General features: G+C 58.9%; 1 protein-coding gene across 1 annotated transcript; it reads right to left on the reverse strand.

The window, feature by feature from the left end:
• Window positions 1-9,711: 9,711 nt before the first annotated feature.
• On the reverse strand, window positions 9,712-43,684 carry LOC123362584. The gene is made up of 4 exons (XM_045002969.1): window positions 43,046-43,684; window positions 37,779-37,819; window positions 34,198-34,323; window positions 9,712-10,911 (listed from the first exon to the last, which is right to left on the reverse strand). Exons 1-4 carry the CDS (start codon window positions 43,203-43,205, stop codon window positions 10,585-10,587), a joined length of 654 nt encoding a protein of 217 aa, XP_044858904.1. The 5' UTR covers window positions 43,206-43,684; the 3' UTR covers window positions 9,712-10,584.
• Window positions 43,685-63,191: the final 19,507 nt, after the last annotated feature.

Here is a 63,191-nt window from a genome sequence, read left to right on the forward strand (position 1 = left end):
TGGCACATGGCTCTGACTAGGGGCTCTGAGAGCACCCTGCTGGCAGTGGCCCAGTCTGCACGGCCTGCATGAGCCGGGCACACGCCAGGGCCCGGGAGCGCCATGCTGTCCCTCACGATTGGGGACAGAGGATGGGGCCAGGGCGAGGGGGGACACAGCTGGGGGCCAGGCTCCATACCCATAGGCAGGCACGGGGGGTGCTGCAGCAGAGGTGGGCTGGGGCACAGACGGGGCTGGGAAAGCCACAGCCCCTGACAGAGGGGGGACCACACATCCCCTGCCAGGGTCCCACCAGGCTCTGTCACCTCCCCACATACCCCCAGGCACCTCTAGGCAGATCGGACACCTGCATAAACGGACTTGGCCCCATGCAGGGACCTCCAGGCGTTCCCCTCCCCGGGCACCAATCACACCCTCATGCCCAAGCTCAGCTCCTCTCGCTCCCAGACAGCCGGAGGGGCAGGGGAGCCCAGAGTTGGGGTGGAAGCAGGCCTGCCCGAAGGGGGCAGCCAGGGCAACATGCATTTCACCTTCCTTTATGGGCAGGCCTGGCGTGGGGGAGTGCGGGCGCCCTCGCACAGAGCCAGCACCAGCCTCACTGCAGACTGCTCTGGGAGGCTCAGAACCAGGGACCTGGAGAGGGCTGGGAGGGGAGCTGGGGGCGGGGGGGGGGGTGCTCTAGGGGAAGCCAGAGGAGTTTAAATAGCTACAGAGATGTCCATTACTATTGACATGCGCCCAAAGCCCTGCGCTCCAGAGAGCCGGTAATCCCAGCCAGCGCGCTCCTGTCTGACACCCGCCCCACCACAGCTCTGTTCCCCGGCCCTGTCCCCAGCCCCCCAGCCCCCCCACAGAGCCCACTCCATCCATCCCGTCCCACCCAGACACCCCGTCCCTGTCCCTCCAGCGCACACCCCTGCCCGTCCCCCCATGCTCCCAGGCCCTGGCAGAGGGCTCAGCAGGGTCTCTCACACGGCGGGGGGCACTGGAACAGGATTTCACAGACGTGTCCTGAGCCCCCTCCATCCATCCCCACACGCACCCGTCCCACCCAGACACCCCGTCCCTGTCCCCCCAGCGCACACCCCTGCCCGTCCCCCCATGCTCCCAGGTCCTGGCAGAGGGCTCAGCAGGGTCTCTCACACGGCGGGGGGCACTGGAACAGGGATTTCACAGAGGTGAAAAACTTCCATGGGCACAGGCAGAGCCCCCGGCACAGGCCCCTGCTGCAGGTGCGTCCCAGCAGGGAGGATGGGGCAGCGATCAGATCCAACTCCCTTTTCCATAGGGCCCCCCAGCTTTCTGCAGTGGCGCTACCCCGCTCCAAGCCAGTGGGTCCACCTGGAGCCCAAACCCGCAGCAGCTGCCAGCTCCTGTGCTGCAGACTTCACCCCGGAGCCCAGCTGGGCCCCAGACCCAGCCGCTCCTGTCCTTCCCCGCATTTACCGCCCCAGCCCCACTGAGCCCTCTGGGCCCAGGGATGAGGCCATGGGGCCTGGTGGGCCCAGCAGGTGCCCAGCGGGTGCGTGGCTCTGGGCTCCCAAAGTCAGTGCGTGCTGCAGGTGCTGGGGTTCCTGCCACCCCCGGCTTGCTCAGCCCTAGAACGCATCAGAGGGGGCAGCCCTGCCTGCCCACGTCAGCCCAGGCCCCATCAGTGCCAGAGCCTGGCTCCAGCCACACCCCACGGGCCCTGCCTGGCTCATCCTGGACGCCCCTGGGGCCGAAACCCCAGCACTGGCAGCTGGGCCCGTCAGAGCCGAGCCCCACGCCTGCTGAAGGGCTCCGGCCGGCAGTGCCTGCTATGCCCTATTATGGGAACGAGCACACGGCTCGGAGCAGGAGCCCCAGCCCCCCAGCCTGTCTGGAGCACCGGGGGGCCAGCCGGGGGGCAGGGCTGGTACCTTTGTATCTCTCCCGCACCTCCTCGTAGGCCTGGATAAAGTCCTTCTCCTCCGGGTTGGGGGGCAGGCTGCTGAGGCTGAAAGCAGCCATGGGTCAGCGCAGCGGCGAGCTCCTGGCGTCTCTCATGGGTGCCGAGCAGGAGGCTGGGGCTGTGGCTGGCAGGCATGGCCCGTGAGAGCCCAGCCCAGCCCAGCTGCTGGAATGCCATTCCAGCCGGCCTGGCCCTACCTCTTAAAGGAACAGCCGCCCACGGCTCCGGGGCTGGGAGGAGCCGGCCCCCTGTGGGGCAAAGCCAGGATAAAGGGGGTGCTGAGCCCCCCTCGCCCTGGCACGGCACCCACCGTACGGGAGCAGGGCCGAGCCCCGTATCCCTCGGAGGCAGGGGCACTAGCCAGGGCTCCCCATACTCACCTCTGACCCACTTCACCTCTCCAGGGTGCGGGGACATCCAGCCAGCCCCGCCCCCAAGGAGGGCCCAGACAGAGTCCGACGGGGAATTATCCCCCTGCCCCAGACAGGCTAGAACCCACAGCCCTTCCAGAGCCCCACAGCCACGAGCCGGCCTAGTGACCACTGCCCAGCCCCGGATGCAGCCAGCTCGGGGGTGCAGCGCAGCCGCCCACGGCTAACAGGCAGCTCAGCCAGATGACAAATGCAGCTGACGCAGCAGAAGGGAATTGGGGACAGGCCAGTCACAGCCACGGCGCTGCCGGGAACAAAGGATGAAGCACCGGAACACAGGCCTCCGGCAGCTCGGGGCCAGCGCAGGCTGGTGGGTGCCCCCCGCCCCGCCGGCGGCCTGGTCGCAGCGAGCTGGGAGATGCAGGAGCCTGCAGAACAGAGCTCCCGGCACAGATACTGGCAGCCCCCGAGCGCCCGCGGCTGAGCACTGGGGGACGGGAACCCGCCGCTCAGTGGCCGTCTGTGCATCCAGCTCTGTCTGTCTGCCCCCACTCCCGATTTCCTCCTAGGGCAAATGGCAACTGCACTTTGCTCACTCAGCTCCCCGCAGCCTGCATGCCCCCGAGGAGCCAGTGCCCTTCACCTGCAGCTCCCCTCATGGCCCCCACAGACCCCCCCAGCTCTGCCAGGGTAGCTGGAAATGCCTTTGCTCCCCCTGCCCTGCCGCGCCGCAGCCAGGCCGAATCCTGTGGCAGTGGCAGCGAATCCACTTGCACGGGCCCTTTCCCCGAGCTCCCTCGCCCAGGCTGGGCTACACGCATCCTGCGTGAGGCTCCTGCAGAAGGGACCATGTCCTTTTATTCAGCCCAGGCTTGTCCCCGGCAGCCAGGAGACCCCAGGGTATTTGTAAGGCTCCGTCTCTGAACTCAGGCCCTGCCATGTTTCCAGCTGCCCCCTCCCCTGCGCTCAGATTCCCCCCGTCCCCACGGCAGGGCCTGACACCCCCACTCCTCAGCACAGATGCCACTGGCCAGGAAACAGCCTCTGCTCTGCCCGGCTCCTGGGGCAAGTGCTGCATGCGCTGGCCTCACTGCCGGCGCCCGTGTGCACGCATGGGCTCATGGCGCCAGCCACCGCGTGGCAGGGCGCCTCCAATGCACAGGGGAAACCCCTGGCAGGTACCCACGCCCTGCCCCAGCTGTGCCAGGGACCCGGCAGGCGAGGGCACAGAGCTGGGCACCGGTGCACGGGCTCTGCAGCGAGGTGCATGCATCTGGCCGGGCCCCTGCGCCCCAGGCCGGAGACTGACACGGGCCGGGATTTGCAGGGTGACTCGCTGCTATTCTGAGCTGGCGGGCCCTCATCTGGCTCCAGGACTGCGGCTCGTTTGCAGCTGCTCCCAAGTCAGGCAGCGGGAGGCTGACAGGCCAGGTGCCCGTCCCTGGGTGCTGCCCTGTTCCAGGAACGCTGGTGAGTCACTGGGAGAACCAGCGGGAGGCGGGACCCACACACGGGAGGAGGGGGCATCGGCCCTAAATTTAGCTGCCCAAAGCCCCGGGTAATCCAATCTGGTGCGAAGGGCTCAGCGGGCGGGCGGGCAGGCAGAGCCCGGCGCCCGACAGAAATAGTGCGGAGAGCATTCAGTCACCGCCAGGGACATGCCGGCCACTGCCCGCAGGCACAGCACACGAGAGGGCACGGCGGGCATGCCTCAAGGGCGGGGGGCTCCTCCTCCGGGGCCATGCTGCCCGCGGGGCTGGCTGCTGCTGCCCAGTGCCCCTCCACGGCACCATCTCTACGGACCAGGGTGGGGCGTGGACAGGCCGGAGCCGGCGGGGACCCAGCTCTCTCCTGGAACTCGGGGGCCGGAGCAGGGAGGCTGCAGCCAGGCGGGGGCCGTGCCCACCCACCACCCTGGGGAATCCCTCGCTGCGGCGGCTTGGTCCCACGCCCGAGCTGCCACCACCCCCCGGCGCACTCCTCCCCTTGCCCCACCCACACACCTGCACCTGGGCACCCAACACAGACCCCCCCCACCAACCCCCACACACGCACCACAGCCCAGGGCACCACCCGCCCCCACAGCACACCCCTCCTGTCACCCACTACCAACCTCCACACACACACAGAGCACAGCCCAGAGCCAGCTCCCCCCACCTCCCTGCACTCCAGCCCTCCCACCCCCACTCCACTCTACTCCACCCCATTGCAGGGCGCCAGGCAACAGGGGGAAAGGACAAATGCACCCACCCCACTGCGCTGGTTCATCCGGCACCTAGGCAGACCCTGCCTGGAGTTCGATGGCAACCTCCCCAGGACCAGGGCACCTGGGATGCGGGGCAAGAAGCCCCCACCAGGGAGCCTCCCAGCCCCCCTCACCCAAGCGCTCACTGGGGGTGCAGACCCTATCATCCCATGCAGAACCACCCAGAGCTAGCCCCTGCCCCACAGCGCCTGCACCACTCAGAGCCCCCCACACCAGCCCCAGCCCCCCCCGACCTCTCACAGGCCGGCTCTCCCCACAGAGCCCCACCCCGGTTCCAGCCAAAGCACCATTCCCCCAGTGCCCCCACCCACACCAGTCAGAGCCCCGCCCCCCAAGACTAACGTGTCCCCCTTACTGGTTAAAGCCCTGCTCCACCTATAGCTCCTAATGCCCCCCCGTGCTGAGAGCCCCGCCCCCCACAGCCCCCAGTGCCCCCTACTGGTCAGAGCCCCACCCCCCACAGCCCCCAGTGCCCCCCCTACTGGTCAGAGCCCCGCCCCCCACAGCCCCCAGTGCCCCCTACTGGTCAGAGCCCCGCCCCCCACAGCCACCAGTGCCCCCCTACTGGTCAGAGCCCCGCCCCCCACAGCCACCAGTGCCCCCCATACTAGTCAGAGCCCCGCCCCCCACAGCCCCCAGTGCCCCCCCTACTGGTCAGAGCCCCGCCCCCCACAGCCCCCAGTGCCCCCCCTACTGGTCAGAGCCCCACCCCCCACAGCCCCCAGTGCCCCCCCTACTGGTCAGAGCCCCACCCCCCACAGCCACCAGTGCCCCCCATACTAGTCAGAGCCCCGCCCCCCACAGCCCCCAGTGCCCCCCCTACTGGTCAGAGCCCCGCCCCCCCCAGTCCCGAGTGCCCCGCCATATCAGTAAAAGGTTTGCCCCACCCACAGCCCCCAGTGCCCCACCCATACCAGTCACAGCCCAGCCCCCCGCACAGCCCCACCACTGGTACAGTCAGAGCCCCACCCCCAGTCCCCAGTGTCTCCCTGTACCAGTCAGAGCCCCCGTTCCCCCCCAGCTCCACCACGCCCAGAGCTCCCAGTGCCAACCCCGCCCCTACCACTCAGAGCCCCCACCATCAGCTCCGCCCCCCCCCCCGAGGTCAGAGCCCCTCCCCCAGCCCCCCTTAGAGCCCCGCCCCCACCCCGGGTGACTCAGTGCCTCTGCGGTCACCAGCTGCTTTGGCTGGGCCAGGCCCTGTCCCCACTGCGCCCCCCGCAGATGGGGCAGGGCTGGAGACACCCCCTCCCAGGCTGCAGCAGGGGGCTCTGCCCTCCCGGTGGGCTGCGGGGGGGGTCACGGGCTCTGGATGCGGAGCTGTTGGCTGACTTGTTCCCACTGCCCATAGCAGCCGCGGCCCAGCCCCAGAGCGCAGCTCTCAGCTGTGCCAGGCATCAGGGTGCCGCACCTTTGCCCAGTGCGTGGGGCATCCTGGGGGGCCGGGGGCTGCAGGGAGCCCCCCCACCTCACATTGACTGGAGCCGGAGCTGGGGAAATCCCACGGGCCCATCTGGTCTGTCCCTGGGGCCCCTCTGCCCCGGTCCCCGGGCTCTGCCCATCCTGCTCTGAAATGAGCCCACAGCCTGGCGGGGGCGACTCCCAGTCCTGTTGCTGGGGGCTTCTCCGGGTCCTTCCACCCAAATGGTCCCTTTCACCATCCCACACCTTACGCAGCCCTGCTCCATGCCCCCCACATCTCTGGGGCTGTCGGGGGAGTGCAGCCCCCTGGGGGAGTGCAGAGTGGAGCGGGCCCCAGTGCCAGGGATCAGGGAGCTCTGTGCAGACGCTGGCTCCAGGGACCACTTCCAGCTGGAAGGGCAGCGAGACGGTGCCACGAAACCTGAGCTGCTGCCAGGCTGCCTGTGTCTGACCCCCGACCAGGCCTGGCACAGCTGGACATGCGGGGGCTGGGGTCGGCCTGTCTACCCCCTGGGCTGGCACGGGGGGCGTGGCGGGGGCTGGGCTGGCCCTGGTACAGGGAGATGTGGCTCACGGGGCCCAGTGGGAGGGGCCGTCTCCAGCACCCCACACACGGCCCCAGCTGGGTGCGGGTGGCTGGCTGACCCCTGGCCCTACACCCATGGCTGAAGCGTCCCGAGCTCTCGGGGCTGGGGCCCGGTACCAGGCTCCCACACGCCCGCTGGCTGGCAGAGGCGGGTGCCGGGGTGGGAGCCAGGACCCCGCACGGCCCCCACACCCCCTTTGCTCAGTGTCAGGGGGCCCCCTAATGGCAGCTGCTGTCACTGCAGGGAGACCCTGGGCACCCCAGCACAGGGTGGTGAGGGGCTGGGGACGCTGCAGGCGCCCCCAGGAACGGCTTTCCCGGGTGTCCCTTGCGGCAGGCGGTGCTCTGCACAGGAGCCAGGGCACTGGGCCCCCCACAGATTACCCTGCTGTGCCCCAGGAGGTGCCCCCACCTGTGGGCCCCTCCCCAGATAGATAAACCCCCATGGCTTCCCCCCCAGAGAACGCCAGCCACCGGCTCCCCCCAGAGGGGCCCTGGCTGGGCAGAGGCAGCCCCCCCTCAGAGCATGTCCCTGGCTCCTTGGCTACAGGAGCTGCCTCAAGACTGGCTCAGCCGGCTCCCCACAGCCCTGTGCCCCCGCGGCCCTGCCCCACAGCACTGCCCGGCCACCCGGCACAGCTCCTGGCAGAGGAAGGGGGCGTGACCCCGACAGAGCCACCCTCCCGCAGGGCAGCCCCGATAGCCCCCCAGCCCCCCTCAGTACAGCAATGCCCCCCAGCCCTGTGCCCCCGCGGCCCTGCCCCACAGCACTGCCCGGCCACCCGGCACAGCTCCTGGCAGTGGAAGGGGGCGTGACCCCGACAGAGCCACCCTCCCGCAGGGCAGCCCCGATAGCCCCCCCCAGTGCAGCGATGCCCCCTCATCCCCTTATTGTCCCCCACTCCCACAGCCCCCCCGCAGTGCAGCAACACCCCCACAGCCCTGTGCCCCCGCGGCCCCGCCCCGCAGCACTGCCCGGCCACCCGGCACAGCTCCTGGCAGGGGAAGGGGGCGTGACCCCAACAGAGCCACCCTCCCGCAGGGCAGCCCCGATAGCCCCCCCCAGTGCAGCGATGCCCCCTCATTGTCCCCCACCCCCACAGCCCCCCCGCAGTGCAGCAATGCCCCCACAGCCCGAACACCCCCCAGTGCAGCGACGCCCGCACATCTCCCTCATTGTCCCCCACCCCCACAGCCCCCCCGCAGTGCAGCAACACCCCCACAGCCCGAACACCCCCCAGTGCAGCGACGCCCGCACATCTCCCTCATTGCCCCCACCCCCCACAGCCTCCCTCAGTGCAGAAATGGCCCACAGTCCTGCCACAGCCCCCCCAGTGCAGTGACACGCCCCCTGCCCCAACAGCCCCCCCAGTGCAGCGACGCCCCACAGCCCTACCACAGCCCCCTCCAATGCAGCGATGCGACCCTGCCCCACGCAGCCCCCCTCAGTGCAGCGATGCCCCACCTTGCCATGGACCCACCCAGCCCCCACAGCCCCACCCATTCTCAATGCAGCTCCTCACCCCCACACAGCCGCCCCCTCCTGGTGCAGCATCGCCCCAGCACAGACCCCGCACCCCAGGGTGCTTTGCCATACACAACAGCAGCCCCCAGTAAGCTGCTGCTCACTGTCTGCAGGGAGCGACTGCTCCAGGCAGCCCCATTCCAGGGGTCTCTGTGCAGTGCGGGGGCCCTGCCCGATTGGAGACACCCCCGTTCCAAAGGGATCTCACCCAACAGGGCGACTGGGGGACAAAAGGGCAGGTGAAATTCAACACAGGTAAGTGCAGAGTGATGCACACTGGAAAACATCATCCCAGAGAGACGTACACCACGCTGGGCTCTCAAGGAGCTGTTCCCACGCAAGAAAGGGATCTTGGAGTCACTGTGGAGAGTTCTCTGAGAACAGCCACTCAATGTGCAGCGACAGCCAAAAAAGCGAACAGAATCCTGGGAATCATTAGGAAAGGGACAGAAAATATCACAGTGCCGCTCTATAAATCCATGGTGCGCTCACAGCTTGAATGCTGCATGCAGATCTGGGCGCCCCATCTCAGAAAAGATACATTGGAACTGGAAAAGGTTCGGAGAAATTACAAACCCTGGGACTGCTCAGCTTGGAAAAGAGGCGACTAACAGGGGTAAGGCAGAGGACTATAAAATCATGACTGGGGTGGAGAAAGTGCCCAGAGAAGAGTTATTTACCCTTTCCCACAGCACAAAAACACAGAGGTCACCCGATAACATTAACAGGCAGCAGGTTTAATATAAAACAAGAGGAAATATTTTTTTTCACCCAATGCACAACTAACCTGGGGAACTCACTGCCGTGGGATGTTGTGATGGCCAAGATGGTCAGTGATGAAATCCCATGTTTGGGCAACCCTCAACCTCTGACTGGCAGAAGCTGGGAGTGGAAACCAGGGGTGGGTCACTCCATAATTGCTCTGTTCTGTTCACTCCCCCGGAAGCTCTGATACAGACGAGTGCTGGAGACAGGAGCCTGGGCTAGTTGGTCTGTGCTCCGGCCCAGTACGGCTGCTCATATGTTCCCACAACATGGCCCGGATATTTATAGCTTCTGTTCATGGAGTTTAAGGCCAGAAGGGCCCACTGTGACCACCCCGCTCTGACCCCCGCACCGCCCGCGTGTCGCATCCAGTGACTCCTGCAGCAAACCCAGAACTCGGAGCTGAGCCACAGCAGGGCCATCCTGTCTGGATTTCCAGTCCCCATCCCAGAATCACAGAAACGTGGGGCTCGAGAGAGCGTCAAGTCCAGCCCCCCACGCTGAGGCAGGGCCAAGTAACCCTACAGCAGCCTTGTTCTTAAAAACCACCACCGACGCGGGGACCCCACAACCTCCCTGAGACGCCTGTTCCAGAGCTGAACCCCCGAGAGTGGGGAAGCAGCAGCCATGAGAACGACTGATCCCCACCCAGTAAAAACATCACCTCACCCACCTACCCCGGGCCCCTCACAGCTACACCACCACTTCCACTGACCGCGCAGGGTGGGTTTGCGACCCCTTATAACCGCCAGATCCTGTTCAGCAGTTCCCCACCCAGCCAGTTACTCCCCGGTTTGTAGCTGTGCATTTGATTTTTCCTTCCTAAGTGAAGTACTTGGCACTTGTCGACTGAATTTCATCTTGCTGATTTCAGACCAATTCTCCTATTTGCCACAGGCCTTTTGAATTCTAATCCTGCCCTCCAAAGTGCTTGCAACCCCTCCTAGCTCGGTGTCACCTGCACATTGTATAAGCCTAAACTTCCCTAGGTGAGCTGTTCCAGTGGTTAATTCCCCTGCCTGACAGGAAACTGCACCTTGCCTGGCTTCGACTTCCCAACATCAAATCTCATTCTGCCTTTTACAGCCAGACCCAAGAGCCGCCTGCCATCAGAAATCGGCTCCTCTGGAAGTGCCCAAGTCACCTCTGAAACGTCTCTTGGATGAGCTACCTGGACGGAGTTTCTTTAGTCTCTGCCTTGAGGCCGTGTTCCACACCACACGCCAGCCTCGTAGAGCTTTTCTGAATCCTTCCCAGTTTGCCAACATCCTTGTTGAAGTGCCACCACCCAGGGATGGGCCCACCAATGCCATACACAGAGGTCACAGCACCTCCGTGTCCTACTCGATGGCTCCCAGGATCACGTTCACATTATAGCCCCAGCATCGCGCAGGGAGCTCAGGGTCACACCCTCTACGTGCATTCCAGCAGCCAGCCCCTAATCTGACCCATGGGCTCTGTTCCCGGTCAGGTGACCCTGCGCAGACACACGCCCGGCCCCCTCGTGGATTAAACACGTGCGGTTCAGAGGAACCTGCCATACCAAACGATCCAGACTGGCTGTCCCTGTATTTACCACACCAGCAACTGGGTGTAGGCGCAAATGTTACCAGCAGCGATTGTCTGTTTTCTCCCAGATGATGGATAGATACTGAATAGCGCTGGGCTGAGACCAGATCCCACTAGAAACACGCCCACGGGGTGACGGTCCCCCATTCACAATGGCTGCTGGTGATCTGCCAATCCAGCTGCACTGTTCACACAGCAGCTGTCTCTCATCACATCCAGAGGGGGAGAGCTATGACCCTCTGCCCAGAGAAAACGCATTGGCATGACGAGCACCCTACCTGCGATCCGGATCACGGCTCTCTCCGCCGGGTCCAGCACGGTCCCGCTGCCCGAGGACGACTTGGTTCTTTTGGTCCTCTGGTGCTTGGCCAGGTTCCAAGGGAGAGTGTCCCCAGGGCTAGGGGAGCTGCTGCTACCACTTGAACTCTCCTCTGCCATCCTGGACTTCTCCTTCCTGCCAGCAGACATCAGCTCCTGCAGAGTAGGAGAGCGTCAGAGCCCAGATCCCCCAGCCCACTCTGCCCTGGCACACCCTGCTGCTGCAGCCATGGAACGCACCAGCGACCCCAACGCATCCCAGCCTGACCCTCATTCAGGAGTCTAGCTTCTGTGCACACCCGTCCACCCAGTGTCTCCTACACCTGACCACCCAACACACAGTCGGCCCATCTAATACACCAGCACAGCTTGTATGCACACCCGTCCACGTGGTGTCTCCTACACCCAACCACCCAACACACTCTGCCCATATAATAAACCAGCACAATCTGTGCACACTCACCCGCCCAGCGTCTTCTACACCTGGCCACCCAACACAGTGTGCCCATCTAATACACCAGCACAACCTCTGTGCACTCCTACCCGCCCAGTATCTTCTACACCCAATCAGCCAACACAGTCTGCCCATCTAATACACCATCACAGCTTGTGTGCACATCTGTCCACCTGGTGTCTCGTCCACCCAACCACCCAACACGCAGTCTGCCCATCTAATACACCAGCACAACCCCTGTGCACACCCATCCGCTCAGTGCCTCCTACATCCAACCACCCAACACAGTGTGCATATCTAATACACCAGCACAATCTGTGCACACCTGTCCACCCAGTGTATCCTAAACTAGACCATCCAACACACAGTCTGCCCATCTAATACACCAGCACAATCTGAGCACACCCATCCACCCGGTATCGCCTACACCCGACCGCCGAACACACAGCCTGCCAATCTAATACAGCTTGTGTGCACACCTGCCCACCTGGTGTCTCCTACATCCTACCATGCAACACAAAGTCTGCCCAGCTAATACACCAGCACAATCTGAGCACACCCATCCACCCGGTATCTCCTACACCCGACTGCCGAACACACAGCCTGCCAATCTAATACAGCTCGTGTGCACACCTGCCCACCTGGTGTCTCCTACATCATACCACGCAACACAAAGTCTGCCCAGCTAATACACCAGCACAATCTGTGCACACCCCACCCACCTGGTGTCTCCTACACCCGACCACCCAACGCACAGTCAGCCCATCTAATACACCAGCACAGCCTCTGCGAACACCCAGCCGCCCAGTGTCTCCTACACCTGATGACCCAACACAAAGTCTGCTCATTTAATACACCAGCACAATCTGTGCACACCCATCTTCCCAGTATCGCCTTGTGACGAAGTGGGAATGTTTCTTAATGTGTTATGTGAATGCTGAGTGGGGAGTTTTGACCTGGGAAGGTTGTGGGGGAAGTTTTGCTTGGACGGCCTGCATTGGGGAAGGGAGGATACCTGAGCATGTAACATGAGAACCCAGGAGGGGGTTGGAGGCCAGATAACACCTCTGCCGGGACACTGGACAAAGGACACAAAGACTGGGGGAGGAGCGGGGGGAGGCTGAGTGAGAGGCGGAAGGGAGTTTTCAGGTTTGGAGCTGACTGGAAAGAATATGGGGCGCCCCAACCAACAGGGCTGTGGCCTTCCTGGCGCCCCCAAATGGACCTAACTAAGGGGGTCCTGTTGTCTGTATCGGCAAGACCTGTTTTGGACTGTGTTCCTGTCTAAATAAACCTTCTGTTTTACCGGCTGGCTGAGAGTCATGGTGAATCGCAGGAAGCCGGGGGTGCAGAGCTCTGACTCCCCCCCACACCGTGACTCTTCTACACCCGATCAGACAAAACAGTCTGCCCACCTAATACACTAGCACAGTTTATGTGCACACCTGTCCACCCAGTGTCTCCTACACCCGACCACCCAACACAGTCTGCCCAGCTAATACACCAGCACAACCTCTGTGCACACCCACCCACCCAGGGTCTCCTACACCCGACCACCCAACACAGTCTGCCCAGCTAATACACCAACACAACCTCTGTGCACACCCACCCACCCAGGGTCTCCTACACCCGACCACCCAACACAGTCTGCCCAGCTAATACACCAGCACAAATGGGAATTGTGTGATCATGGGAGACTTTAACTTCCCAGATATAGATTGGAGGACAAGTGCTAGTAATAATAATAATATGGCTCAGATTTTCCTGGATGCAATAGCTGACGGATTTCTTCACCAAGTAGTTGAAGAACCAATAAGAGAGGATGTCATTTTAGATTTGGTTTTGGTGAGTAGTGAGGACTTCACAGAAGAAATGGTTGTAGGGGACAACCTTGGTTCAAGTGATCATGAGCTAATTCAGTTCAAACTAGATGGAAGGATAAACAAAAATAGATCTGGGACTAGGGTTTTTTATTTCAAAAGGGCTAACTTTAAAGAATTAAGGAAATTAGTTAGGGAAGTGGACTGGACTGAAGAACTTGTGGATCTGAAGGCAGAGGAGGCCTGGAATTACTTCAAGTCAAAGCTGCAGAAACTATCAGAATCCTGCATCCCAAAAAAGGGGGAAAAAATCATAGGCAGGAGTTGTAGACCAAGCTGGATGAGCAAGCATCTCAGAGAGGTGATTAAGAAAAAGCAGAAAGCCTACAAGGAGTGGAAGATGGGAGGGATTAGCAAGGAAAGCTACCTTATTGCAGTCAGAACATGTGGGGATGAAGTGAGAAAGGCTAAAAGCCATGTAGAGTTGGACCTTGCAAAGGGAATTAAAACCAATAGTAAAAGGTTCTATAGCCATATAAATAAGAAGAAAGAAGAAGTGGGATCGCTAAACACTGAGGATGGAATGGAGGTTAAGGATAATCTAGGCATGGCCCAATAGCTAAACAAATACTTTGCCTCAGTCTTTAATGAGGCTAATGAGGAGCTTAGGGATAATGGTAGGATGACAAATGGGAATGAGGATATGGAGGTAGATATTACCACATCCGAGGTAGAAGCCAAACTCGAACAGTTTAATGGGACTAAATCGGGGGGCCCAGATAATCTTCATCCAAGAATATTAAAGGAACTGGCACATGAAATTGCAAGCCCATTAGCAAGAATTTTTAATGAATCAGTAAACTCAGGGGTTGTACCGCACGACTGGAGAATTGCTAACATAGTTCCTATTTTTAAGAAAGGGAAAAAAAAGTGATCCGAGTAACTATAGGCATGTTAGTTTGACATCTGTAGTATGTAAGGTCTTGGAAAAAATTTTGAAGGAGAAAGTAGTTAAGGACATTGAGGTCAATGGTAATTGGGACAAAATACAACATGGTTTTACAAAAGGTAGATTGTGCCAAACCAACCTGATCTCCTTCTTTGGGAAGGTAACAGATTTTTTAGACAGAGGAAAAGCAGTGGATCTAATTTACCTCGATTTCAGTAAGGCATTTGATACGGTTCCACATGGGGAATTATTAGTTCAATAGGAAAAGATGGGGATCAATATGAAAATTGAAAGGTGGATAAGGAACTGGTTAAAGGGGAGACTACAACGGGTCATACTGAAGGATGAACTGTCAGGCTGGAAGGAGGTTACTAGTGGAGTTCCTCAGGGATCGGTTTGGGGACCAATCTTATTTAATCTTTTTATTACTGACCTTGGCACAAAAAGCGGGAATGTGCTAATAAAGTTTGCGGATGACACAAAGCTGGGAGGTATTGCTAACACAGAGAAGGACCGGGATATCATACAGGAAGCTCTGGATGACCTTGTAAACTGGAGTAATAGTAACAGGATGAAATTTAATAGTGAAAAGTGCAAGGTCATGCATTTAGGGATTAATAACAAGAATTTTAGTTATAAATTGGGGACACATCAGTTGGAAGTAACAGAGGAGAAGGACCTTGGAGTTTTGGTTGATCACAGGATGACTATGAGCCACCAATGTGATATGGCCATTAAAAAAGCTAATGCAGTTTTAGGATGTATCAGGCGAGGTATTTCCAGCAAAGATAAGGAGGTGTTAGTACCATTATACAAGGCACTGGTGAGACCTCATCTGGAATACTGTGTGCAGTTCTGGTCTCCCATGTTTAAGAAGGATGAATTCAAACTGGAACAGGTACAGAGACGGGTACTAGGATGATCCGAGGAATGGAAAACCTGTCTTATGAAAGGAGACTCAAAGAGCTTGGCTTGTTTAGCCTAACCAAAAGAAGGTTGAGGGGGGATATGATTGCTCTTTATAAATATATCAGAGGGATAAATATTAGGGAGGGAGAGGAATTATTTAAGCTTAGTACCAATGTGGACACAAGAACAAATGGATATAAACTGGACACTGGGAAGTTTAGACTTGAAATTAGATGAAGGTTTCTAACCATTAGAGGAGTGAAGTTCTGGAACAGCCTCCCAAGGGGAGTAGTGGGGGCAAAAGACATATCTGGCTTTAAGACTAAGCTTGATAAGTTTATGGAGGGGATGGTATGATGCAATAGCCTAATTTTGGCAATTTAGCAATTGATCATTGGTTATCAGCAGGTAAGTATGCCCAGTGGTCTGGGATGGGATGTTAGATGGGTGGGATCTGAGTTAATACAGAGAATTCTCTCCTGGGTGCTGGCTGGTGAGTCTTGCCCACATGCTCAGGGTTTAGCTGATCACCATATTTGGGGTCGGGAAGGAATTTTCCTCCAGGGCAGATTGGCAGAGGCCCTGGAGGTTTTTCGCCTTCCTCTGCAGCATGGGGCACGGGTCACTTTCTGGAGGATTCTCTGCAGCTTGGGGTCTTCAAACCACAATTTGAGGACTTTAATAACTCAGACATAGTTAGGGGTTTGTTACAGGAGTGGGTGGGTGAGATTCTGTGGCCTGCATTGTGCAGGTCAGACTAGATGATCATAATGGTCCCTTCTGACCTTAAAGTCTATGAGTCTATGAGCACAATCTGTGCACAATTATCGGTCCGGTGTCTCCTACACCCAACCAGCCAAAATGAAGTCTGCCCACCCATCTAATACACCAGCACAGCCTCTGTGAACACCCGTTCGCCCAGTGTATCATACACCCGATCACCCAACACACAGTCTGCCCATATAATACACCAGAAGAATCTGTGCACAACCATTGGTCTGGTGTCTCCTACACCCGACCACCCAACACACAGTCTGCCCATCTAACACGACAGCATAATCTGTGCACATCCATCTTCCCAGTATCTTCTACACCCAATCAGCCAACACAGTCTGCCCATCTAATACACCAGCACAGCTTGTTTGCACACCTGTCTGCCCAGTGTCTCCTACACCCAGCCACCCAACACACAATCTACCCGTCTAATACACCAGCACAGCCTCTGTGAACACCCATCCACCCAGTGTCTCCTATACCTGATGACCCAACACACAATCTTCCCATCCAACACACCAGCACAGTCTGTGCACACCCAGCCACCCGGTGTCTCCTACACCCAACCACCCAACACACAGTCTGCCCATCTAATACACCAGCACAAACAAAACTGAACAAAACCGACCCCAAGACCGACCCTTTTGGCACTTCACTTGATACCAGCTGCCAACTAGACACAGAGCCATTGATCACTACCCGTTGAGCCCGACGATCTAGCCAGCTTTCTATCCACCATATTTGTTCAATATCTTCATTAATGATCTGGAGGATGGTGTGGACTGCACCCTCAGCAAGTTTGCAGATGACACTAAACTGGGAGGAGTGGTAGATACGCTGGAGGGTAGGGACAGGATACAGAGGGACCTAGACAAATTAGAGGATTGGGCCAAAAGAAACCTGATGAGATTCAACAGGGACAAGTGCAGAGTCCTGCACTTAGGAGGGAAGAATCCCATGCACTGCTACAGGCTAGGGACCGAGTGGCTAGGCAGCAGTTCTGCAGAAAAGGACCTAGGGGTTACAGTGGACGAGAAGCTGGATATGAGTCGACAGTGTGCCCTTGTTGCCATGAAGGCTAACGGCATTTTGGGCTGTATAAGTAGGGGCATTGCCAGCAGGTCGAGGGATGTGATCATTCCCCTCTATTCAACATTGGTGAGGCCACATCTGGTGTACTGGGTCCAGTTTTGGGCCCCACACTACAAGAAGGATGTGGAAAAATTGGGAAGAGTCCAGCGGAGGGCAACAAAAATGATTAGGGGGCTGGGACACATGACTTATGAGGAGAGGCTGAGGGAACTGGGATTGTTTAGTCTGCAGAAGAGAAGAATGAGGGGGGATTTGATAGCTGCTTTCAACTACCTGAAAGGGGGTTCCAAAGAGGGTGGATCTAGACTGTTCTCAGTGGTGGCAGATAACTGAACAAGGAGTAATGGTCTCAAGTTGCAGTGGGGGAGGTTTAGGTTGGATATTAGGAAACACTATTTCACTAGGAGGGTGGTGAAGCACTAGAATGGGTTCCCTAGGGAGGTGGTGGAATCTCCTTCCTTAGAGGTTTTTAAGGCCCAGCTTGACAAAGCCCTGGCTGGGATGATTTAGTTGGGTTTGGTCCTGCTTTGAGCAGGGGGTTGGACTAGAACCTCCTGAGATCCCTTCCAACCCCAATATTCTATGATTCTATGATCACCCAACACACAGTCTGCCCATCTAATACACCAGCACAGCCTGTGCTCAGCCCCGCTCTTCTGTCCATGAGTCAACCACACAGCCTCAATGTCTGTCACTACCAAGCCTTGAATCCATGGTACTCTGCCTTTCAACGTGTTACAACCCAGTCTCTCTGTCGCTCACATATGGGTCCTGCCCCTGGGTCCCCACTGTGCCAAGTACCAAAAATCTCGTTCCACCCCAGCCTGTGCCCAGCCTCCTGTTACACCCTCTGCAGTGCCCCTTCACACCTCCACAGCCCCTTCCCTGCCCCCAGCCTCCTGCGGGTCTGGCGCCTGTGAGGAGTGAGCAAACCGCCCGCAGGGAGCATCCACAGCCCACCTGAGCCATTGGGTAGCTGTGCCCACCCCCCATGTCCCTGTGGGGCAAGGCCAAACCACAGGCGGGATGCTCTCAGGGACCAGCATGCCTCACACAGCTGTTCAGAAAAACATGCCCCACGTTTGGAAATGCCAGAAGTAGAACTGACCACACCACCTCTGCTCTGCCCCTTGTGTCTGCGCTACGAGACAGTCCATCACTGCCTGTCCCCGCACTGCGGCTCCCACGCGCCCTGCCTCACACAGGGCCCAGGACAGACCTGCTCTGGGAGGGGGGGTTTAAAAAACCATCCTGAAAAAAAACAGAATTCTCTCCTGTGGCATCATACTGACATCTCAGTTCGGAGGCAGCCACAGCGGCGTGACTCCAGCCCCCAGCCCTGCCCTGCACGAAGGGCGTGCCAGGAGTTCTCATGGGGTGCACTGCACCCAGGCAGGGAGTGGGGAGGAGATTCTTGCCCCAGACCCACAGCAGCTACCTCCTCGCACTCCACATGCCCTGCATGGGGTTGGATCTCCCTGGGTGGGTCACCCACTGGGCACAGGTCTGTCCCGTCCCGCAGCCACCCTGGTGTGCTGACACGGAGAAGCAGTGTGGGAGGACGGACGGACCACCATGCACCCACACGGGATGGCCTCATGGCTCAGGCACAGATGGAATTGTGCTCTCTGGGCTCTATCCCTGGCTTCACCCCAGGGGGCCATGTGATCTGGGGTGAGACCTGCCCCCTGCAGCCCAGAACCCCCTCTAAGCCTGCCGCTGCCCCAGGCCGGAGGGGACTGAGACCCCAGCTGTTAGGAAGGACGGGCTGGAAGGCGCCACGTAACTGGTCACCACTCGCCTAGCAGAGAGCCCCCGGCTCACGACAACGACCAGAGATCCCCCTTCACCAAGCACAGGCCCATCCCACTGCCCCACGGCACAGCCAACGAGGGGGCAGGAACAGACCCCTGCACTAAGACCAGGCACCAGCCACGTGCTGTGCACGTGCTGGACAAACAGCTGCGCACCTCCCCATAGCGAGAGATACGGCAGCACTCAGCCCACTGCACCCTAAGCCCCACACGCCTACAGCCCCACAGCACCCAAACACGCACCCGCACACACCTACAGCCCCACTGCACCCAACCCCCCACACCCCCACTGCACCCAACCCCCCACACACCTACAGCCCCACTGCACCCAACCCCCCACACCCCTACAGCCCCACACAGCCCCACTGCACCCAACCCCCCACACTCCTACAGCCCCACACAGCCCCACTGCACCCAACCCCCCACACTCCTACAGCCCCACACAGCCCCACTGCACCCAACCCCCCACACCTACAGCCCCACTGCACCCAACCCCCACACCCCTACAGCCCCATACAGCCCCACTGCACCCAAACACGCACCCGCACACACCTACAGCCCCACACAGCCCCACTGCACCCAAACACACACCCACACAGCTACAGCCCCACTGCACCCAAACCCCCACACCCCCACTGCACCCAACCCCCCACACACCTACAGCCCCACACAGCCCCACTGCGCCCAAACACATCTACAGCCCCACTGCACCCAAACAACCACAGCCACCCACACACTCCTGCACCCATTGCCCTACACACTCACAGACCCCCACATGCACTGAACCCTGCACCCGCAGCCCCCCCTGCCCCCCCACACACACACTCCCACACACTGCCTGCAGCAGAGCTCGCAGCTCACACAGACATTCTCCGGCATTAGCACAGCTGCTGTCGCGAAGTGCTCCATCTCCCAGGAACACCCACAGACAGGCCCTGACACATCCACGCATGACTCCTTGCTCCACGGACACTGTCCCTGCGGCAGGGGGTCTCTGGTGCACAGGCCATGGGGTATCCCGAGGCTTGCAGCCCCTCCTGTCAATGCAGCACTGCTCTCGGTCAGAGGCTGCCTGGCACGGAGAAGGCAGGTGCAAGATCCCTGAGAGCAGGCCCCGATCTGCGATGCCAGGCCAGGATGCTGGTTCTGTGCCCAGTAGTCACAGCTCACAGCCATGTCACGGCGACCCCCATGGAAACACGGCATCAACCCAGGCCGGAGCCAAGGGGCAGGGGTCATGGCACAGACCCCGACTTGGGGGGAGCTCCTTAGGCATGACTACCTAGCTGCCTCGCTCATGCCACCATACACCTTGGCACCCACCAGGCCGCACTGCCCCCCAGCACCCATGGGGCAGACGCTGCAGCACCACAGCACAGCTACACACAGCCACACAGCAGATGATGTGGCCCTGTGCTTCACCCCACAGGTCTCCCACATCCCTGCCAAGCCCCCAGGCCCCTGGTACCCCCACCAAGCGCCCGGGCCTCCTGGCACCAAGCCCCTAGGCCTCCCACATCTCTGTCAAGCCCCGAGCGCCTCCTACCTCACGTCCCTACCAAGGTTCTGGCCCCCAGCACCCGCACCAAGGCCCAGGCCCCAGGCACCCCTGACTCCACACAGAATCCCTGCCAAGCCCCTGGGCACATCCCACTGAGCTCCCGGGCCCCTGGCACCCACCCACCGACCCCCCAGCACCAAGGGCCAGGCCTCCTACATCCCTGTGAAGACCCCAGGCCCCTGGCACTCACACTGGGCCCCTGGCGAGCCCCCCCCCCCATGAGCCCCTGGGCGCCCCTGACCCCACATGGAGCCCACAGACCTGCCCGATCCCTACCGAGCCCCCGGGTCCCTGCACACACCCCGCACGCACCCAGCCCGGCTGCTCGAGGGGGCCGGGCCGGGCAGCCGGGGGGGGCAGGGGAGTCGCCATCTCCATCCCGGCTGGGGGAGCAGCCAGACTCGCACCTCCCCGTTGCCTTGGACACGGGCTCGGGCGCCAATCAGAGGCGGGCAGGGGAAGGGGGGCGGCGGGCCCGGGGCCCCGGGGATGGGCTCAGGGGTCCGCCCGCCCGGGCCTGTCCTCGGCGGGTGCCGGGGTCCCCCACCCCGGGGCTCCTCCAGCGGGGTGAGCGCGGTCAGCCTGGGGCCGGGCCCATCACCGCCGCGTCGGAGCGCCCCGCACCTCCCGCCGCCCACTCACCGCGTCCGGGTTCGGGTCCGCCGCGCCGCGCCGCGCCCGGGCAGAGCATGGGGCTGGGGCTGGGGCTGGGACGGGGCGGGGCAGCGAGCTGCGCCTGCCTCCCTCCCTCCGCGCCGGTCCCTGCACGCTGCAGCCCTGCAGCCTGAGTGAGTGTGTGAGTGTGAGTGTGTGTGTGTGCGCACAGTGCGCGCGCACAGCGTGTGTCCGTCCGTCCCTCTGCCTGTGTGCGCAGTGCGCGCGCAGTGGCTGCCTGTCAGCCTGCGTGTGCGCACAGCGGGTCCGCCTGTCCGCGCGGAGCGTGTCACTGTCAGTGTGTCTGTGAGCGCAGGGGGGTGTGCGCGAGCCCGTGTGTCTCTGCCCGGGGGGGGGGAGTGTCAGACGGTGTGTGGTGTGGGTGTCAGTCAGGGGGCGTGTCAGTCATTGGGGGAGGTCAGTGTGTGGCGGCGGCGCTCAGTGCGGGGGTGTCAGGCAGTGTCTGGGTGTATGTCAGTCAGTGGGGGTGTGTCAGGCAGTGTGTGTCAGGCACGGGGGGTCAGTCAATGAGGGATGTCAGTGTCAGTATATGGCTGTGTCAGTCAGTGAGAGGGTGTCAGGTAGTGGGTGTCACTGTGTGGGTATATGTCAGGTAGGGGGAATGTCAGTCAGTGGTTGTCAGGCAGTGTGTGTCAGTCAGGGAGGTGTCACTATGTGGGTATATGTCAGGCAGTGGGGGAGTGTCAGTTAGTGGGGGACGTCAGTGTCAGTATACGGCTGTGTCAGTCAGTGAGGGGGTGTCAGGTAGTGTGTGTCACTCAGGGGGTGTCACTGTATGGGTATATGTCAGGCGGTGTATGTCAGGTGGGGGGAGTGTCAGTCAGTGGTTGTCAGGCAGCGTGTGTCAGTCGGGGGGATGTCACTGTATGGGTATATGTCAGGCAGTATGTGTCAGGGGAGTGTCAGTTAGTGGGCGGGGTGTATGTCATGATCTCCCCCACACCCTCCAGCGCCAGCCCTCCATGAATTATTGACCAGGATGGAGGCGGCAGCCGGCTCCCATGCACCCCGCCCAGAGGAGTGCTGGCCCCCAGCCAGGCGGAAGAGCAGGGCCTATCGGCCTCGTGCACAGACAGGAGAGCGCCAAGCCACATTAACCCTCCCTGTGTCGTGCCCGGAGAGAAGAGCGATCCCTCTGGAACCCGACCCCAGGAGCTAACCTGCCCCATGCCCAGAGACCCCCCGGACCCTGCCGAGGTTAACCCTGCGTAGGCAGGCACTAACCCCAGCAGGAGGGCGACTGCCCAGACCTCGCCACACCCTGTCCCTGTGGGAGAGAGGGGCTGTGTCAAGCCCCCGAGAGACTCACCCTGAATCCTGCCACCCCAGGGAACAGCCTCCCGGCTAGGGGGAACCCCAGCCCCTGCGCGGGCATGGGGGGGACACCCGCAGGCCCCCTACAGTCATTCCTGGGCTTTGCCCTGTTGCAGCGGGCTGCTGTGAGTGCAGCCCCCAAAACCACCCCAGTCTCTTTGGCTACAATCTGTCAACAGAAACTCAGATATGGCCCATCACTGTAGCCTCAGGGCTGGCCCTCTCCCCGACACTCTCAGCCACTCCTGCTGCCCATTAGCTGCTCTCCAGGCATGCGGTGGTTAGCGCTGGGCAGCCCAGGGTGCTGGCCCCACCTGAAGCGCGAGGCTATCTGTCCTCAGCAGCGTCTCCCCAGGCGAGTCTCAGCCATGCGCAGGGGCGGCTCTAGGCATTTCGCCGCCCCAAGCACGGCAGGCAGGCTGCGTTCGGCGGCTCGCCTGCGGGAGGTCTGCTGGTCCCGCGGCTTCGGCGGACCTCCCCCCGCGGCTTGCCGCCCCCGCGGCGCCGGCAGAGCGCCCCCCGCGGCTTGCCGCCCCCGCGGCGCCGGCAGAGCGCCCCCCGCGGCTTGCCGCCCCAAGCACGCGCTTGGCGTTCTGGGGCCTGGAGCCGCCCCTGGCCATGCGCCCCCGTGGCCCAGCTCTGGCAGCCCCGGGCCGGTCAGTCCTGTCTGCGGGGCTCGCTCGGTAACCAGCTCGCAGGGGAGGCTGTAAGCACACGGTGCACAGCCCAGGGCAGCCCAGTTCCGGATGCTGGGGCCAGATCGGATGTTGCCACTTCACCAGGGATGTTGACAAACCGGGCGGGGTTCAGAGAGGAGCTAGGAGGGGCGATTGGAGGGCAGAAAAGCCCACCTGGGCGTGAGAGGGCACAGGAGCCATCTGCTGAGCTCATCCAGAAGGGAGGAGACCAGCCCACTCTACAGCCACCGAGGGGCCTGGGGAGGAGCCTTCTGCCAGCGGACGGCACTTTCCTCGCGCAGAGCCAGAGCCCAGGGGGACGCTGAAGCTAGACAAGCTCAGACTGGAGCTAAGCTGCCGGGTCTTAGCAGTGACGGACGGTAACTACCCACTGGAGCAGCTCACCTGGGGCCGGGCTGCTCTGGCCAGCCCAGCACTTGGGGGCTGGACCCAGGCGTCCGGGGCACTAGGCAGGAGGCCAGATGGGGTGACCTAACATCCCATCTGACCTGACACCTCCCCCCCACCCCACCAAGTCATTGTGCTGGTGCCCCTCACAGCCCTGTGCTGATCTGGGCAGTGCGGCCACAGCCCAGTCCCCCTGAATTAGTGAACGTGCCAAATGCCACGTTACCTCCGTGTCTGCGTGAGTCCCCTTGACTCCGGATTCACCCTGCAGCCCCAGCCCTGGGTCCTCCCCCCGATCCCAGCACCCAGGGCGCTATCGCCTCACAGCAGAGGCCATGCTACATGCTCCACATGCCATGACCCCGGGCAGCCACGGGACAGCCGTGTCTTTATCTGCAGGGCCCCCCCGGCGCGCTCTCACTGGGGGGCTCACCCCCATTTCGCAGCGGGGACACAGAGAAAAGCCAACAATCTGGAGTGGCCTTTGATTCAGGTGCCTGCCTTTCCGGGACAGCAGCCTCAGGCTCGGGCGGCCTGGTGGGACAGCTTCCAGCACTCGGTGCCCAGGGACAGCAGCCCTGAGCCAGCCCAGGGCATGTGGGAAGCGCTGGCCCAAGGGACCTGCCCAAGGTCACCCGGGGAGTCAGTGGCAGAGGTGCTCCCAAGTCCCAGCCAGCACCCAGCCACAGCCCAGCTTTCATCACTGGGTTACACGCCAGCAGGGTGCTCGGGTGCTCCTCTGGCCTCTCCTGCTGGGCTGGAACTGGCGTGGCACCGCCAGCGCTAATGCCAGCGATTTCACCAGGACCGTCTCAGGGCAAGACAGGCCCGGCCACAGCGTGGGGCCAGTTCCAGCCCCCTGGAGGGCACGAGGCCTGGAGGCTGGATGGCAGCTGGGCTGGCACAGAGCCGCTTTGCTGGCTGGCCAGAGACTGGAGACTATGAGACCCATTTCAGGCACCTGATTTTAACTGAACAGCCCCTGCCAGTGTCCGCCCAGTGCTAGTCTGTGCCCATGCCCCACATGACCCTTTCTGCGCCCCTGCACGACCCCTGCCCGTACCCCGTGCGACCCCTGCCCGTGCCCCACGCGACCCCTGCCCGCGCCCCCATGCAACCACTGCCCGTACCCCGCACGACTCCTGCCCATGACACCACACAACCCCTGCCCAGTGCAACCCCTGCCTGTGCCCCTGTGCAACCTCTGCCCATGTCACCGCATGATCCCTGCCTGTGCCCCCATGCAACCCCTGCCCGTGCACCCGTGCAACCCCCGTGCAACCCCTGCCTGTGCCCTTGTGTGACCCCTGCCCATGCCCCTGTGTGACCCCTGCCCCCGCACGACCCCTGCCCGTGCCCTGCACAACTACTGCCCATGCCCCCATGCGACCTCTGCCCATGTCACTGCACAACCCCTGCCTGTGCCCCTGTGCGACCCCTGCCCACATCCCCCAACACAAGCCCCTGCTCATGTCCCTGCACAACCCCTGCCCAGATGCCCCCAGTGCAAGCCCCTGCCCATGCCCCCCACATGACTCCTCTCGGCACCCCCTTGCATAAGCCCCATCCTGCCCCATCTCTGGCTGCCACCCTCACTCTCCTGTCCCGTGTCTGTGCAGCCTGCTGCCAGCCTTGACGGGTCAGAGCGGCCCCTAGTGGCAGGGGGCTGCAGTGCAGGTGAGCGGAGGGATGACCAGCCCCTGCACTGCCCCCTCCCACAGGACAGCTAGGGGCTGGAAGCGGGAAACATGCTCCTCCCTGTCCTCTGCCCTCCTCCTGGCCTCCCTGGGGCACACAGCCTGCCTGTGCCCCCCTCCCGCTCTTCCCCAGCTCCCGAGGCAGGCACCCTTCCCCTGGCTGGGCCTTGCTGGGCTCTCAGCCCGGCCCCAGGCAAATGCCCCCGATGGTGCCACCCCGTGCCCAGACTCCTCCCAGGGTCTGCATGAGGCAGGGGTCCAGCAGCCTCCCCGCACCCCTCTCACACTGCACCCCTGCGCACTGCTCCCCCATACACTGCACCCCTCCATCCTGATACTGCACCGCATCTCACACTGCATCCCACACACTGCACACCATCTCACACTGCATCCCCACTCACTGCTCCCCCATACACTGCACCCCATCTCACACTGCAACCCTCCACACACTGCACCCCATCTCAAACTGCACCCCCACTCACTGCTCCCCCATACACTGCACCCCTCCATCCTGATACTGCACCGCATCTCACACTGCATCCCACACACTGCACACCATCTCACACTGCACCCCCACTCACTGCTCCCCCATACACTGCACCCCATCTCACACTGCACCCTCCACACACTGCACCCCATCTCAAACTGCACCCCCACTCACTGCTCCCCCATACACTGCACCCCTCCATCCTGATACTGCACCCCATCTCACACTGCAACCCTCCACACACTGCACCCCATCTCAAACTGCACCCCTACGCACTGCTCCCCCATACACTGCACCCCTCCATCCTGATACTGCACCCCATCTCACACTGCACCCTCCACACACTGCACCCCATCTCAAACTGCACCCCTCCATCCTGATACTGCACCCCATCTCACACTACACCCCACATACACACTGCACCACATCTCAAACTGCACCCCTCCATCCTGATACTGCACCCCATCTCACACTGCAACCCTCCACACACTGCACCCCATCTCAAACTGCACCCCCACTCACTGCTCCCCCATACACTGCACCCCTCCATCCTGATACTGCACCACATCTCACACTGCATCCCACACACTGCACACCATCTCACACTGCACCCCCACTCACTGCTCCCCCATACACTGCACCCCATCTCACACTGCACCCTCCACACACTGCACCCCATCTCAAACTGCACCCCTACGCACTGCTCCCCCATACACTGCACCCCTCCATCCTGATACTGCACCCCATCTCACACTGCAACCCTCCACACACTGCACCCCATCTCAAACTGCACCCCTCCATCCTGATACTGCACCCCATCTCACACTGCACCCCACATACACACTGCACCCCATCTCACACTGCACCCCTCCATCCTGATACTGCACCCCATCTCACACTGCAACCCTCCACACACTGCACCCCATTTCAAACTGCACCCCCACTCACTGCTCCCCCATACACTGCACCCCTGCATCCTGATACTGCACCCCATCTCACACTGCAACCCACATACACACTGCACCCCACATGCAGCACCCCATCTCACATTGCTCCCCCACTCACTGCTTCCACATACACTGCACCCCTCCACCCAGATACTGCACCCCATCTCACACTGCACCTCACACACACTGCACCCCCAAGAAGAAACAACAACCCAACACACACACTGCACCCACCACCAGACACTGCACCCCACACACTCCACCTCATCTCACACTGCACCCCACCCAGACACTGCACCCCCACCCACATGTTGCACCCCATACACATTGCACCCCATCTCACCCCACACTGCACACAAGCCACTGTGATCCTGCATCTCCACCCACACACTGCACCCCATCTCACACTGGACACACCTCACCCTGTTACTGTGCCCCACACACACACTGCACCCCTCAATTACACACACACTACACTCCCTGCGTACACACTGAACACAACCACAGCACTCGCACACTGTACCCCTCACCTGTACACACATTGCACACCCATCACTTCCGCTCCCCATACACTGCACCCCATCACACACACACACTCTGCACCCTGCACACACCTCACTTATACATACACTGCAGCCCCCCTCCCATCACATCACAGGGAGAGGCAGCTCCCACATCACACACAGATCTATTCTCCTTCATCACAACTGTGGAGGCAAGATCCGCTCCCTGGCCGGGTCACTCTGCCTGCAGTGCTCCCCTACCCTACCCCAATGGCAATAGGCAGCAGGTGGGGCAAGGGGAGACCCACAGAGCCCACCAGCAAGGGGCCCTCTCCTACAGCCAGAGATGGGGATGCAGGTATTGGTCAAGGGCTCAGAAGCAGGGCCCACAAGCAGGGTCCTTGCTGCCTTCTGGGCCTCCCCGCCCTCCGGGCCCAGCCTCAACACCTGCCCCAGTTCCCAGCCGAGATCTCTGGCTCTGGGCACATCCCAGCCCCCAAGCCCTGCCCTGCAGGGTGCAAACACTGAGTGCCCCCACCCCAAGCGAACCCAGAGACAGCTCCTCCATGCACGCCCATGCTCCAGGAAACACCCTACTGAGCTCTGGCCTATTCACACTGACCCCAGGCCCGACTCCACTGCACACACGGCAACACCCACACACATCTCCACGGCCTCACAATGGCCTCCAGTGCAACACAAAGCAACCCCTGCACACACCTCCACTGCAGCCCCTCACACTGCCTCGTAATCACCCTCCCCCGCATACACAGCAACGCCTGCGCACACCTCCACTGCAACCCCCTCACACTGCCTCGTAATCACCCTCCCCCGCATACACAGCAACGCCTGCGCACACCTCCACTGTAACCCCCTCACACTGCCTCGTAATCACCCTCCCCCGCATACACAGCAACGCCTGCGCACACCTCCACTGCAACCCCCTCACACTGCCTCGTAATCACCCTCCCCCGCATACACAGCAACGCCTGCGCACACCTCCACTGCAACCCCCTCACACTGCCTCGTAATCACCCTCCCCCGCATACACAGCAACGCCTGCGCACACCTCCACTGCAGCCCCTCACACTGCCTCGTAATCACCCTCCCCCGCATACACAGCAACGCCTGCGCACACCTCCACTGCAGCCCCCTCACACTGCCTCGTAATCACCCTCCCCCGCATACACAGCAACGCCTGCGCACACCTCCACTGCAACCCCCTCACACTGCCTCGTAATCACCCTCCCCCGCATACACAGCAACGCCTGCGCACACCTCCGCTGCAGCCCCCTCACACTGCCTCGTAATCACCCTCCCCCGCATACACAGCAACGCCTGCGCACACCTCCACAGCAACCCCCTCACACTGCCTCGTAATCACCCTCCCCCGCATACACAGCAACGCCTGCGCACACCTCCACTGCAACCCCCTCACACTGCCTCGTAATCACCCTCCCCCGCATACACAGCAACGCCTGCGCACACCTCCACTGCAACCCCCTCACACTGCCTCGTAATCACCCTCCCCCGCATACACAGCAACGCCTGCGCACACCTCCACACCTCCACTGCAACCCCCTCACACTGCCTCGTAATCACCCTCCCCCGCATACACAGCAACGCCTGCGCACACCTCCACTGCAACCCCCTCACACTGCCTCGTAATCACCCTCCCCCGCATACACAGCAACGCCTGCGCACACCTCCACTGCAACCCCCTCACACTGCCTCGTAATCACCCTCCCCCGCATACACAGCAACGCCTGCGCACACCTCCACTGCAACCCCCTCACACTGCCTCGTAATCACCCTCCCCCGCATACACAGCAACCCCTGCGCACACCTCCACTGCAACCCCCTCACACTGCCTCGTAATCACCCTCCCCCGCATACACAGCAACGCCTGCGCACACCTCCACTGCAGCCCCCTCACACTGCCTCGTAATCACCCTCCCCCGCATACACAGCAACCCCTGCGCACACCTCCGCTGCAGCCCCCTCACACTGCCTCGTAATCACCCTCCCCCGCATACACAGCAACGCCTGCGCACACCTCCGCTGCAGCCCCCTCACACTGCCTCGTAATCACCCTCCCCCGCATACACAGCAACGCCTGCGCACACCTCCACTGCAACCCCCTCACACTGCCTCGTAATCACCCTCCCCCGCATACACAGCAACGCCTGCGCACACCTCCACTGCAACCCCCTCACACGGCCTCGTAATCACCCTGCCCCCCACACACCGCAACGCCTGCGCACACCTCCACTGCAACCCCCTCACACTGCCTCGTAATCACCCTCCCCCACATACACAGCAACGCCTGCGCACACCTCCACTGCAGCCCCCTCACACTGCCTCGTAATCACCCTCCCCCGCATACACAGCAACCCCTGCGCACACCTCCACTGCAACCCCCTCACACTGCCTCGTAATCACCCTCCCCCGCATACACAGCAACGCCTGCGCACACCTCCACTGCAACCCCCTCACACTGCCTCGTAATCACCCTCCCCCGCATACACAGCAACGCCTGCGCACACCTCCACTGCAACCCCCTCACACTGCCTCGTAATCACCCTCCCCCCACACACAGCAACGCCTGCGCACACCTCCACTGCAACCCCCTCTCACTGCCTCGTAATCACCCTCCCCCGCATACACAGCAACGCCTGCGCACACCTCCACTGCAGCCCCCTCACACTGCCTCGTAATCACCCTCCCCCGCATACACAGCAACCCCTGCGCACACCTCCACTGCAACCCCCTCACACTGCCTCGTAATCACCCTCCCCCGCATACACAGCAACGCCTGCGCACACCTCCACTGCAGCCCCCTCACACTGCCTCGTAATCACCCTCCCCCGCATACACAGCAACGCCTGCGCACACCTCCACTGCAGCCCCCTCACACTGCCTCGTAATCACCCTCCCCCGCATACACAGCAATGCTTGCGCACACCTCCACTGCAAACCCCTCACACTGCCACGCAATCGCCCTCCCCGCATACACAGCAACGCGCACACCTCCACTGCAGCCCCCTCACACTGCCTCGTAATCACCCTCCCCCGCATACACAGCAACCCCTGCGCACACCTCCACTGCAACCCCCTCACACTGCCTCGTAATCACACTCCCCTGCATACACAGCAACGCCTGCGCACACCTCCACTGCAAACCTCTCACACTGCCCTGCAATCAGCCTCCACCTCACACAAGGCAGTCCCTGCACACACCTTCACCTCAGCACCGCCACACTGCCTCACAATCACCCTCCACTGTGACAGGCAGCAACCCCCACTGTGGCAAAGTGGGAATTTCTCATGGTACTTTTGATGAGAATGGTGTGCCTCAGTTTCCCCTATATGCTACATATTTAGCCAGGTGGTGGGCGAAGGATGTTTACTATTGGCAGACATCCAGATGTGGTTGTTGCCTAGCTGCCTGGGCCCCATGCCCATGGGGAACCCAGAAGACAATGCCCCTGACATCTGGTTGTCTAGCAACAAATGACTATGGCCGGCCAATCCCCCCTGCTGGAAACCAGCCAGCTGGGCCCAGATGGAGAACAAAGAGCTGAGGTGGATGGTCAGGTGACCATGTTTGCCTGGGATGTGGACCCCAGGCCTGAGGAGAGGAGTTTGGTTAGCTGAGGGGCGTCTGCTGGAAGCGGGAACAAGCCTGCGGGAGGTCTCTGGGCTCCAGTCTGACCCAGTTGGACTTGGCTGCGACTTTTCCGCTCTCTCTATGAACCCAGGGTCTTCCTACGCTGTGCTCCAGACAGTTAACAAATCCTTCCGTTACCCCGCTGGTCGAGAGTCACTGCAGACTAAACTGGGGGTGCATTGCATTGCTCCCTATGGGGTACAAGTCTCACTGCAGGGTCCAGTCCAGGTGGACTCAGCAGGGAGCTCACACCATGACCCAGGGGGGGTGAAGGGCTCCGAGGGTCGGTTCCCGCAGGCGGTGAAGCCGAGGGGCTGACCCCAGTGACAGAGTGTGACCCTAGGGGGGCTGACACACTGAAGGGGTCCTTGTCACGGAGTGTGGGGGAGTCAGGTCCTGCACCCCCCACTTCCTGCGATTCCCCGGGACTCTCAGCCAGCCAGTAACACAGAAGGTTTATTAGACGACAGGAACCCAGTCCCAAGCAGGGCTTGTAGGTACAACCAGGACCCCTCAGCCAGGTCCCTCTAGGGGGCCAGGATCTTAGACCCCAGACTTGGGGTTCCTGCCTCTTCCCAGCCAGCCCCAAACTGAAACCAAAACCCCTCCAGCCAGCTCACCCCCCCCCTCCTTCTCTCCCCCTCTCCCTTTGTCCAGCTTCCCGGGCAAAGGGGTCGACTCCCCCCACCCCCCTGCCTGGCTCAGGTTACAGGCTCAGGTCCCGTCCCTCACCTAAAGTCACCCCCTGCTCTCCCCTCCCCCATGCAGACAGTTCCTACTGCCTCACAGTGGGACAGACTGAGGCTGGCCCGACCCCCAGAGACCCTGGCCAGGAAGCTCCCACTGCCTAGCCAGGGGCGGCTCTAGGCACCAGCAAAACAAGCTGGTGCCTAGGGCGGCAAAATCTAGGGGGCGTCCTCTGCTGCCGGGGGGGGGGGGGCGGCAGGCTGGGCCGGCGGACCTGCCGCAGGCATGACTGCGGAGGGGGCGCTCGTCCCGCGGCTCGGCTGGACCTCCCGCAGGCATGACTGCGGCAGGTCAAGCGGAGCCGCCGGACCCGCGAGCCGTCCGCAGCCGCGGGAGGTCCAGCCGAGCCACGCGGGACCAGCGGTCCCTCTGCAGTCATGCCCGCGGGAGGTCCGCTGCTCCCGCGGCTCCGGGGCGCCTCCCGCGCATGACTGCTTGGGGCGGCCAAAAAGCTAGAGCCTCCCCTGTGCCTAGCGATGCCATTGTGACTCTGCCCCAAGCCCATGAACCCTGAGGAGCCAGCACAAGTGGCAGGCTGGCATGGCCCCCACTCCGATCGCAGTGTGCAGGTGGGGAGGACCAGGGACAGCGGGCATGGGAGAGGGGAGCCCAGCAAACCCCCCGGCAGGAAGGTGGATCCGTCTGGGGACTTGCGGTTGGTGACACATCGGGAAGTGCGGGGCCAGGCTGTGCCAGGCCAGGAAGCCCTGCAGGAGCTCGGGCCTCGTCTGCACTAGGGAGTGGTGCTGCTCTGACTGAGCAGTACCTGCCGCATTGTTGTAGCCGGGTTGGCCCCACGATAGCAGAGAGACAAGGCGGGTGTTGGGCACCTCAGCCAGAGCACTAAGTGCCCCATAGCGGCTATGTGGGTGCCCCAGACAATCCCTGCGCTCTCCAGTGAACGCACACGGGACAGTGAGAAAAGAGAAAAACACGATGTCACCCCCAGGCGAGCACTTTTCCCACAGCGACCGCTCCACGGCTGATCTCTCAGCCCTCGTCCTCAAACCACCACACTGGCTTTACGGCTCATCACAGCAACCTGTAACTCGCAAACCCCCATGTGTTAACAGACCCCTGCACCCAGAACAGGCCCTGACAACGCATGGTCACTGCTTGGGCGGCACTCTCTGTCCCCTCGTCTTTAGCTGTGACACTCGCTGCCTCTCCCCGGTGGCTCACAGCTTGTCTCCCGCACCCCAGGAGTAAGCGATCTCGCCCCCCCCTCGAAGGAGGTGTGTTACAGCGGCACAGCCCCTAGTGTGGCTGCAGCTACGTGTGGACATTGGTGTTATCCTGGGTAGCTCTCCCCATAGGCAAGGGAACAAGCTGCACTGAGATAAGATGCCGTTAGACCAATGTACCTGAGTCCACAGCAGGGCTTGCTCTGCTAGGACTGTAGCACGGACCCATTCTCCCAGTGAAAACTCTGCGCAGGCCAGGCCTTTCGCTGCTCCAGCCCCTGCATTGCCGGGCAGTGACCCCAAGGCAGAGACACTCCCCCAGACAGACAGGAGGCTGCAGTGAAGGGCTCTGCAGCACCCTCCCCCGGGACGGGGGACCAGCCAAACGGGAGCCCGAGGGACACTGGGGGAGAAGCTAGAACAGAGGCATGTTACAGAGATGCAGCCAGAACAGCCCCACCGGGCACCTACGCACCAGCCAGCGCCCTGCTGCCCACAGGCTCCCCAGCAAGCCCTGCCTGCGGCACAGGTCCGAGCTGCCGAGCCAGCACTGAGCGGTTAGCAGGGCTGTGATCAGCCACCCCTCGCCCATCGGCAGGAACAAGGGCACCCGGAGATGCAGACCCAGCCACAATGCACAGCCTGGGCCTCCGCCAGGGAAATGGGGCAGAACCGGAGTTGGGGAGCAGCGCCGCCCAGCTGCCTGAAGCGCCAGATGTGGCACACCCAGAGCCCTTGTGCCAAGGAAGCTATTACCACTGGAACCGTGCGCTGCCCCCAGCCCAGAGAACAGGGAGCACCATCTCCTGCCTGGCCACAGTGCCCTCTGGCTGCTCCAGCCCCAGCCGTAAGAGACACAAGGGGCAGGCCTGAGGCTTTCAAATACCTGCACCCATTCCTGGCTGCCAAGTCCATCCCCCAACCCTGCCTCCCCGTGCACCCTCCTCTGGCTGCAGAGTCTAGGCGGCCCATTGCCACAGGCTGCACCAATCCCCAGACCCACCGTCCCCCTGCCCACACCAGCCACACCACAACTCCGGCCGGCTGGGTCATTCACCCCTCACACAAAGGGGGAATCGTGCCAGATGGGGAACCCCGGATGGGGGGAGGGGCCCTGGCCGCATGGGGACCCTGGCATGGGGAGGGGAGGGACCTGGCCCTATGGGGGGCCTGGCTGCATGGAGAGCCCCGTGGGGTGGAGGGGTCCTGGCCACCCGCACTCTCGTAGGCGCCACTGGCTGTGTGGGGAGAGCGCCCCCTGCTGAGTCCCACCAGCTGTGTGGGGAGAGCGCCCCCTGCTGAGTCCCACCCAGCTCCCTGCAGCACAGGCCCCATAGCGCTGCCTTGGGTGCAGCACTGACAGGGGGAGGAGAGCGCCCCCTGCAGTCTCATCTCAGGCTGTGCAGCCCAGCTCCTGACCCTGCCTGACCCTCCGCAGCCATAGCTCAGTGATTATCAGCGTCCGTGAGGCCGAGGGGTGCGGGGATGGCACGCACCAGCCCCCTGGTCAGCGAGGAGCCCCACGCTGGCCTAACGCCGCGCTGGCATGTCCATGAGCCTTGGGCATGGGGGTGCTCGGACCCTCCATGCCTCGGAGCATCTGCAGCCCGGGAGGGTCGGAGCAGGAGGTGGGGACCTGGGAAACACGCGCCCCTACCCGAGGGGTGCGGGACCCTGCCCTGGGTGCCAGGGCGCCCTCTCCAGCCGCATCCTGGGGGTCCCAGCTCCCACACTCCACAGCATCCCACTGGGGCTCCTACCTCTCTGTGGGCTGCCACACGTGTGCTGGCTGTCCTGGGCTCCTTGTGCAGCGGCCCCCGTGCTCCCTGGGGCTGCTCCCGCCGGCTGGGAGCAGGGTTCTGCTTTGCACCCTTCTTCCTTCTCTTCTGCAGGCGACAGACAGAAACAAGGCAAAGGGGCCTTGTCAGTCCCAGCCGGGAGTGCCCCCGGGGCACCCCGGCCAGGCCCTAGCCCAGCCCCAGCCCACCCTGCTGCCATGACGCCGGGCCGGCAGGCTCCCCCAGCGCACGGCACCAGCAAGTTCTCTGCAGCGCCCCCTGCTGGGAGAGGCTGGGGCTGGGGTAGCCGGGAGCACCCCCCAGCCAGCTCCTGCCCCACTCCCCACAGCGCCCCCTACTGGGACAGGCCGGGGCTGGGCTAGCCGGGAGCTCCCCCCCCAAGCCAGCTCCTGCCCCGCTCCCCACAACACCCCCTGCTGGGACAGGCCGGGGCTGGGCTAGCCGGGAGCTCCCCCCCCCAAGCCAGCTCCTGCCCCACTCCCCACAGCGCCCCCTGCTGGGACAGGCTGGGACTGGAGTTGCTGGGAGCTCCCCCACCCCAGCCAGCTCCTGCCCCGCTCCCCACAGCACCCCCTGCTGGGACAGGCCGGGGCTGGGCTAGCCGGGAGCTCCCCCCCCCAAGCCAGCTCCTGCCCCACTCCCCACAGCGCCCCCTGCTGGGACAGGCTGGGACTGGAGTTGCTGGGAGCTCCCCCACCCCAGCCAGCTCCTGCCCCGCTCCCCACAGCGCCCCCTGCTGGGACAGGCCGGGGCTGGGCTAGCCGGGAGCTCCCCCCCCAAGCCAGCTCCTGCCCCACTCCCCACAGCGCCCCCTGCTGGGACAGGCTGGGACTGGAGTCGCTGGGAGCTCCCCCACCCCAGCCAGCTCCTGCCCCGCTCCCCACAGCGCCCCCTGCTGGGACAGGCCGGGGCTGGGCTAGCCGGGAGCTCCCCCCCCCCCAAGCCAGCTCCTGCCCCGCTCCCCACAGCACCCCCTGCTGGGACAGGCCGGGGTTGGGGTAGCCAGGAGCACCCCTCCCCAAGCCAGCTCCTGCCCCGCTCCCCACAGCGCCCCCTGCTGGGACAGGCCGGGGCTGGGCTAGCCGGGAGCTCCCCCCCCCCCCGAAGCCAGCTCCTGCCCCGCTCCCCACAGCACCCCCTGCTGGGACAGGCCGGGGTTGGGGTAGCCAGGAGCACCCCTCCCCCAGCCAGCTCCTGCCCCGCTCCCCACAGCGCCCCCTGCTGGGACAGGCCGGGGCTGGGCTAGCCGGGAGTTCCCCCCCCCCAAGCCAGCTCCTGCCCCACTCCCCACAGCGCCCCCTGCTGGGACAGACTGGGACTGGAGTCGCTGGGAGCTCCCCCACCCCAGCCAGCTCCTGCCCCGCTCCCCACAGCGCCCCCTGCTGGGACAGGCTGGGACTGGAGTCGCTGGGAGCTCCCCCACCCCAGCCAGCTCCTGCCCCGCTCCCCACAGCGCCCCCTGCTGGGACAGGCCGGGACTGGGGTAGCCGGGAGCTCCCCCCCCCAGCCAGCTCCTGCCCCGCTCCCCACAGCACCCCCTGCTGGGACAGGCCGGGGCTGGGCTAGCCGGGAGCTCCCCCCCCAAGCCAGCTCCTGCCCCGCTCCCCACAGCGCCCCCTGCTGGGACAGGCTGGGGCTGGGCTAGCCGGGAGCTCCCCCCCCCAAGCCAGCTCCTGCCCCAGTCCCCACAGCACCCCCTGCTGGGACAGGCTGGGGCTGGAAAGCCGGGAGATCCCCCCAAGCCAGCTCCTGCCCCACTCCCCACAGCGCCCCCTGCTGGGACAGGCCGGGACTGGGGTAGCTGGGAGCTCCCCCCCCAGCCAGCTCCTGCCCCGCTCCCCACAGCGCCCCCTGCTGGGACAGGCCGGGGCTGGGCTAGCCGGGAGCTCCCCCCCCAAGCCAGCTCCTGCCCCACTCCCCACAGCGCCCCCTGCTGGGACAGGCTGGGACTGGAGTCGCTGGGAGCTCCCCCACCCCAGCCAGCTCCTGCCCCGCTCCCCACAGCGCCCCCTGCTGGGACAGGCCGGGGCTGGGCTAGCCGGGAGCTCCCCCCCCCCCCAAGCCAGCTCCTGCCCCGCTCCCCACAGCACCCCCTGCTGGGACAGGCCGGGGTTGGGGTAGCCAGGAGCACCCCTCCCCAAGCCAGCTCCTGCCCCGCTCCCCACAGCGCCCCCTGCTGGGACAGGCCGGGGCTGGGCTAGCCGGGAGCTCCCCCCCCCCCGAAGCCAGCTCCTGCCCCGCTCCCCACAGCACCCCCTGCTGGGACAGGCCGGGGTTGGGGTAGCCAGGAGCACCCCTCCCCAAGCCAGCTCCTGCCCCGCTCCCCACAGTGCCCCCTGCTGGGACAGGCCGGGGCTGGGCTAGCCGGGAGTTCCCCCCCCCCCCAAGCCAGCTCCTGCCCCACTCCCCACAGCGCCCCCTGCTGGGACAGACTGGGACTGGAGTCGCTGGGAGCTCCCCCACCCCAGCCAGCTCCTGCCCCGCTCCCCACAGCGCCCCCTGCTGGGACAGGCCGGGGCTGGGCTAGCCGGGAGCTCCCCCACCCCAGCCAGCTCCTGCCCCGCTCCCCACAGCGCCCGCTGCTGGGACAGGCTGGGGCTGGGCTAGCCGGGAGATCCCCCCAAGCCAGCTCCTGCCCCACTCCCCACAGCGCCCCCTGCTGGGACAGGCCGGGGCTGGGGTAGCTGGGAGCTCCCCCCCCAGCCAGCGCCTGCCCCGCTCCCCACAGCGCCCCCTGCTGGGACAGGCCGGGGCTGGAAAGCCTGGAGCTGCCCCCCAGCCAGCGCCCTGCCCCGCTCCCCACAGCGCCCCCTGCTGGGACAGGCCGGGGCTGGAAAGCCTGGAGCTGCCCCCCAGCCAGCGCCCTGCCCCCTGGGAGTGGGCAGCCGAGTACCGTGGCTGCGAGGGGGGCTGTGCACAGTAACTCACTGTCTCCCAGTGAAGCGCTTTGCGCTGGGCCCAGCCGCTGGCTCTGCGATGAAGCGGTGGTGAAGTGACTTCCCTCATTAGCAGCCCAGACAATAGGCGCCTTTCACCACCGGGCTCTGCCCCACTGGCCTGTGAATGGGCCCCTGGAGAGCCGGGACAAAGGTCCCAGTGCACGTGGCCCTGCCCTGGGATGGCGCAGACCTGCTGGGGGCAGGGCACCGGCTCTGGGGGATCTGCGGGCAGGCCTGAGACGCGGCGAAGGGGGGCTCCCCACAGGGGGCCGGGGACAGCAGCTGAGCTGAGCTGGGGACAAGGAATGCCACAGGGAGCGAGGAGAGAGCGAGTGAGTGTGGCAGTGACCATGCGGCCAGATGGAGGTGGGAGAGACGGGGACGGTGCATCCGGGACACAGGTGGGGACGTTATTGATTGATTTACACACGGGAACTGGTGAGACGTGGGAGAACTGCTCCCCAGGACGGGGGGCGGGGACACCGGGGGGCTTCTTTGCCCTCATGATTTGTGAGAGGAACAAGCCTGAGCAGCAGCAGGACGTCCCTGGCCTGGCCGGAGTCACGGGGAGGCGGAAGCAGTGCAAAGGGACGTGACTCTTACCTCCGAGCTGGCCTGAGATCTCCCGCCTCCCGACTGCTTGCCTGGAAAAGAGGCAAACACGGTCTCAGGGGACAGACGGACACATGCGGGACTGACTCAACCGTTAGAGTGTTTGAGATGGTACCACACTGCCCTACGTGGCTCACTGCCCCACGCACGGTGCCCCACACTGCCCCACTCGCACACCACAGCACCCCATATACTGCACCGCCACATGCACTGGGCCCCACGCCGCACCGCCCTACGCAGCACACTACCCCACACCCACACCGCTCCGTGCACCATACCGCCCCATCAGGCGCCCAACACGCCCCTTCCTCGCGCTGGCTGTCCGCTCCGGACTCTGGGTCCCGTTTGACAGGCAGGGTGTCCCTAGGGCGGATACAGACACCCCCGCCCCTCCCTGCCTGGGCACTGCGTGCCTCTGCTAGGGCATTGTTTGCAGCAGCCCCCCACTGCGAGCGCCGGGCTGACTGGGTTTGTGCCAGTGCATGCCCATGCGAGTACGCATGCCAGCGTGTGCCCAGGTGGGCGTCTGTGTGTGTCAGCGCATGTATTTACGTGTGCCAGAGCGTGCCCACGTGACTCGTGTTTGCACTCACCCACGTATCGACCGGTGCCCACGTGAGTGCTTGTCACCCTGTGGGCACAGCCACCGAGTGGCGCATGCCATGGCATATCTCAGCCCTGCCCCAATGGGATCCAGACTCACCCCTCCTCAGCGACTCTGGAGTCACACCACACCCTGGGCTCAGAGCGCGGCCCCATCTCCCGTACTGGTCCGGGCTCTGCCTGGCCTGCCAGCCTGACGCTGTGCCTGGCTGCCCTGGCCTGCCGCATTACTCTGGGCGTTGGAACGGCAGAGCCGCAGGGTGCGCTGGGAGCCGCTGGAAGGAAGCCGGGGCCCCCTGTGCGCACAGATAAACAGCCACAGACACTAACGCCTGGGAGCAGACACCCCACCCCCGTCAGGCTTGGCTGCTCCCATTCTGAGAGGGGGCAGCAGTTCCAGAGCCGCCCCCCAGCACACCCCGCCAGGGAGGAGCACCAGCCTCGCGGCCTGCGGCTGTGGGTAGCAGCAGGGGCAGGCAGGGAGCCGAGTGGTCTGCTTACTGCTCCAGCCCCGAGCAAATGGGGAACAATGCCTGAGCTAACAGGGCGCACTGCCACCCAGGCTTCCCTCGCCCCACGCCCAGCACCATACGCACCCGTCCCGCAGCAAGCGTGTGCCGGAGGAAGGAGATCTGCTTGGAACCGCTTCTTTCCCCAGCTGGGATTGGTGAGCAGACAGGCAGCGCTGGGCAAGCCAGCCACAGCCCTGAGCGTCCTCCCAGCGCCCCGCCCGCTCCCCGGCAGCTCTGCCTGCAGCAGTGCCCGTCCGCTCGGCACATCACAGCAAGGGCACTGCAGTGGCAGGCTGGCTTGTTCTGCGTGCGGTGCCAGTGCCCAGGTGTGATCTCAGCTGGGCAAGTCGCAGCCCACAGCCATGGCACTTGTGCTGTGCAAAAGGCTGGCTCAGTGCATGGCTAGGGGCCATGCGGGAGGTGGGGGGAGCTCTCCTCGGAGCTGGCGCTGGCCCAGTGCCCAAGCACGGTGCTGGAGCTGGCTGCATTGAAAGCTGCCATTCTGGCTGGTGGGTGACAGAACATGAGCACCTGCGCTCAGGTGGGGTGTGTGCAAAGGGGACTGCGTCTGCCCCAGAGCCCACTGCTATATGGGCACTAAGGCAGGGATGAGACGGAGGGGGAATAGGATGGAGCAGCCTTGTCCCTCTTACTGGGGGGTGGGGCATTCTGATTGCCCCAGGCACTGTGCTAAGGGGTCATAAACTTGGCACCAAGAGAGCTCAGGCCATGTTCCCCGAGATCTGCTTGGAGCTGCAGAGGGTGGGGCAGGGCCCTGGGGCCAGGCTAGAAAAGCAAAGATAACCCAGAACAGCTCCTCGCCCTGCCCCCCGCTCCCGCCTCCTCCCAACAAGGGAAACCCTTGCACCACGGCCAGGCTTCCTGCCACTCCCCAGGCAATATTTTATGCAAATCAGTAAACTGACTGCTCCAGCCCAGCTTCAATCCCCGCATGCTGTGGTGGAACCAGAGCAGAAAAACGTCCTGTCTGTCTTGAGTCTAAAATTACCAGTGCTGGAGAATCCAGCCCGGCCCTTGGGATGCTGTCCCGTGGTTGTTACCCATCCGGTTAGATGTACGCCCCTTTCCTGCCTGCCTTGGTCTAGCTTCTGCTTCCAGCCAGTGGAGCCTGTTACACCTTCCTCTGCTAGCCCGAGGAGCCCGTTAGCAAGTCTCTGTTCCCCGGGCAGGTACTTACAGCCTGGGATCCCGACGCCCCTTGACCTGCTCCTTGTTAAGCTGAGCAGACGGAGCTCCCTGAGGCTATCACTGTACGGCAGGTTTCTAACCCTGGAATCATTCTCATGGCTCTTCTCTGACCCCCCCCCAATTTATCAACGTCCTTCTTGAACCGTGGGCACCAGAACTGGACCCAGGATCCCAGCAGCGCTCGCCCCAGGGCCACATACAGCGGTACAATAACCTCTCTGCTCCGCCTGTCCCCTTAGCCCTTTTGGCCACAGCGTCGCACTGGGAGCTCATGTTCCCTGACCCCCAGACCTTTGCCGGAGTCCCTGCTCCCCAGGCTGCAGGCTTTGGTCCTAGATGGCTGCGTTTTCAGTTTGCCCTGTTCAAACACATCTTGTTTGCTTGAGCCCAGCTTACCAAGAGACCCAGCACGAGCGCAGTGACTCATCCTCCCCGTTAGGTGCCGCTCCCCCAACCCTCGGGTTAGCTGCAGACTTTAGCACAGCTGATTTGATGGTTTCTTCAAGGTCATTGATAAAGCTTTAAATAGTGTAGGGCCAAGAACCGATCCCACTGGTTCCCCACAGTGCCGAACAGGGATTCCACCCTGTCACGGAGTGTGGGGGAGTCAGGTCCTGCACCCCCCACTTCCTGCGATTCACCGGGACTCTCAGCCAGCCAGTAACACAGAAGGTTTATTAGACGACAGGAACCCAGTCCCAAGCAGGGCGTGTAGGTACAACCAGGACCCCTCAGCCAGGTCCCTCCGGGGGCCAGGATCTTAGACCCCAGACTTGGGGTTCCTGCCTCTTCTCAGCCAGCCCAAAACTGAAAACTAAAAAAAAACCCTCTCCCGCAGGCTCCCTTCCTTTGTCCAGCTTCCCAGGCAAAGGTGTTGACTTTCTCCCCACACCCTCCTGGCTCAGGTTACAGGCTCAGGTCCTGTAAAGTCAGCCCTGCTCTCCCATCCCCCATGCAGACAGCCTCAGTAAAACTAGACAACATTCCCAGGTCAGTCCACCCCGCTCCCTACTGTGTCACCCCCCCCCCCCACACCCATAGTAACAGGCGGTGCTGCTCTCAAACCTGCCCTTCTCCTGTGTTTCTCGTGTCCCATCCACCCCCAGCCCTTGTCACACTCACTTCTTACATCCTATCTGAAGCCAGCTGTGAGCTGTGTGCGCCTGTGGTGCCTGGCATGGCAAGGCCCGATCCTGATGGGGTCCTGGGCGCTGCCACAGCACAAACATTGACAAGTGGCTGCCATGGCAGCTACTGATATTTTCAGGGCTGGGGGAGCAGGGGCTGACAAGGACCGGGGTGATGGGCCAAGGATGGGCTGGGGGTGACAAGGGCCTGGTTCAGGGTGACAGAGTGGGGCTGGGGGTGATGAGGGCTGGGCTGGGCTGGGGGTGGTGTGGGCCAGGCCGGGCCGGGCCGGGCTGGGGTGATAAGGGCCGAAGTCCAGGTGCCAGGCCAGGTCAGTGGTTACAAGGGTTGGGGTGACAGGGCTTGGCTGGGGTCAGGGTGACAAGGGCTGGGGGTGATGAGGACTGGGCTGGGTTCGGGGTGATGAGGGCTGGGGGCAACGAGGGTTGGGATGACAGGGCTGGGCTGGAGGTGACCAGGGCTGGGAGTGATGAGGGCCGGGCCAGGGTCAGGGTGACAGGGCCGGGTCAGGAGTGATGAGGTTTGGGGTGACAGGGTTGGGGGGTGACAAGGGCTTGGCCAGAATCAGGATGACAGGGCCAGGCCGTGCGGGCTGGGCGTGACGAGGGCCGGGCCAGAGTCAGGGTGACAGGACCGAGTCGGGGGTGACGAGGGCCGGGTCGGGGGTGAGGAGGGCTGGGCTGGGCTGGGGGTGACTGATGAGGGCCGGGACGGAGTCAGGGTGACAGGGCCAAGTCAGGGGTGACGAGGGCCTGGATGGGCTGGGGGGTGACTGATGAGGGCTGGGCCGGAGTCAGGGTGATGAGGGCCGGGTCAGGGGTGACAGGGCCGGGTCAGGCCGGGCTGGGGGCAACTGATGAAGGCCGGGCCAGAGTCAGGGTGACAGGGCCGAGTTGGGGTGACGAGGGCCTGGTTGGGCTGGGGGTGACTGATGAGGGCCGGGCCGGAGTCAGGGTGATGAGGGCTGGGTCAGGGGTGACAGGGCCGGGTCAGGCTGGGCTGGGGGCGACTGATGAGGGCTGGGCCGGAGTCAGGGTGACAGGGCTGAGTTGGGGTGACGAGGGCCTGGTTGGGCTGGGGGTGACTGATGAGGGCCGGGCCGGAGTCAGGGTGATGAGGGCCGGGTCAGGGGTGACAGGGCCGGGTCAGGCTGGGCTGGGGGCGACTGATGAGGGCCGGGCCGGAGTCAGGGTGACAGGGCCGAGTTGGGGTGATGAGGGCCAGGTCAGGGGTGATGAGAACTGGGCCGGGCTGGGCTGGGGGTGACTGATGAGGGCCTGGCCGGGGGTGACAAGGGCCGGGTCGGGGGTGACCGGGCCAGTTCGGGGGTGATGAGGACTGGGCCAGGCTGGTCTGGGGGTGACTGATGAGGGCCAGTCTGGAGTCAGGGTGAAAGGGCCGAGTTGGGGTGACGAGGGCCGGGTCGGGGGGTGAGCAAGGCCGGTCCGGGCTGGGCTGGGGGCGACTGATGAGGGCCGGCCTGTGGGAAGGCTGCTGGGTCCAGTGACGTCCATTGTCTGGGTAATGTGCACCCAGCCTCATGCCAACAGGCCCCTCTCAGAGCCTGATTCTGACACCGTGGTGCTCAGGGTAGATCTCCCCTTGCTGCCTGTCTGGGTGGGGGCAGGCCCCCAGTGTCGCTAGGGACAGTCTGTAATGGCGGGGGATGGGGGGTGGGGTTCCTGGGGTCAGGCCTCTCCATGGCCTGTGCTGGCGACACGGGGACGCCCAGACCAGGACCAGACGCCGGCCGGGTGCAGGACGGGGGGGGCCCAGTGCACCTACCTGCCAGCGGCTGGGCCCCAGGGCGCACAGGCTGCCGGCCCCTCAGGGAGCACACCAGGAACAGGACCCAGATGCAGACGGAGCCCAGCCCCAGCGCCGTGACCCAGACCACACGCAGCCACGCGGGGTCCCTCAGCACCCACGGGCCCAGGGGGGACATGCTAAGGCGCTGCCTGGCCGGCTGCGTGGCGCTGTGTGTGTGCAGAGCCCGGCCCCGTTAACCCTGCCATCCCCGCCCGCTGCGGAGGGCCTGATGTGCTCCAGATGTGCTCCAGCCCCTCCCCGTGACTCACTGTGGTGCGAGGCACAGCTCCAAGCCCCCGTCCCCTCCGCAGGCCCCAGCACAGAGCCGGGTAACCCTTGGCGGGGAGGTGCCCAGCTGGGGGGCCGCGGGGGTGCAGGCCAGCAGGGTATGGTTACAGACAGCTGTCGGCGCAGCCCCCGGGCCTCACACCCCTCTCCAGCCCAGCTGCCTTCGTTTGCCCCCCATGGCTCCAGCCCTCCAGCGCTCTCCGGCTGCCTTTCCCAGCCCAGCAGGGGCTCCACATGACCCCAGTATAGCCCTGCCCCCGCCTCGTTCTTCCCCAGGCAGGGGGCGCTGTGGGGAGTGGGGCAGAAGGGCTGGCTGAGGGGCAGCTCCCAGCTACTCCAGCCTCTCCCAGCAGGGGGCTCTATAGGAAGCAGGGCAGGGCACTGGCTGTGGGGGGGGGCTCCGGGCTACTCCAGCCCCACCTCTCCCTGCAGGGGGCACTGGCTGTGGGGGGGGGCTCCGGGCTACTCCAGCCCCACCTCTCCCTGCAGGGGGCAGGGGGGGGAGCTCCGGGCTACTCCAACCCCAGCCTATGGGGCATTGGGGGGGGGCCTCCGGGCTACTCCAGCCCCACTCTCCCAGCAGGGGCCATTGGGGGGGGGGGCTCTGAGCTACTCCAGCCCCACCTCTCCCAGCAGGGGGCACTGGGGGGGGGGGCTCCAGGCTACTCCAGCCCCACCTCTCCCAGCAGGGGGCACTGGGGGGGGGCTCCAGGCTACTCCAGCCCCACTCTCCCTGCAGGGGGCACTGGGGGGGGCAAGAGGCTGGCCGTGGGGGGAGCTCCCACCTGTTCCTGCTCCTCCCCAGAGCATTGCCTTCCTGGGGCCCTTGCTCCATTCCTCACTGAATGCCCTTCCCTGCTGAGCGTCCCCCATGGGGCCCCGAGCCCTCGTTCCTCCATGGCCAGACCCCGCAGCCAACAAGGCTGCTGTTCCTACCCACCTGCTCTCTGGCTGGAGGCAAATGGGTGCCACCGTGGCTAGGCCCTGTCCCACAGCCTGTCTGTCCGGAGGGCACCGGGGGGGCCCAGTGCACCCAGCAGCAGCGGCCAGGGACTGTGGCAGCCCCTGGGAGCGCGAGGTGGCTTTGTGTTCCCTCTCGGGGCTGTGCAAGCTGCTGGGGATGGAGCTGCTGGCCGGGTAGAGGGCCCCTGGGATCCAGCACCCAGGCCCCACAGCTCCCTACATGGGTGAGCCCCACCCATTGTGAATAGAGGTGGTGCCAGTCCCCGCCTGGAGCCAGCAGCATTGCTCACGGGTACCCAGGGCATGTCGATAATACAAGGGCTACAGTGGCAGCGCCGCAGCACCCTGGTGTAGACATGTACTGCCGCGAGGGAAGGGGTTTTCCCCTCACTGTGGTGAATCCCCCTCTCCCCCACCCTGCGTGTCCGCGGTCGGGGAGGGGGACCGAGCCGCAGTGTTCAGGGTGCAACATTGTTCACAGCCCAGAGCAATATTTGCTTGTTGCCTCGACAATTCCCTGTTCTGTTCATTCCCTCTGGGGCACCTGGCACCGGCCACTGTGGGCAGACAGGATACGGGGCTGGGTGGACCTTTGCTCTGACCCAGTCTGGCCGTTCTGATGTTCCTATGATGTAGCTGGGTCAACCTGTGTTCTCGTGTAGCCCAGGCACAGACGTCAGGCCAGAAGGAACCACTGGCTGAGCCAGAGACCTGCCCCCAGATCACTCCTAGGGCAGAGCTTTTAGACAGGCAGCCAGGCTGGGTTTGACAATTGCCAGTGACAGAGAATCCACCTGAGCCCTGGGAAATTGGCCCAATAGCGAACTACTCCCACCGCTGAAAATTTACACCTTATTTCCAGTCGGAATTTGTCTCACTTCAGCTTCCAGCCTCGGGCCATGTCAGCCCTTTCTCTGCTAGGCTGCAGAGCCTGATCCCCAGGTAGGTGTAACCCAGCAGCAACTGATGCTGGGCTGGGTTCAATGGCTGGGGATTAACAACACAAACAGAACCAGGTCGAGCCCCCACCCAGCAACCTGGGAAACCAACCATCATCCCTGGGCACTCCTCTCGCAGGCACGGAGCCTTTGGGTAACAAGAGATCTTCAGGCTGAGAAACTACCACAAGCACATTCACAAACATGTGATCCTCGGCAAACCCAACCCCACCACGAGTTGGCCAGTGTCTGTTGCCTCAGTTTCCTACCTTGCAGTAGGAAAGGCCAAGGAACAAATGTCCCTCTAACACACCACTCCCCTCTCCCTGCACAGCCCCCCCACTCACAGCCGGCTGTCCTTGGCCAGTGTGGCGTTACTGACATAACCTGTTACCATATAGATCATTGTTGCAACCACTGTTATATTTGCAGCAAATCTTGTACAAAGGATGTCCAGTAAGGTGTCTATGACAAGGTTATGATGTGCTGGGTATGATTAGGCTGCCTGTATGTGTGTATCATTTCTGTAGTTGACGTTATGAATATTGGCTCTGTACTTGTATCTCAATGTGTTTTGATTCCAAGTGTAACTTTAGCGCCCTCGTGACCAAGATGGAGTCTGCTGCAGGCAGTTCTGGCCAAGAGAAGGTGTGCGCAGGAATGCAGCAGGAGAAATCCCTTCCACCCCAGGGGCACCCCGAGTGAACCCCCCCCCCGCCCCAGGAAAAGTACAATGGATATAACAAAGGGAGAGATTTATTTACAGAGGATGAGAGGAGCAATACAACAAGGGTAAATACAGGGGAGCAGTAGAACAGGGCTGCATTCAAACCAAGGCCCCACAGGCCCAGTGGTAGCACAGTCTGGAAGGGCAGACACTCAGCAATGTGTCTGCACACAGAGTTCAGGAGTCCTGGGCAAAGTTCCAGTCCAGTGGTGAGTCTTGGGGGCTCCTGGTTGTCTTCAGCACCAGTGAACTTTCCCCCAACAAACCCCTCCGGTGCCCTCTCCTGCTGCTCTCTGCAAAGCCACCCAGAGCAACCACCTCCCCACTGAACTAGCTACAACCTCCCTCCTTGTTCCCAATGCAGAGTCACAAGCCCCAGTACTCACAGCCCTACGCAGCTCGGGGCAGCCTGATACTGGTGTGACGGTGCTGCCCGTGGGAGCCAGCTGAGGTCACTCAATTAGGGTGAACTGCAGACAGAATGGGGCAGACCAACCCCAGAAGCTGGCGGATATTCCAATTCTTAGATTTACCAAACCTAAGTACCTCACTGGTTACTCAGAATCCAAACCACGCAGTTCCCTTAAAGTGCCCAGCCTCAGGCCTCCGTCCAGACACACCTGTCAGATATGATGATGATTCCTGAAAATCTTCTCTCATCATATAAAAGAAAAGGTTCTTCCAACCCCAAAGGATCAGCCACATGTCCAGGTTCAATTATAACTTAGATCTTACCCAAAATACACGCTACAGCCAATTCTTATTAACTAAGCTAAAATTTATTTAAAAAGAAAAACGAGTGTTGGTTAAAAGATTAATACACAGACAGACTTGAATTCAGTTCTTGAGGTTCAGACACACAGCAGAGATGAGCTTGTAGTTGCCAAAAGTCCTTTTAGAAATAGTCCAGAGGTTATAGTCCAATGTCCATATTCAGGGCAGCTCCAGTCAGTGACTGGGGATCTCAATCCTTGTGGCTTAAGGTTTCCCCTTCTTGAAACCCAGAGCAGATCTGAGATGAAGCAGGAGCATGTCCCAGGGTTTTTAAACATTTCCAGCAGCCTTTTGGCCTGAGAAAACAATAATCTTAACTCCTTCTCCCAAACATCCTGGCAATGAGCACAGGGTAATTTATCCATTAAACAGTTCAGATACAGGTGACCACAACCTGCAAAGAGACACAGAGACAATAATACTATTGCACTCCAGTGTCTTCCTAAATGTTAATATTCCTTTTTTGATCTTTGAATCAAAGCCATAGCAATAGACAAGCCTTGGTTGCTTACATCCCAGGCTCTAAGCAAACACCTCCCCTTTTGCCTCTAACAATGCAGACTTGCATTTCCAAGCTCTGGTCATTTACATATTTTCCTAACCAATCTCTAAAGCTCAGCCCTGGGTCAGGTCAGTCTGGGAGGTAATTAACTCTTTCTGGCCCTGTCACCTTCCAATGAGATATTAGATCACACTCCTAACGTCACAACTGGGTCCAGCTCCGGCCTGTCCTTCTTGGGCGATTCCCTCCTGGCACAGTGCTCCTCCTCCTGGCTCCTGTCCTGGGGTGTCCCTGCTCGGCCGCCTCGTCCTTCCCAGGCTCCAGGCAGGTTCTCTGCTGCTTCCTTTGCGAGGGCCTGCGGGCTGCCTCTCCCCACCCCCCCAGTTCCAGAGCCACCCCCTGGAGTTTCCCTCCTTTTTTCTCACTTTCCCCCCCTCCCCCTAGGAAAAAGATGGAAAGGGGCCGTGCTCTCTAAACCCCAAAGGGGTTACATAAGTAGCCTCAGAGAAGCATTTGGTCAGCTTGAGAAGGGGCTATTCTCTGTAAGTGCCCAATCGAGAAATACTTCACTGACAATGGACTTTGGGAGACTCCAATCCACATCTGAGCTTTCCTGGGAACGTTGGCCTGCAAACTGAGTCATGCATGGACATGTGACTTGCCCGTGTGACTCCAGACTCCATCTTGCTGCTGTGATTTCCACAGTAAGAAGGGAGAGGGTCCTTCCACAGGGCAAAGGATATAAAAGGCTCTGGGAACCCCTCCATCTTGTCTTCAATCCACTTCTTACTTCTGGAGGAACCTTGCTACAAACGGAAGCTCTGAACAAAGGACTGAATGACCCATCCCAGCTGGGGATGTTCCAGAGACTTGATTTGAACCTGCAGTTTATTCCATCACTGCTTTTATGAATAAACCTTTAGATTTTAGATTCTAAAGCAGGGGTCGGCAACCTTTGGCATGCAGCTTGCCAGGGTAAGCACCCTGGTGGGCCGGGCTGGTTTGTTTACCTGCTGCATCCGCAGGTTCGGCCGATCGTGACTCCCACTGGCCGTGTTCACCACCCCAGCACGCCTGCGGATGCTCCACCGAAGCCGTGGGACCAGCGGACCCTCCGCAGGCACGTCTGCAGGAGGTCCACCGGAGCCGCCTGCCGCCCTTCCGCGGCACGCCGCCCCAAGCGCGCGCTTGGCGCGCTGGGGTCTGGAGCCGGCCCTGGCCAGCAAGTGAGCAAATGGGGCCCAGACGCCGGGGGACCTGGTTAAACTGCTGGTACTGGACCAGCTGTATGAGCGGTGCCCATCCGACCTGAGGCTGTGGTTGAGGGACCTCAAAGCCAGAGAACCCGTGACATGCAGGGCGGCTGGCTGATGACTTTGTGAAGAGCCGGTCGTGGGGTGGCAGGGAGGAGCCCCAAAGGAACAGGCCTGCCGCGATGCAGAGAGAGAGTCACCCTGGGACCTCCCAAAGGGGGAATAGGGAGAACCCCCTCCCAAGGGGAACGGCCAGCGCCAGGGACAACCGACCGGCTTGAGGGGATCCACGGGACATGGGCTGCTATTACTGTGGCCAAAGAGGCCACATTCAGACCCAGTGCCCCAGGCTCAGGGACAGACTGAGCAGACTGACCCCACACCAGGTTAACTGGGTAGAGACCCAGCCGGAAAGAGGAGCAGGCTTCCCAGGCAAGGGGGGCTGGCAGCTTATCAGCTGTTCAGGAGGGAGGAGGGCCCCAGGTCAGCTCCTCTGCAGAGCTGGATGCTCCGGACACCAGGTTCTCCATTTACAGGGTGGGCGCGGGGCTGTCCCTGCGGAGCGAGTGCCTTGTTCCCCGGGAGGTGGATGGGAGGAAAGTCTATGGACACTGGCCCGGCCCAAGGTGTAGCTCCAGATCAGGTGATGCCCAACACCTTCCTGACTCTGATGGGAGTGGGTGGGACCCCAGTCAAGGTGCCCGTGGCGAGGGTACACCTGAAGTGGGGGGACAAGGAGGGCCCCAAGGAAGTGTGAGTGCACCACCATGTGCCCACTGAGGTGTTGATGGGGGAGTGGGGGTGTTGGTGTCACTAGGCATAACCCTAGGTAACTCAGGAGGGTGGAAAGCCATAAGTGTCAATAAAGCCTTCTGTAGTAGGCCTGAATGAACTAAAGTCACTCCATGTCTGACCAAAGCGCTTCCATGTTTATGTTTGAACTTTAATCAACCTAGCAGGCCAGTAACCGAGAATGGAATGTGTGGCAACTAGTTATCAGTACCAGGAGGCAATTATACAGCCTGCTTGCACCTGGCTGAAGGGAGTGAAACAGAATGACCGGTCAAGAAAAGTTACTAACGAGATAATATGTTTGCTGCCAAGTCTTTATAATGTGCTTGCTGTATGGGAACGCGAGGGGGAGGAGGGGGGGTGAGTAGAGGGAGGGGTAGGTGGGGGGGGGAATAGAGATGCTTAGCTAAAATCATGTATAAAGAGAGAGAGCTGTTTGTATCTGTGTGCAGGATTTGAGATTGCTATGTCTCCCTTGCACCACCTTATTTGGGCTCAAATAAACCTTGGTTTTGCTTCTCCACCTTGGTGTGTTTATTGGAAGCAAAGCACACCGGGCAACGAACCACTGTTGCTGTCGCTTCGGGCCTCTGTGTTGGCAACAGGGAGGAGACCTGGAGGACTGGCCAGGTAACTCCCAGGGTGCCCTAGTTGTGACCCATAGCCAGAGCCAGTGAGGGGCACTGCGCCCTGACAACGGGGAGGGTACCTTGCCTGAGGCGCAGGACCCTAACCAGGTGGGGAGGGAACGCCCAGGGACACGGCCCAGAGAGGCTGCGGCCGCAGACCCAGCCAGCGGGAGAGAGCAGGTCCCCATCCCTGTCCCAGCCACTGAGTTTCAGGCTGAGTTGCAGAAAGATCCCTCCTTGCGGAAAATAAGGGACCTGGCCAACCTCAGTGTGGTACAGACCATGGGGGGAGGTGGCCGGAAAAGGTTCCTGTGGGAGAAGGAGTTCCTGTACCGAGAATGGGCTCCCCCAGGGAAAGTGGAGTCAGGGGGGATCAGGAGGCAGCTGGTGGTACCCCAGGAGTATCGCCGCCAGCTGCTGTGCCAGGCCCATGACATTCCCTTCTCAGGGCACCAGGGAGCCTGGCGTACCCAGCAGAGGCTGCTACGGAGCTTTTACTGGCCTGGGGTCTTTGCCCATGTCCGGCAGCACTGCCGCTCCTGTGACCCCTGCCAGAGGGTGGGGAAGGCCTGGGATAAGGGTAAAATGGCTGTAGGACCCTTGCCCATCATAGAGGAGCCTTTCCAGAGGGGGGCCAGGGTCAAAAGGGGGGCTCTGAACCAAGAGAGCCCGAATCACAGCCCCCCAGACTGGAACGTGGGGAGAAGCCCCCAGCCCAGCTTGAACCCCAGGGGTATTGGGGTGGGGAAAGGACATGGGCCACGTAAGCCTTCCCGCATGTGGATTATAAGTGCCATTGAACACCCCCGACCTAAAGGGGGGCAGGAAACTGGAAGGGCCTGGTGTAATTCTCACCAAGGAATGGGAGGGATGCTGGGGCAGCCCTGGGAACGTGGGTAGGTTCGAACTTCCCCAAGTTCAGCCAGTCCCCAGGTCACTGGCTGAAGTGACCCTCCTCAGTTCGGTCTCAAAGGCGGGAAGAGATGTGATGAAGTGGGAATGTTCTTGCTGTGGCCTGTGAATGCTGAGTGGGGAGTGTTGGCCTGGGAAGGTTGCAGGGGAGTTTTGCTGGGACTGGCTGCATTGGGGGATGGGAGACTTTCCTTGAGGGATCATACCTGAGCATGTAACCTGAGAACCCAGGAGGGGGTTGGAGGTGACACCTCTGCCCGGGACACTGGACAAAGGACACAAAGGCTGGGGGAGGAGCCGGGGGGAGGCTGAGTGAGAGGCTGGAGGGTGTTTCAGTTTGGAGCTGGCTGGGAAATGGAGAGGGGCCCCGACGGGACTTGGGCTTCCCAACGGGGCTGTGGCCTCCCTGGGGCCCCCAGAGGGACCTAACTAAAGGGGTCCTGTTGTCTGCAGCTGCAAGCCCTATCTTGGACTGTGCTCCTGTCGTCTAAATAAACCCTCTGTGTTACTGGCTGAGAGTCCCGGTGAATCGCAGGCAGTGGTGGGTGCAGGGCCCTGACTCCCTCACACTCTGGGACAGGGAGCTCCTGGCATCTCTCGCTCTAAGGCAGGTTTCTAACCCTGGAATCATTCTCGTGGCTCTTCTCTGACCCCTCCCCAATTTATCAACGTCCTTCTTGAACCGTGGGCACCAGAACTGGATCCAGGATCCCAGCAGTGCTCGCCCCAGGGCCACATACAGCGGTACAATAACCTCTCTGCTCCGCCTCGAGAGTCGCCTGTTTACATGTCCATGGGTCTCCTTTGCTCTTTTGGCCACAGCATCGCACAGGGAGCTCACGCTCAGCTGATTATCCACCACACCCCCCAACTCTTGTTTAGAGTTGCTGCTTCCCAGGCTAGATTTCCCCCATCCTGTAAGTACAGCCAGCGTTCCTTGTTCCTGGATGAATGACATTATAATAAATAAATAATAATGGGAGATATACCAATCTCCTAGAACTGGAAGGGACCTTGAAAGGTCATTGAGTCCAGCCCTTGCCTTCACTAGCAGGACCAAGTACTGATTTTGCCCCAGATCCCTAAGTGGCCCCCTCCAGGATTGAACTCACAACCCTGGGTTTAGCAGGCCAATGCTCAAACCACTGAGCTATCCCTCCCCCTTGTACTATATTTGGCCATAGTGACATACGTATTGTTTACTTGTGCCCAGCTCACCAAGTGATCCACATCGCTCTGTATCATTGACCTGGCCTCTTTGTTCAAGCAAACCTCGAGGGAGCCCCGCCAGCTCTTCCCACCACAACCCAAAAGCCTGAAGCAGACGATACCTGGAAGGCTGAGCCTCTCGAAACACTAAAGCTCCTGTTCCGACGGAATAAGCCCTGAGACTTTTACTGACTATAAATTTCTGGGTGGTGAGACAATGGTTGCTCGCTTTTAGTTTGCCCTTTGTACATGTCAACCCCCACTCAGTGGTTGAATCCTTGCAGCAACTGGTCCAAAAGTGGCTTTGCAAAATAAACGTGTGTTAAATGCTATAAATGCTAAAATAGGGGGGGCTTGTGCTTGCATTAAAAAAAATTGCTTTTATGTTAATCACTCTGGCTTAATTAAAAAAAATTTACAAGCTGTTAAAAATGCTGCTGTTGTATTTCATGCTGTATCTCTTGATCACACCTTTAGTTTTAAAAACCTCCTCCCAAACCTTGGGTCTTGGTTCACTGGCCTTTTCCGTACAATTGTTAAATAAATTGTTTTCTGTCTATTCTTCCCATGTGTTAGTTAAATAATTCAATGTGCAAAATGTCTGTGTAATACTGTAACCAAAAGCTCTGCTGTCCATAAAACAACCCAATACCTGTCTCTTCAGCTTGATCGTAAGTTACGTAACGGGCCTGACAATCTAAGCTTATCAGCCCCCCCCCCCCCCCAAACTGTAAAAGCTATCTGGTGCTCCCCCCCCCCGCCCTTTTCATAGTTTTGCAAACGGCCAGTAGGTAAAAGCAAAAGCCTCCAAAAGGCCTCACGTACACAGTACCTTAAACTTTATAACTAATCTTTTCTTTTGCTGCCAAAGGCAAAAAAAAAAAAAAAATCCTGTTTCAAGCCAGTTTTTTCTAACCAAATAACGGTGTTACGGGGTTTAGTAACCACCAATAAAGTATTAACACGGCATGGTCTTTGTCTAAAAATGTATAAAAAGCTTGTAAAAACTTGTGTGCAGTAAAGTCTTCTGTATCTATTACAAAGCTCTCCTTTCTTCTGCAAAATAAAGCATTTTTCCTTATCAGGCTGTTATTGGCTCTCAGCTAGGCAAACCCAATATTTTGGTAACAACTAGCAGGACCAAGTACTGATTTTTGCCCCAGATCCCTAAATGGCCCCCTCCAGGATTGAACTCACAACCCTGGGTTTAGCAGGTCAATGCTCAAACCACTGAGCTATCCCTCCTCCTTGTATTATATTTGGCCGTAGTGAAATATGTATTGTTTACTTGTGCCCAGCTCACCAAGTGATCCACATCGCTCTGTATCATTGACCTGGCCTCTTTGTTACTTATCAGTCCTCCAATTTTTGTGTCAACCGCAAACTTTATCAGTGATGATTTTATGTTTTGTTCTAGGTCGTTGATCAAAATGTTCAATAGCGTAGGGCCAAGAATCAAGTCCAGCAGGACCTCTCTAGAAACATCCCTGCTTGATGGTGATTCCATTTGCTGTTACATTTGGAGACCTATCAGTTAGTCAGTTTTTAATCCATTTACTGGGTGCCATGGTAATTTTATATCATTCTAGTTTTTAATCAAAATGTTGTGCGGTACCAAGTCAAACACCTTACAGAAGTCTAAGTCTATTACATCAGCACTATTACCTGTATCAACCAAACTTGTGATCTCATCAAAAAATACCTAGGTAGTTTGACAGGATCTATTTTCCAGAAACCCAAACTGATTGGCATTAGTTACACTACCCTCCTTTCATTCTTGATTAATCAAGTCCCATATCACCTGCCCTGTTATCTTGCCCGGGATCAGTGTCAGGCTGTGTGACGTTATTGATATAAATTGGGACCATATAGAACATGGGTTGCAACCAAGATCCTGTAGTGGCACCAAATCTTAAGTAAAGGGGGTCATATAAGGTGTCTAAGAGCAGGTTATGGGTTGCTGGTTATGATTATGCTGTCTGTATGTCTGTGTATCATTTTGTAGTTGAAGTTATAAGTATTGGCTCTGTACTGTCTGTATTTTGTATTATGCTCTGCTTCTGGGAAATATCCCAGACAAGCTGGTATTAGCCCTGCCTAGCTGGCTTGATGGCCCATTAAGGACCATCAGCTACACAATTGACCCATGGAGAGAAGGCAGACACCCCTTGTGACTCAGCAAAGTATGCAGAGACTTGTCCATGTGACTGCAGACTCCATTTTGCTGTAATTTTCCACAGTGAGGACAAAGAGGTTCTTACACCTGGAAAAGTCTATATAAGGCTGATGCCTCATCTCCATCTTGTCTTCAGTCCTGCTTCTGACCTCTGGAGGGACTTTGCTACAAACTGAAGCTCTACACAAGGGACTGAAAGACCCATCCCAGCGGGGGATGTTCCAGAGACTTAATTTGAACCTGCAGTTTACTCCATCACTGCTGCAAGCCTGAACTAAGAACTTTGCCATTACTGTATGTAATTGATTCCATTTAACCAATTCTACCTCTCATCTCTACCTTTTTCCCTTTGTAAATAAACCTTTAGATTTTAGATTCTAAAGGATTGGCAACAGCGTGATTTGTGGGTAAGATCTGATGTGTATATTGACCTGGGTCTGGGGCTTGGTCCTTTGGGATCGAGGGAACCTTTTTCTTTTATTGGGGTGTTGGTTTTCATAACCATTTATCCCCAGGACGAGTGCACTGGTGGTGATGCTGGGAGACTGGAGTGTCTAAGGGAATTGCTTGTGTGACTTATGGTTAGCCAGTGGGGTGAGACCAAAGTCCTTTTTGTCTGGCTGGTTTGGTTTGCCTTAGAGGTGGAAAAACCCCAGCCTAGGGCTGTGACTGCCCTGTTTAAGCAATTGGTCCTGATTTGGCACTCTCAATTGGGTCCCGCCAGAATCGCTCCGTCACAGGCTGACAGGCTTGTAATTACCTGGGTCATCTGGTGGACCCTTTTTAAATATTGCCACATTTGTCTTCCAGTTTTTGGAACTTCTCCAGTGTTCCCTATTAACGGTCCAGCAAGCTCTTGAGCCGGCTCTTTTAAAACTCTTGGATGCAAGTTATCTGGACCTGCTGATTTAATAAATTTCTAACTTTAGTAGCTGTAGTTTAAAATTCTCCTGAGATACTAGTGGGATGGAAAGAGGGTGATAGGATATGATGATATAATCTGTTTTTTTTCCCAAATACAGAACAGAAATATTTATTGATCATTTCTGCCTTTTTAGCATCATTATTGACAATTCTACCATTTCCATCTAGTACTAGACCAATCCCATTTGTTAGGATTTTGTTTGTTTCTTATATTCTTAAAAATCTCCATGTTATTGTCCTTAACTCTGCTGGACAAACAGTTCTCCTTGTGTCCCTTTGCTTCCCTTATCCATTTTCTACAATTCCTGGCTTCTGATTTATATTCATTACAGTCAACTTTCCCTTTCTGCCATTTGTTATATACTGTTATTTTTGTTATAGCTGCCTTCACTTCCCCTCTAAATCAGGTCACTTTTAACCAACATGGCCTTCTTCCTCAATCGTGGGATTGTGGCTTTAAGAACAGTGTACTAGATTTCCAAAAACACTTCCCAATTATAATTCACATTTTTCTGATTAAATTCTTCCTCGCAGCTAATTTGGCAGATAATTGTTTTCAGCTTTGGCAAATTGGCCTTTTTAGATCACCAAGTGTATATCTTATGGTCTGGACTTTATTCCATTTGCACTTTATAAATGTGATCAAGTCATGATCCACTGTATCTAAGTTACCATTAGTTTTTAGTTCTGTGATCAGTGCCTCCCTCCCTGCCAAGACAAAGTCTAACACAAAATTCTCCTGTGTTCATTGCAACATTTTCTGAGTTAGGAAATCATCATCTGTAATGTTTCGGAATTCCGAGGATGTTTTAGTACATCCCTGGCAGCGTGAGACCTCCAGCATGTGTCACTCAGACTGAAATGTCCGTCCCCTCAAATCCTCTGATCACGCAGCTTTTCTTCATACACCATGCAGATAGGTGTGAAAGGAGCTGGTCCGCCTGTTCCCCACTGGGATTTGGAGGTTTGTAGCAGCCCCACCTTATTCAAGACCATTTTCTTCTGAGTTCTCAGTGACTCCAAAACAAGTAATGCCAATTTGACATGTAGAGAGAGCCATTTCTGTCCCACCCCATTCCCTCTGGCCCATTCCATCCTTCCTAAATACACAATAACCATCGATTTTCATAGCCCAGTCCTGGGAATCACAGACTTCAAGGTCAGAAGGGACCATTACGATCATCTAGTCTGACCTCCTGCACAATGCAGGCCACAGAATCTCACCCACCCACTCCTGTATCAAACCTGTGTCTGAGCCATTGAAGCCATTCCTCGGATCATCCTAGTAGCCCGTCTCTGAACCTGTTCCAGTTTGAATTCATCCTTCTTAAACATGGGAGACCAGAACTGCACACAGTATTCCAGATGAGGTCTCACCAGTGCCTTGTATAACGGTACTAACACCTCCTTATCTTTACTGGAAATACCTCGCCTGATACATCCTAAAACTGCATTAGCTTTTTTAACGGCCATATCACATTGGCGGCTCATAGTCATCCTGTGATCAACCAATACTCCAAGGTCCTTCTCCTTCTCCGTTACTTCCAACTGATGCGTCCCCAATTTATTAATCCTGTAGACGAGCAGATTCACCCCTGTGGTGCCTCCTGCTGGTGACTTCGGGAATTAGCTCGTTCCAGCTCTGGAGTGCCCTCTGCAGGCTGGTGATTCATCTGTCCTCTGGCCCCCGTGTCCCTCCCTGGACCCAGTGCCCTTTTACCTGGGGTGCTGCCTCCTAGCAGTAACCCCTCAGTCTCAGGGTCTCCCTTTCCCCAGGGAACCCCCACCTTCTATCAGTATATGGCTACTGCCAGTCATTGTCTAGCCCCACGCCCTGGGGCAGGCTGCAGTATCAGCCTACTCATCACAGGCAAAGGGGTTTGGACCTGCTGCCTTGGCCTACCCCTGGGCTGCCCTCTGCAACCCCCAGTACCTGTTAGCTCAATGCTAGGCCGCAGCCTGGGGCTTTCCAGGCTGGAGCTCCCCAGCTCCTCAGCCTTTCCCCAGCTCTGCTTCACTCAGGTACCCTGTGTCCAGCTCCCTGCAGCCAGGCCCATCTCCCTCTATAGCTAGAGAGAGACTTCTGTCTGCCTCTGGCTTCTCTGCCTTTATAGGGCCAGCTGAGTCTGTTTGGGGTGTGGCCCCAGCTGCAGCCACTTTCCCCAATCAGCCCAGCCTAAAAGCTACTTTCTCCAGCCACAGCCCCCCTCCCAGGGCTGTTTTTAACCCTTCGGGGCAGGAGCAGGGGTCTGCAAATCCCTAAATGCATGACCTTGCACTTTTCACTATTAAATTTCATCCTATTACTATTACTCCAGTTTACAAGCTCATCCAGATCTTCCAGTATGATATCCCGGTCCTTCTCTGTGTTAGCAATACCTCCCAGCTTTGTGACATCCGCAAACTTTATTAGCACATTCCCGCTTTTTGTGCCAAGGTCAGTAATAAAAAGATTAAATAAGATTGGTCCCCAAACCGATCCCTGAGGAACTCCACTAGTAACCTCCCTCCAGCCTGACAGTTCACCTTTCAGTACGACCCGTTGTAGTCTCCCCTTTAACTAGTTCCTTATCCACCTTCCAATTTTCATATTGATCCCCATCTTCTCCAATTTAGCTAATAATTCCCCACGTGGAACTGTGTCAAATGCCTTCCTGAAATCTTTCCACCTAGTTTCAGAAATACCAGCTTGATCGAATTTACGCTGACCCATGAGCCATTCCAAGTCCCCTTGTCTGCTCCCCTGGCCCCTAGCACTGGGGTAGGGCTGGGGCACCTCACACATTTCTTCACTGCGTGTCCTTTGGGTCCTTCATCATTTTAATGCTCAACATCTGGATTTGGTGCTAAGTGCTCAGATCTGCCCTCTCTGTAACCTCCCCCCCCTTTGTCATGGGAGGCCAGCAACCTATACAGCCCCCTCTCCCCCCAGATGACAGGCCCAGCCAGTGCGTCCCTGCCAGAATAAGAACATAAGTGATAAGAACGGCCCTACTGGGTCAGACCAAAGGTCCATCTAGCCCAGTATCTGTCTACCGACAGTGGCCAATGCCAGGTGCCCCTGAGGGAGTGAATCTAACAGGCAATGATCAAGTGATCTCTCTCCTGCCATCCATCTCCATCCTCTGACAAACAGAGGCTAGGGACACCATTCCTTACCCATCCTGGCTAATAGCCATTAATGGACTTAACCTCCATGAATTTATCCAGTCCCCTTTTAAACCCTGTAATAGTCCTAGTTCTTATATTATGGGAACAAGTAAATAACTTTTTCTTATTCACTTTCTCCACATCACTCATGACTTTATATACCTCTATCATATCCTCTCTTAGTCCCCTCTTTTCCAAACTGAAAAGTCCTAGCCTCTTTAATCTCTCCTCATATGGGACCTCATATGGGACCCGTTCCAAACCCCTAATCATGTTAGTTGCCCATTTCTGAACTTTTTCTAGTGCCAGTATATCTTTTTTGAGATGAGGAGACCACATCTGTACACAGTATTCGAGATGTGGGCATACCAGGGATTTATATAAGGACAATACGATATTCTCCGTCTTATTCTCTATCCCTTTTTGAATGATTCCTAACATCCTGTTTGCTTTTTTGACTCATGCTGCACACTGCATGGACATCTTCAGAGAACTATCCACGATGACTCCAAGATCTCTTTCCTGATTTGTTGTAGCCAAGCTCTTTGAGTCTCCTTTCATAAGACAGGTTTTCCATTCCTCGGATCATCCTAGCAGCCCGTCTCTGTACCTGTTCCAGTTTGAATTCATCCTTCTTAAACACTGGGAGACCAGAACTGCACACAGTATTCCAGATGAGGTCTCACCAGTGCCTTGTATAACGGTACTAACACCTCCTTATCTTTACTGGAAATACCTCGCCTGATGCATCCTAAAACCGCATTCGCTTTTTTTTAACGGCCATAACACATTGGTGGCTCATAGTCATCCTGTGATCAACCAAAACTCCGAGGTCCTTCTCCTCCTCTGTTACTTACAACTGATGTGTCCCCAGTTTATAACCAAAATTCTTGTTATTAATCCCTAAATGCATGACCTTGCACTTTTCACTATTAAATTTCATCCTATTACTATTACTCCAGTTTACAAGGTCATCCAGATCTTCCTGTAGGATATCCCGGTCCTTCTCTGTGTTAGCAATACCTCCCAGCTTTGTGTCATCCGCAAACTTTATTAGCACATTCCCGCTTTTTGTGCCCAGGTCAGTAATAAAAAGATTAAATAAGATTGGTCCCCAAACCGATCCCTGAGGAACTCCACTAGTAACCTCCCTCCAGCCTGACAGTTCACCTTTCACTATGACCCACTGTAGTCTCCCCTTTAACCAGTTCCTTATCCACCTTTCAATTTTCATATTGATCCCCATCTTTTCCAATTTAGCTAATAATTCCCTATGTGGAACCGTATCAAATGCCTTACTGAAATTGAGGTAAATTAGATCCACGGCGTTTCCTTTGTCTAAAAAATCTGTTACCTTCTCAAAGAAGAAGATCAGGTTGGTTTGGCACGATCTACCTTTTGTGAAACCATGTTGTATTTTGTCCCAATTACCATTGACCTCAATGTCCTTAACTACTTTCTCCTTCAAAAATTTTTCCAAGACTTTGCATACTACAGATGTCAAACTAACAGGCCTATAGTTACTCGGATCACTTTTTTTCCCTTTCTTAAAAATAGGAACTATGTTAGCAATTCTCCAGTCGTGCGGTACAACCCCTGAGTTTACTGATTCATTAAAAATTCTTGCTAATGGGCTTGCAATTTCATGTGCCAGTTCCTTTAATATTCTTGGATGAAGATTATCTGGGCCCCCCGATTTAGTCCCATTAAACTGTTCGAGTTTGGCTTCTACCTCGGATGTGGTAATATCTACCTCCATATCCTCATTCCCATTTGTCATCCTACCATTATCCCTAAGCTCCTCACTAGCCTCATTAAAGACTGAGGCAAAGTATTTGTTTAGATATTGGGCCATGCCTAGATTATCCTTAACCTCCATTCCATCCTCAGTGTTTAGTGATCCCACTTCTTCTTTCTTTGTTTTCTTCTTATTTATATGGCTATAGAACCTTTTACTATTGGTTTTAATTCCCTTTGCAAGGTCCAACTCTACATGGCTTTTGGCCTTTCTCACTTCATCCCTACATGTTCTGACCTCAATAAGGTAGCTTTCCTTGCTAATCCCTTCCATCTTCCACTCCTTGTAGGCTTTCTGCTTTTTCTTAATCACCTCTCTGAGATGCTTGCTCATCCAGCTTGGTCTACAACTCCTGCCTATGATTTTTTTCCCCTTTCTTGGGATGCAGGATTCTGATAGTTTCTGCAACTTTGACTTGAAGTAATTCCAGGCCTGAAATAAGAAACCCTAGTCACTGATCTATTTTTGTTTATCCTTCCATTTAGTTTGAACTGAATTAGCTCATGATCACTTGAACCAAGGTTGTCCCCTACAACCATTTCTTCTATGAGGTCCTCACTACTCACCAAAACCAAATCTAAAATGGCATCCCCTCTTGTTGGTTCTTCAACTACTTGGTGAAGAAATCCATCAGCTATCACACATCCAGAAAAATCTGAGCCCTATTATTGTTACTAGCACTTGTCCTCCAGTCTATATCTGGGAAGTTAAAGTCTCCCATGATCAGACAATTCCCATTAGTGTTTACTTCATTAAAAACATTAAAGAGGTCTCTATCCATATCCAAATCAGATCCCGCCGGTCTGTAGCACACCCCAAGCACTATCTCAGGGGAGGCTCTAGTAGCTTTCTTTCCCACTATGATTTTTGCCCAGACAGACTCTGTCTTATCCATTCCATCACTTCTTATTTCTTTACAGTTACCCATCATTGATACACAATGCTACTCCACCACCTTTGCCTTTATTTCTGTCTTTCCTAAACAGCACATAGCCTTCAATACCTGTACTCCAGTCAGGACTACTATTCCACCATGCTTCTATTATCCCTATAATACAGTAACTCCTCACTTAACGTTGTAGTTCTGTTCCTGAAAATTGCGGCTTTAAGCGAAACGATGTTAAGTGAATCCAATTTCCCCATACAAATTAATGTAAATGGGGGGGGGGGTTGGGTTCCAGGGAATTTTTTTCACCAGACATAAGACTATATATATTACACTGTGTGTGTTTTATATATATATATACACACACACACACACACACACACACACACACACACACACACACACACAGTGTAATTTTTAAACAAACAATTGAATACTGGTACACAGCGATGATGATTGTGAAGCTTGGTTGAGGTGGTGGAGTCAGAGGGTGGGATATTTCCCAGGGAATGCCTTACTGCTAAATGATGAACTAGCAATTGGTTGAGCCCTCAAGGGTTAACTCTCACAGTCTACAGGGCAGCAGGAATGGAGGGAGGGGAGAGAGCATTGCAGACAGACACACAGCGTGTGTGTGAGCGAGAGATGCACATTTCCCTTTTAAGTAGCTGACCCCACTCTAAGTACCCTGCCTTGTTAATTAGATCAGCTTGCTGAGACTGCAGCTGCTGCCTGGAAGCTCCCTCCATCCTGAGCCCTGTCCTGTGTGTCCCCTGCTCTATGGCAATGGGGTAAGCAGGGTGCAGGAGCAGGGGGGAGGGGACACCCTGACATTAGCCACCTTCTTCCTCCCCTCCCTCCATACAGCACCGCAAGCAGGAGGCTCAGGGAGCAGCTCCAAGGCAGAGAGCAGGAGCAGCACATGGCAGTGGGGGGAGGGGCAGCTGCAATTGGTAGCCTGCTGGGAAGCTGCAGCACAGGGAACTTAGGGGAGCGGGGAGCTGATGGGGGGGCTGCTGGTCCACCCTGGTCCCAAGCCCCCACCAGCCAGCTCCAAGGGGCTGCTCTTCCTGCAAGTAGTGGGCAAAGCAGGCGGCTGCCAAACGACGTTATAAGGGAGCATTGCACAACTTTAAACGAGCATGTTCTCTAATTGATCAGCAACGTAACAACCAAGATGACTTTAAGTGAGGAGTTACTGTATCTGGTTTCACTTCTTGCACCAGTAACTCTAGTTCCTCCATTTTGTTCCCTAGGCTCCTCGCATTGATGTACAAACATCTTAATTTTTGCTGTTTGGCTTCACTGAGATTCTTTACCTGGTTAGGCACAGACATGCTGCCGCCAGTATCACCTATTAGACTGGTATCTACACTACCCTTCCTCCGTATGTCCACTCTCCTGCCCATGGCTGTATCCTTTCTTACTTCATTTTCTTCCCTCTCAATGTTAAAATCAGGCATGGAGGTTGCCTGGACATCTGAGGGGGAGGGATAGCTCAGTGGTTTGAGCATTGGCCTGCTAAACTCAGGCTTGCAAGTTCAATCCTTGAGGGGGCCATTTAGGGAAATGGGGTAAAAATCTGTCTGGGGATTGGTCCTGCTTTAAGCAAAGGGTTAGATTAGATGATCTCCTGAGGTCCCTTCCAACTGTGATATTCTTCCAACCATCTCCTCCAAATTCCTAGTTTAAAGCTCTTAATCACTTGTGCCAGCCTCTATCCTAGAAGTCTGTTTCCCTCCCTACTCAGGTGAAGTTCATCCCAAGAGAACAGTCCTCTGTCCATGAATGCCTCCCAGAGGCCATACATCCCAAAGTCCCCCTTATACCACAGGGGTCGGCAACCTTTCAGAAGTGCTGTGCTAAGTCTTCATTTATTCTCTCTAACTTAAGGTTTTGTGTGCCAGTCATACATTTTAACATTTTTAGAAGGTCTCTTTCTATAAGTCTATAATCTATAACTAAACTATTGTTGTATGTAAAGTAAATAAGGATATTAAAATGTTTAAGAAGCTTCATTTAAAATTAAATAAAAATGCAGAGCCCCCTGGACCGATGGCCAGGACCTGGGAAGTGTGAGTGCCACTGAAAATCAGCTCGCGTGCCGCCTTCGGCACCCGTGCCATAGGTTGCCTATCCCTGATATAGCACCACTGCCTGAGCCATCTGTTGATCGCCATAATCTTGTCACACCTTTGTTG

This window comes from Mauremys mutica, chromosome 2, assembly GCF_020497125.1.
Source record: "Mauremys mutica isolate MM-2020 ecotype Southern chromosome 2, ASM2049712v1, whole genome shotgun sequence".
Lineage (NCBI taxonomy): Eukaryota > Metazoa > Chordata > Testudines > Geoemydidae > Mauremys > Mauremys mutica.

Bases quoted from the DNA above. Each gene is read 5' to 3' on its own strand.
- LOC123362584 (XM_045002969.1), bottom strand. From the start codon at position 43,205: ATGTCCCCCCTGGGCCCGTGGGTGCTGAGGGACCCCGCGTGGCTGCGT. The intron at 37,820-43,045 runs GTAGGTGCACTG...CCTCTTTTCCAG, and splicing joins TGGGGCCCAGCCGCTGGCAG to GCAAGCAGTCGGGAGGCGGG. The intron at 34,324-37,778 runs GTAAGAGTCACG...TGTCGCCTGCAG, and splicing joins GATCTCAGGCCAGCTCGGAG to AAGAGAAGGAAGAAGGGTGC.